Raw genomic sequence first — 72,089 nt, forward strand, 5'->3', positions numbered from 1 at the left:
TTGGTTCCTTTTGTTGGTCATTTTCTAATTTTATGAGCTGCATCATTAAGTTATTCAGGTATGCCCCTTCTTCCTTCCTGATGTGTGCTTGTAGAGCTATAAATTTTCCTCCCAGGACCGCTTTTGCTGTGTCCCATAAATTTTGGCAATTTGTGTCTTCATTGTCATTTGTTTCCAGGAAAGTTTTGATTTCCTTTTTTATTTCATCTCGGACCCACTGGTTGTTCAGTAGCAGGGTGTTTGATTTCCAATTGTTAAAGTTTTTCTTTTGTGTGCCTTTGTAGTTCACATCTAATTTCAGAGCCTTGTGGTCAGCAAAGGTAGCCTGCAAGATTTATATCCTCTTGATTTTATGGAGGTATGTTTTATGTGTCAGCATGTAGTCTATCCTGGAGAATGACCCATGTACATTGGAAAAGAATGTGTATCCAGGTTTTTTGAGATGGAGTGTCCTATATATATCTAGTAGTCCTCTTTCTTCCATTACTCTTTTCAGCGCTAGTATGTTTTTGTTGGGTTTCAGGCTGATTGACCTATCAAGTGTTGATAAGGCCGTGTTGAGGTCTCCCACAATTATTGTGTTGTTATTGATGTTTTCTTTCAGAGTTGTCAGTAACTGTATTAGATAATTTGCTGGTCTCTCATTGGGTGTGTATATGTTTAATAGTCTGATTTCTTCCTGTTGCACATATCCCTTGATTAGTACATAGTGTCCATCTTTGTCCCTTACCACTTTTCTGAGTATAAAGTTGGTGTCATCAGATATTAATATGGCCACCCCAGGGTGTTGTTTGCTTGGATGATTTTCCTCCAGACTTTGAATTTGAGCCTATGTTTGTTCTGACTATTCAGATGTGTTTCTTGTAGGCAGCAGAAGGTTGGATTCATCTTTTTGACCCATTTTGCCACTCTGTGTCTTTTAATTGGTGAATTTAGACCATTGACATTGAGGGAGATGATTGTCATAGGATTTAGTGTCATCTTTGTAGATAAGTTTTCTGTGTTTGTTGATCTCTCTTGTCTTAAAGTAGACCTGTCAGTTTTTCCTTTAAGGCTGGTTTATCTTCTGTGAAGTTTCTGAGCTGCTGTTTATCTATGAAGCTGTGTATTCTTCCCTCAAACCTGAACGTGAGTAGGGCTGGGTGCAGTATTCTCGATGAGGCATTCATTTTATTCAGTCTTGTCACAATATCCCACCACTGTCTTCTGGCCTTGAGAGTTTCTTGTGACATGTATGCTGTAAGTCTTAGAGATGCTCCTTTGAATGTAATTTCCCTTTTTGATCTTGCTGCTTTCAGTATTCTATCTCTATCTGTGGGATTTGTCATTGTAACAAGAATGTGTCTTGGGGTGTTTTTCTTTGGGTCTCTTTTAGCTGGTACTTTTTGAGCATGCAGGATTTGATTGCATTTAGTCTTTAACTCTAGAAGTATCTCTTTGATGATGTCGTTGACAGTTGATTCTTTCTGGAGATCTCCTACCTGGGCCTCTGGGACTTCAATGACTCTTATGTTGTTTCTGTTGAGTTTATCAAATACTTCTATTTTCATATGTTCCCATTCCTTGAGTACTTTTTCCATTGCCTGATCGTTTGTCCTAAGGTTCTTTTTCAATTTCTTCTGCTGTGTTGAGTTTTTCTGTATCTTACAGTACTCCGATTCTGTCCTCAGCTGCTGTTACCCTGCTGTTGAGGCCATTCACTGAGGTTTTCAGTTGAGCTACCATGTCTTTCAGATCTGCTATTTCAGTTTGGAATTTTCTGGTTTTTGTCTTTGTGTTCTGTTCAGATCGATCTATGCTTTCTTTGAGTTCTGCAAACATCTTTCATATTTCTATTTTAAGTTCCTTATCCGAGAGGTTATTCAGATGGTTGGAATTTTTTAGGTCATCCAAGGTATTGTCTTCATTCTCTGTGCATGGTGTTTGCCTGCAAGTTTTCCCCATTGTCACGCTAGTAGTGTGGTTTCTTCTGTGTGATGTTGTGGGGTTTATTGGTTAGAAAGAGTGTGTGGCTGCGAAGTAAAGCAGAGCGGCCGTGCTTTTCTGGGGCCTCTAGGTGACAGTTTTTGGGGGTTCGCTTCCCAGGGCTCTGAGGAGAGCTTCAAGAATTCAGGAAAGACAGAGAAGCACAGGACAGGGCTCCCTTCAGGTCCTCAGTTTCCTCAGAAGAAGCACAGCAGGGCAGAAACTCTGCAGGTAGAGCAATCAGCACTTCACCTGGCAACCCCACAGCAAGCCATTTCTTACTCACTCACTCGCTCGCTGGGCAGCTTCAGGATGCAGTTTTTGGGGGGTTCACTTCCCAGGGCTCTGAGGAGAGCTTCAAGAATTTAGGAAAGACAGAGAAGCACAGGACAGGGCTCCCTTCAGGTCCTCAGTTTCCTCAGAAGAAGCACAGCAGGACAGAAACTCCGCAGGTAGAGCAATCAGCACTCCACCTGGCAACCCCCACAGCCAGCCATTTCTTACTCACTCGCTCTGGATCTCCTTTTTTATTTTGGAGTAGGAGGCATATTGCACTATGCCCAGGACTTACTCCAGTCTCTGTGCTCAGAGAGCAATCTTGGAGGGTCCTAGAGAACCACATGGGGATAAAAGTCAGGTCAGTCATGTGTAAAGTAAATGTCTTACTTTCTGTACTATATCTCTGACCCCTAATCTTTATTTTATTTTTTTAAAGTAATATCGTTATTTAAGCACCATGATTACAAACATGATTGTAGTTGGGGTTCAGTCATAAAAATAAGACTTCCCTTCACCAATGTCCCCCATCACCTCCATTACCCACCGCCAGTATTCAAGACAGGCATTTTACTTCTCTCACTCACTGACATTGTCATAATAGTTGTCAGTGTAGTTATTTCTCTAATTGCACTTACTCCTTGTGGTGAACTTCATATCATGAGCAGGTCCTTCTCTGACCCCTAATCTTTAATCTCTCAGCCTGGCAACAAATCACTTGAAGATAGCTTTGAACTGTGCTATGCACAGGCTGCAAACCAAAAGACTTCCTGCTCCCTCCAGGGATATAATCTATTTAACTTGGCTTTTTAATGGTCTTGTATGCCTTGACAAATTTCCCTGAGATGCACTGGACACTAGCTTGAGAGAGGTAGTTCACCATGATAATAAGTCCTGTGGGACTGTGTCCCCATTGATATGGGGAGAGGGTTGTACCTGCCAAACTTTGTTCCATTCTTGAAAACACCAGACACCAGCAGGACATAGCAGCATTAATGAAGAGGGATAGCTAAAGCTGCTTGCAAGTTCAGAAGCTGCTGGGAACCAGCTTCTTAACAAAGACGGGGTATGAGAGTAAAGACAAAGATGGAAGAACTGTGGAGTCTGTGAGGAATTTTTCCTCACTCAGGTGAGAGACTTGCAGGTCCTTCTTTCTTTTTCTATAGGTTTTAAATGCTTACAATTCTGGAAAATTTATTAATTTCTCTATATATTCAGATTATTTGCAATCTAGAAAAAATTTACAACCAAACCATTTCTGCCAACTGTATGTCTACCCATATCTTATGTTTCTGGATTTGACTAAAAATTCTACTTCCAATAATCTTAGAGAAGTGGGTTGGTTTGAGCCCCATTGTGTTGATGTCTGTGGAGCTGTAGCCTTTTAGATGGAATAGAACATCAGTGCTGGATATAGGACTCCAGAATCTAAGGTCAGAAGTAGAGAACTCAGGATCAAATGTTCGCTTAATAGAAGCAACCTCCAGCCTCTTGGGCTAGATCTCATCCCACCTTTTACATTCAGTCCATGTTGACACTGTAACTATATTAAGCAATATTTTCTATATTATTAACTGCCTTTAATTGCTCTACAGCAAAGAGACAAAGATGCAATCTCATTTTATGCATGCTCTCTTCATGGAGCTATATATATTCTGGGTCATAGTCAGTTTTCATTGGTTTGCTGCCATATACCACCACAAACAAACTTATCTAAACTTGTCTCAGATAATCAATGCATCATGTTCTATATGTGTAAACCTAGAATTAGAAGATCTTAAGTGCATCTAGCTGCTATTTGTAAAAAGATGCCCTTAAACTCAGGAACTGTTACAGGGAAGGGTTGGGGCCTCTCACATAAATTAACATTGTATTTTCCATATGCAAGTGTACTCTAAGGCCAAGACAGAAACACAGTGGCTCCAAACTATTCTTGTTCATGCTCCCTGGGCTTTCTAAGGGAGCTACAATTACTGAATATTTGGTATTCTAATAAATATTTTAAGTAAACCAAACAAACTTTCTTTCCCCTATGAAAATATACTAGGTTGTGTGCAGAGTCCAGTACAGCATACCCTGGTGGGAGAGCAGAAGAGGAAATAATTCAGGTCACCTCACAGAGGAGAGTGAGAATTATGCTGTAATAGATGACAAGTGTGATCTCTCCAATAATATTGGCTGGATTCGGACCCACTCAATTTGGAATTACCATAGTTTGACAGCAATTTTGTTTATCTCTGGAGCCAAAGTAATTTTATGTGAGTGATCTCTGATTACTAATAGACTAATGAAGTAGAATGGCATAGGCCTTCCACAGCAGCAGCTATATTTGGTGGATAAGAAAAGATGATCTCATTCTACATCTAAATTCTTGTATTTAATTATTATTTCATTCAATAAAGGTGCATTGGGAAATTTCACAGAAAAAATCTTGAGCTGATGAGGATACTCAGATGAATAGGGTTTGGGTTTGGGGGCTTTCAGAGAAAAGGTACAGGTGAACATGCCATCATTCAAGAGATATATCCCAAAGGTCTTGATCAGTCTTGAGAGAAGCCAGGAGAGAGAAACTGGATAAGTCTGTGCAGTACACTGTCATTTATTCATTTATTAATGTGTGAAGGTGGAGATAAATGACTATGGGGCTGGGTGGCTGAGGCATGGAGGAGACAGGTCTGATGGTCACCTCATGGATATTCATGCCATTCTAATTGAACTAGATAACTTTCAATGTCACACTCTCCAGGCAGACTCTGGAGGACAGACTATTCTGAAGATAAAATGAGAAAGTGTTGAGAGTCTTTATAAAATAGCCACTATGGTAATTAATAAAGAACTAAGATGTCCATAGAGAGGCCATGTTGGAAAATTTGTCACTTGTAAATGTCACTCTTAGGATGTCTGCCCTGGAAGGCACTTAGGTTGCAGGTTTGTAATGCCCATGGAGGAAAACTGTTGCTCCAAGGATACCAGGACGAAAATAGGCTGCCCACTAATTAGAAGATCAGGAATTAGGGCCTGAGAACAGAGTTTAAGACCCATGCACAAAACACTGGTCTACCCAACCATAGCAAATACAACTCCTATCAAAGATAGAGTTTGGTAGGATGCCTATGCAGGGAAGGTTGCCAGTATTGAGAGAGGGCAGTTTCTGACCAAGTATGAAAAATCCACCAAATTTCTTGTAATGTTACCACTGGGAATAACTCTATTTACATTCCATTCATTTTGTAATTTTATAAAATGAATGAATAAATTATTCACAATAATAAAAATTCATGGAAACTCATTCCTCTATGTTCTAGTAGCAAAGCTTTGAGTATTTCCTATGATTTGTCTTATACTGAGTTAAAATAAAGGAAGAAATATCTCTTTTCAAATTTCCTGACACTACCCATGATATTTAAGCATCTAAATCTCTAGATTGCAGGGGTATTCAACCACATTTGGGTATTTTTCTCATTTACATTTATGACCTCACCCCAGAGTTAGGACATATTTTAAGTGCTGTTCACCCTCCTCTGAAAAATTTTTCTTGCAAAGCATCTGCCAAATAAAGTCAGATTTCCAAACCCAGGAAACTGTGCTCCTGGAAGGAACTTCCCAAAGAAACCATTCCCTAAATTCCAGATCCCTTATGACCTGTATTAGGTCTATTAGTGGTAGACAGCATTTATTTTAAATTACTTTATATATTTAAGCACTGTGATTACTAAATTATTCATGATTGGATTTCAGTCAAACAATGTACACATGTACACTACCCTTAGCAGTGCACATCTCCAGTCACCAATGTCACCAATTTCCCTCCCACTATCTGCCCTGCCTACCTCTGGGCAGACATTTCAGTTCTCTCTCTCTCTCATTCTCTCTTTCTCTCTCTTATTCCCTCTCTTTCTCTCTTACTAACTCTCTCTCTTTCTCTCACTATATTTCCTCTCTCTCACCCTTCCTTTTCTTCCCTTTTTGACACTGTTGTTAATGAACACCATGTATTCATCTGGTGCCATGAATATCAATTTATCTCCTTTCAGCACCCTGTTTGTGTTCAGAGTGATCTGTTCCAACTATCATTGTCAAAGTGGTCCCTTCTCTACTCTAAATGCTATCTGTTCCAGGCTGAAACTATGGCCTAGTATCCATCCCTATATACATTTCTGTCACTATTGCAACAAATTACCACATATTTGGTAGCTTAAAGTGGCAAATATTTAGTTTCCCTTTTGAAGGCCAGATTCTGACATTAAGTTCCCCAGGCCAAATCTGAATGTTGAAAGGTCCCTCCTGGCAAAAGCTCTCTGGGAAGTCATTCTTTGCCCCCTCTTTCCACCAAGGCTATAGGCTCGTTGGCCACTGTCTCCTTAGCCTACTCCCCAACATTTATAGGCTTAGAAGTTAGGACAGTTTCAGTGACCATATATCATCCTTTGGAAAGACATTCTACTCTGGACAGCTCAGACATGCTTGTAACATGGATGAAAAATTACCGTTTGAGGTGGGACTCTTCCTTCAACTCAATTCTGCCTCCTCCCAAGTTGTCTTACAAAATAGCTATTTATGCTTGCTCATTTCTACGACTATTTCATCTGATTCCCAGCAAGAAATGTAGTGTTGTGCTCCAGTTTTCTAGTTCTCTTTTACTTATTCAGTCATGTAAAGAATATTGAACAACAGGCATTAGGAGATTATAGAAATGAAGGAACTGAAATATTAGAACTTTTTCTTATTTTAGTATAAATAAATTAGCTATTATTGGCAACTGACTTCAATATTACTAAGTTCATGAGCTATGTTTTCAACTATAAAAACACTTTCATGGAGAAGCATATAAAACAGTAAAGTAAAGAGAACAAAGGGTGGAAACCCATTGGTAGTTCATCACTGAGCCCTTCCTTTGGGCAATGATATAGAGATTAAGTGAGATCCCTGTACTCAATATATTTATTTTTAGGTACCCAACTGAAAAGAGATCATGAAGAACTGGAGTGGAGGACAAGTGGAAGAGTTTGTTTTAGTAGGCTTTCCCACCTCCCCTCTTATCCAGCTGCTTCTCTTTGCCCTCTTCCTTGCACTCTTTTTGATGACCTTGCTGGAGAATGCACTCATTGTGTCTACAATCTGGCTCACACCAAGTCTACACCGTCCAATGTACTTTTTCCTTGGTCATCTCTCTTTTCTGGAGCTATGGTATATCAATGTCACAGTTCCCCGACTTTTGGGAGCTTTTCTTACACAGAACCGAAAGATTTCCTTCATTGGCTGCATGACCCAGCTCTACTTCTTCATTGCATTAGCCTGTACAGAATGTGTGCTGTTGGCAGTCATGGCTTACGACCGTTATCTGGCGATCTGTAAGCCTCTTCATTACCCCAGCCTCATGTCTTCCACTCTGGCCACTCGCCTAGCTCTTTCTTCTTGGGGGAGTGGTTTCTTCAGCTCTATGATGAAGCTTCTCTTTATTTCTCGACTCTCTTATTGTGGACCCAACATCATCAACCACTTTTTCTGTGATATCTCCCCACTACTCAACCTCACCTGCTCTGACAAGGAACAGGCAGAGCTAGTGGACTTCCTCTTGGCCCTGGTGATGATCTTACTCCCTCTGCTGGCTGTAATTTCTTCATATGCTGCCATTATTGCAGCCATTTTAAGAATTCCAACTGCTCAGGGACGGCACAAAGCTTTCTCCACCTGTGCATCTCACTTGGCTGTGGTTGTCATCTTCTATTCCTCTACTCTTTTCACCTATGCAAGGCCTCGGGCCATGTACACCTTTAACTACAACAAGATAATCTCTGTGCTTTATACTGTCATTGTGCCATTTCTTAATCCTGCCATCTACTGCCTGAGGAACAAGGAGATGAAGGATGCCCTCAGGAAGGCAGTACTGGGAAGGTGTTTCTATGCTAGTGATGCCCCTTGATGCACAGCACCGTTAGCAGGAATAAACATCTTAGTGGATTTTAATGATGACATTTGGAGAACATAAAATGGGCCTGCATATTATTAGTGCACAGCATCTCTACATAGCATCAGGAAAACTTCAGAAGAAAATGCAAAGTTATGTTTTCTCAATCTTGTATATGAGTTTCCTAAATAAAGTTTTCTATTGCTTAAGAACCACCTGGGTCTAGGAATGTGTATATTAGTAGAATACTTGCTTTGCATGAGTTATGCCCTGAGTTCAATACCTCGCAAGGGAGAAAAGAGGAAAAAAAATTATCATGGTATATGTGTGGGTGGGTATTAAAATATAGATTCCCAAGAAAAAATATGTGGAGTATTTGAGAAAATATAGTCAAGCTGAAACATACCATGCATTATTCCTAGCCTCCCAACATTTCTTATTTTGATCCAGTTTGTTACTTTCTGCTCAGAATCATACCTGGTCTTTTATAAAAGAGAAAACAAGAAAAGGAACTTGTGACCTTAAGATATATTTAAAAAATGATGTAAACATAACTGAAGTAATTTTGTAGATCTAAGTTGTCAAATACAACTTCCATAAGAAATAAAAATATATGATCATATCACAAACAAACTTCTTGGCCTCTGATTGATATTCACAATACCCTAAAGTCTCCTGTTCACAGACTTAGAGGAGAAAAAGTAAGTGGCCCTTGAACTAAGCAGGTTGAAGCTGTGAAGCTGTTGAGCTTGGATGGCCTGTGGTCATGTGCTGACTAGCTCAGATGTAAACATATCCCAGGACTGAGAACTTGGCCTCAGAATATCAGCACTGAGGAAGACAGCTTGTTTCATCTCGTTATTCGCTGATTGCCAGTTTTTATTTTTTGCACAAAGAACAGAAGCTGGAAGGACAAGATGCTTCAGGATTGTTGCATAACAGCCCTTGATGGGGCTGGCTGATGGAGGGATGGAGGATGAAATCTTTCTCCTCCAGGTCAGACCACATGTCTGCCACCCTGTTCAGCCAGCAGTTCTGAGGTGAATGCGGCGGGTAGAAAGCTAACAGGCAGTCAGGCTTCAAAAGATATCAGCTTTATTCAGAGGATATGGCTGAAGCCAAAAGCCCCAGAATCAGTCCCAGAGAAAAGCCCTTACCTTACACAGACCCTTTTATACATCAGAATCAGGTACCACCCTAGGGTGGGAACAGAATGCCAGGTCACACCCTAGAGTAGGGCACAATTATTGATTAGGGCAGGATCAGTAACATAATAATCTTACAGAAATGTTTACATACATAACACAGGATGACAGAGTCTAACCTTCTTCCACGTTCCTTTGATGCTTGAAGTGCTCAAAGGCATATTCACATCCTAATTTCAGGTTTATTCACCCTAATTTATGCACTTTAGTACCAAACCCAATATTTCTTCACTTGTAATATAAGTATAAAATGCATATATATGTTTAAACATACTAATAAAAATAAATTACTAAAACTGGAGAAAGTGTCCAGTGAAGAAGGTCCCTGAGCATATTTGATCTCCTGAGAAAATCACCGGGAGTAATTCCTGAGCACAGCAGAGCACGGTCCCCCAATGAAATCAACAAAAAACATAAACATGGATTATTAATTCTGCTCTGAATGATTTGTGACCGAAGACAATTGCTCTGTAAGGAAAAGTATTGATCAATTGTTATTTCTAATATCTGATACAAAACAACCAAAAACATGATTCTTAAAAATGTGCATATTAATTTGTTTTTAAGATATTTCTATCCCCTTTCAAAGAAGTGTCCATGAGCACATTACCTATTCTCATCTTTCCCTATTTAGGCTAATGTTAATAATTGTGCCCTGAGAAGAAATGCATTTCAGTTTAATACTGGTTTTACCACTAATAAGTCCCTCATCTAATAAAAGTAGTTTTACCTAGCTCATTTACTTATGATGTATGTATAAAAAACTTATGTATGAGTAAAGAACTAATAATACATTTTTCTTTTGTAGATAACATTTTACTAAGGGGTAATTTTTAAAGCTTTACTGACTTTAGAAGATAAAGAGTGCTAGTGTACAGCATATGATTTTAAGTGAATGCATTTGTTTTGTGTTAACTTTTTACTTTTGTTCTCTGGAAACTTGATTAATGTCCCTAGGCAATACTGGTCAGGCAAAAAAGTCCCTAATCACAAGTTCTCTGATTGAGAAAACACAAAAGCTTATCAATATTAGTGGTAAGGAATAGTTGGGGTCATTTTTAGGTCTTTTTAGGGAGAACTGAGAACTAGAGAATCCATGCCATGCTTCTAAGGATGTTGAGTTCTAAGGAACTCAAGAGCTAAACCCTTATGCCTCATGTATAAGATTGTTTTTATTTGTTTGTTTGTTTGTTTTGGCTTTTGGGGCCACACCTAACTCAGGGGTTACTCCTGGCTCTGCACTCAGAAATTGCTCCTGGAAGGCTTGGAGGACCAAATGGGATTCAGGAATTGAACCCGGGTCCTTTCTGGGTCCGCAGTGTGTAAGGCAAACAAACTCCCTACTGCTGTGCTCTCTCTTTGGCCCTTCATGCATGAGGTTGTTTCTGGACTAATATTTTCCTGTGTCATCCACCTTCCACCAGGGAAAAGTTTCTGATGCTGCCATGAAGGCTTGATGTGCTTCACATTATGTTTCTCTACTGAATTGAATACCAGGTACATGCTTGTATGTGAGTGAAACTAGGTAAAGTATCACAATACTGGCACATAACACAAATTAGTGCTAATTAGTGCTTAACATCCTACTTTTATTCTCTATAACAAATTATCAGTGGTACAACAAGCTTACTCAGACAAAGACTGGAGGAATGACTGCTTTTTATGGATACACAGAGAAAAAGCACCACATCTGCTGGATTCAATATACTCATCATAAAGTCCAAAAGGAGCCAAGAAAGTCTGCATTTCACACTCCATCTGCTAGGTTATACCTTATTTTACCCAAAACAAAGATCTTGCCTGGTTCCATTGTATCTATTTCTTTATCTGTATCAACTTGGTTTCACCCCAAAACAGAAATTGCCTTACAAGTAAACCTGGGTTGGACTGCTTCAGGATAGCTTGAGCTATCTGTACTTACTCTATTCTTACTCCCCCACCTGGGGTGGTCTCTGTACTTAATAAAAAATGACCATTCTAGCTGGCAACGGTTCTGCAGACAAGGTAGAAGATTGCCAGACTACATGTTTCATCCTTAACCTGGTCTGGACTATTTTGTGCAGCGACTCTGTTTTACTCATTCACCTGGGGTTGTAGATACAGTGCGTGGGGTGATTTCACATCCCTCCAGAAAGGAACAGGATGGGATATTCAACTATTTCCTCTTTGTATTTGTGTGCTTGTGTGCTTGAATAGTGCATAGACTATTGGTAAAATACTCTATGCCAGAGCAAAAGAACTGGAGAGTATAGCTGGTAATGCTATAGTCCCCTGTGGTAATAGATTTCTCACCAATTCTGATGAAGATTTTTCTGAATATTTTATTTTACTTTACTAAATGTTATTAAATTATAAACAATTTTATAACAATACTGTTACAAATCATAACAATTGTAACAAATTTTTATAAACAGTTCTAATACACACTTAATAATAACTGGTACTGTTGATAGCCAGATAGGCAGTAAATTCATTTTTCTTTTTTTTTAATTTTTTATTTTTAATCATGAGAACAAAGATGCAAAGAAAGAGGACAAGGTAAAGTTACAGTGAAAGGACAATCACCCCATAAACAGAATTCTAAGTAGTCCCATTGCTGATATCTTAACTTTGAACTTTCAGTCAAAGAACATTAAGAAAAATAAAAACAGAACCCATGTATAATTACTTTGTCTCACAAGTCTCCAGATTGTAGTACATAATATTTCTTAGCAGCACACAAAGCAATCTAAAGCCATAAAACTTATGTAACTCCTTAAACATTGAAGGCAAAGTACTTTTTTACATTTCCATGCACATGCATATTAGTTTAAGTTAACCTCAAATGTTTAAGTGGGTTGCTTTTCTTTTTTTATATATTTTATTTAAACACCTTGATTACATACATGATTGTATTTGGGTTTCAGTCATGTAAAGAACACCACCCATCACCAGTGCAACATTCCCATCACCAATGTCCCAAATCTCCCTCCTCCCCACCCTACCCCCGCCTGTACTCTAGACAGGCTTTCCATTTCCCTCATATATTCTCATTATTAGGACAGTTCAAAATGTAGTTATTTCTCTAACTAAACTCATCACTTTTTGTGGTGAGCTTCCTGAGGTGAGCTGGAACTTCCAGCTCTTTTCTCTTTTGTGTCTGAAAATTATTATTGCAAGAATGTCTTTCAATTTTCTTAAAACCCATAGATGAATGAGACCATTCTGCATTTTTCTCTCTCTCTGACTTATTTCACTCAGCATAATATATTCCGTGTACATCCATGTATAGGAAAATTTCATGACTTTATCTCTCCTGACAGCTGCATAATATTCCATTGTGTATATGTACCACAGTTTCTTTAGCCATTCGTCTGTTGAAGGGTATCTTGGTTGATTCCAGAGTCTTGCTATGGTAAATAGTGCTGCAATGAATATAGGTGTAAGGAAGGGGTTTTTGTATTGTATGTTTGTGTTCCTAGGATATATTCCTAGAAGTGGTATAGCTGGATCATATGGGAGCTCGATTTCCAGTTTTTGGAGAAATCTCCATATCGCTTTCCATAAAGGTTGAACTAGAAGGCATTCCCACCAGCAGTGGATAAGAGTTCCTTTCTCTCCACATCCCCGCCAACACTGTTTGTTCTCATTCTTTGTGATGTGTGCCAATCTCTGGGGTGTGAGGTGGTACCTCATAGTTGTTTTGATTTGCATCTCCCTGATGATTAGTGATGTGGAGCATTTTTTCATGTGTCTTTGGCCATTTGTATTTCTTCTTTGTCAAAGTATCTGTCCATTTCTTCTCCCCATTTTTTGATGGGATTAGATGTTTTTTTCTTGTAAATTTCTGTCAGTGACTTGTATATTTTGGAGATTAGCCCCTTATCTGATGGGTATTGGGTGAAGATTTAATGCGATCCCTCTAAAGATACCCATGACATTCTTCAAAGAAGTGGATCAGGCACTTTTGAAATTCGTTTGGAACAATAAACACCCTAGAATAGCTAAAGCAATCATTGGGAAAAAGAATATGGGAGGAATTATTTTCCCCAACTTTAAACTTTACTACAAAGCAATAGTTATCAAAACAGCATGGTATTGGAATAAGGACAGGCCCTCAGAGCAGTGGAATAGGCTTGAATACTCAGAAAATGTTCCTCAGACATACAATCACCTAATTTTTGATAAAGGAGCAAGAAATCCTAAATGGAGCAAAGAAAGCCTCTTCAACAAGTGGTGTTGGCACAACTGGATAGCCACTTGCAAAAAATTGAACTTAGACCCCCAGCTAACATCATGTACGAAGGTAAAATCCAAATGGATTAAAGACCTTGATATCAGACCCGAAACTATAAGATATATAGAACAACACGTAGGCAAAACACTCCAGGACATTGAGACTACAGGCATATTCAAGGAGGAAACTGCACTCTCCAAACAAGTGAAAGCAGAGATTAACAGATGGGAATATATTAAGCTGAGAAGCTTCTGCACCTCAAAGGAAATAGCTCCCAGGATACAAGAGCCACCCACTGAGTGGGAGAAACTATTCACCCAATACTCATCATTTTTCTTTTTTGATGACAACCTTATTTATTTTCAAGCTGAAGCATAGACTGCAGTTAGAAACGCCATGTCTCTCACTTTTGCCCAGTAATATTTATAAGGGCTTTAACTGCAGGTATTTCAACATAAAAAAAAAAAAAGAAGTAGTGAGGGCAAGAAAGCCCTTTATTCTTCCATGTTCCATGGGCCACAAACTAATGGAAATTCTATTAGAAAACTAGAGTGTATGTATGACTTGGGGTGGGTTTCTTGAGTTTGAGGGATTCTAAGACTGGAGCTGAATAAGTCCAAAGAAATTTTATGATATTGCTGAACCTGCTATTTTAGATAAAGGATATAAATTTACTCCCATTTGGAGAAGTCTCTGTTATCCATGTTTTATTTTATATTCATCCTGATATACCAGATGCAATCATTTATCAATTCTTTTTTTTTTGGGGGGGTGTCACACCCAGAAGCACTCAGGGGTTACTCCTGGCTCTCTGCTCAGAAATGGCCCCCAGCAGGGAGAGGGGACCATATGGGATGCCGGGATTTGGACCATCATCGTGCTGCATGAAAGGCAAATTCCTTATCTCCATGCTATCTCTCCGGCCCCACTTATCAATTCTTGCTTTGAATTCTTTTAACATTTTTCAAATAATTTTCACTCTTGAGTTTTTCTTTTTCACATGAATTATTTTCTCTGCCTGGGGACTGCAAGATGTGACTGAACACTTGTCTTGCAAGTGTGAGTCTTGAGTTCTACTACTAGAACCATGAAAAAGAAAATGTTTTCTAAGTTTTCAGAAGAAAATATAGTTCCCCTGCTTGTATTTTTTTTTCATTGCTTAAAATGAGATGTTCTGGGCATGAGAGCATTTGGAGCATGTATGCATATGGGAGCATGTTGAGGGTACTTGCAAATGTGAACATGTGGAGGACATGCACAGGAGAGTGTGTGGAGCATTTGGGGACTTCAGTGGGTAATTTTACAGAGGAGAGCAGGGGAGTTACAATTGTATTTTCTGCCAACTGACTGGCTTTGTTGCCCTCAAAGTAGCTTATTTTTTGTGCGACTCACACCTTAATAAGAGAACAGTATTCGCACACTTGCACATAGTTTTACCCACACACATTTTACACACCATGACTTGCACTCACGCATACTCTCAGTCACTTTCCCTCCACTTCCTAAGTCCCAAAGAGGAAGATAGTGAACTTCTCATCACACCATAATCTCTTATCTCCTATTCTGCTAAGCTCCACAGCTTCTCCCAAGAATCTTCCATAACTTCTCTAGTTCTAGAAAGGACACATTCTTTCCTGAGGGTTGCATCTGCTGCAGGGCCCCTGGGGAGAGGGGACTTGGCACCAAAAACAATAGGTGCTTGAAAGCAAAAGTAGCATAAATAGCTCCATCCCCTCCACTCTGCACAATACTGCCACATTTCCCAGCCAGAAGCTCCTTGGGAACTTGTCCCTTCTCCTCCCAGCGTGCATGCCTCCTCAGATTTTCTTAATATTAGATGGTTCTGCCTAACAAGGTTAGGAAAAAAGTCCAGAGTTATAGCTCCACGGAAATGGTGAGTAAGAAAACAATTAGACCTTCATGAATGGGAATTGGATCTTGAGATGTGTTTCAAGGAAGGGAAGCGGGGGTGACTAAGAGTCAGTCTTTAATGTTAATTTTAGCCTGTATGTCTGGAGCTAACCTGCCTCAAACTCTCAAGCCCCTGAGCATCCATTTTTTTTTTGGCAGTGATTCTCATCTTTACTGAAATTTTAAATTAATAATAAAATTAAATTATACAGGTGCAACGAACAACTACAGTACAATATGAAAATACATTTTTTTTTGTTTTTGAGTCACACCCAGTGACACTCAGGGGCCACGTCTGGTTATGCACTCAGAAATTGCTCCTGGCTTGAAAAGCCAGGGATCCAACCATGGTCCATTATAGGATAGCGTGGGCAAATCAAATACCTTAGCACTTGCACCACTGCTCTGGCCCCATCTTTTCTTTTCTTTTCTTTTCTTTTCTTTTCTTTCTTTCTTTCTTTCTTTCTTTCTTTCTTCTTTCTTTCTTTCTTTCTTCTTTCTTTCATTCTTTTTTTTTTATTTAAACACCTTGATTACATACATGATTGTGTTTGGGTTGCATCCATTTCTTATAAGCACTTCTAAATTTTTCCACCACCAGATTTCCAGGACAAAGTCAGTCAGTGGGAGCTGACTATCTAATCTTCCTGAGATGTGTTCAGAGGTAGCTAGCTAGCTAGCCTTTTAAAGAGGGAGGGGGACTTCCAGGTGAACATGTCCTGCCCTTCATAGTGGGAAAGTGGCAGAGTAAATAGAGCAGGGAAATGAATACTGTTGATTGGTGAGGTGATTGTGCTATGCCAGCGGTTGGGCAAAGATCCCAGTTTGGTGGCTTATAGCTCCTAAAAGACAGAGCAAGAAGATACAACTTATAGAACCCATGAGAAAAAAGGCCCAGTTATTGTCAATTGACAACTCCACTATTTTTACATTTATCCTTAGTTTGAGAACCTAAGGTAAAATGCAGAGATTAATTCTGTTTGGAAAAAAGCCCACAGAAGTAACTATCTTCAAAACTTACTGAGAGGGCAAGACAATTATTTGAAACCATAGCCATGGTTCTGGAAATTTAGATAACCAGATTGTGACAGCAGATTTTCCACTAATTTATTCTACATACAATAGAGCCTGAGTTACAAGGGATTTCTATAAGATCACCATTATTGGTTCTGCTCTGATGCAGAGATGCCTCTGCTTGCAGCCCAAAGCATTGAGGACCTTTAGACACACTGGAAAATGATCCAGACCAGTTAGTTACATTCTCTTAACTTTCACTGAAGGAACACTTTCTTGAAAAGAGTGGCTGAATGCCCTGGCCCATGCTCACTTTTTTTTTTTTTTTTTTTTGATTTTTGGGTCAAACCCGGCGATGCTCAGGGATTACTCCTGGCTGTCTGCTCAGAAATAGCTCCTGGCAGGCACGGGGGACCATATGGGACACCGGGATTCGAACCAACCACCTTTGGTCCTGGATCGGCTGCTTGCAAGGCAAACGCTGCTGTTCTATCTCTCCGGGCCCCCATGCTCACTTTTAACCCACTCCCTCCAGGAGTTGAGCACCAAGCAAAGATGGCCCCTGGACCATTTCTCATCATGGTTTTCCATAGTGGAGGGGTCTTTGGTTTGTCCAGATCTCTGTCCACAATCCTGGCAGCATTGGAACAACTTCAATGCTGCACATCTCTGCCCTGGGCTTTGTTCTTGCTCTTGCACCTCCATGAGACCCTGACTGTAGAAAAGTCACCACAAAACCTCCAGTGCTCCCCTCAGTCTCTCCTAATTGGGTAGTTTAGCTTGACATCTCAGGTGCAGGTACTCCATCACTGAGCATCCCTGGGTAAGTTGGGTCAGTTGGGAAGGATGGCCACTGCCTCTGGGAACTGGTAGAGACCCAAAAGGTGGAAGTCTGAGTGTCCCTGCCAGATGCTTGCGGAAGTGGGGAGTTTGACAAGGTTCTCTTTACAGCTCAGGTGTCAAAACAGTGTATGTGTACATGAGTGCATATTTTGCACTATTTGTATCTGTGTGCTTACAGGCCTGCATGTATGCATATTATGTGTCTGTGCCTGCATGTACACTGTACATATGTGTGCACAAAATTTATCTGTTGGGTATGTAGTGTATCTTTATATGTATGCATTTGTTTGCATACTTGTACATGAGTGATTTTTACACTATATGTATCTATATGCATACAGGAGTATATATGTGCGCTTTATGTATTTCTGTGAATGTGTGTACATGGGTAAATGTACACTGCATATATATTTGTGTACATGGGTGCTTGTGTGTACAGTATGTGGTGCATTTATATTTGTATGTGAAGGGACATATCCTAATAGAAAACAAAACTTCTTGTTGCATTTTGCACCATTACAAATTGGTTTCTTTTGGATTCTCTGTGTCTGATTTCCTCTCTTCCCATGATAATTAAGAGTTGATTTGTTGACATTCTCTGGGACCCTAAACCAGCAATCTACATAATAAGAGGGCAAGGGGCTAGTAAACAGTGCTTTCCAGACTTTACTTGGGAACCATTTCCTCAAGAATGAAACAAACTGTCCACCATCCCCACAAGCAGAGCTTCTGAGAAGTACAGACAATAGTGACCTATGTGGAGAGCAGAAAAAGAGCAGGCACACACTGAGATAAGAAGAAGAGCATATATTAGTATTCAGGGTCTATGGGCTCCAGAATGATCCTCAATTTGGAGAAAATGGATTCTCAGCTGTGCTGATTCTGCTGGTAGACTAGGTTCCTCCAGCATAGGGTTTCCCATCTCACTGTGTCTAGTTGTTACAGACATGACACCATTCTTCTGCCTGTTGCCTGGGTGCTCTTCTACTCTCTCTTCTCTTGACACTTGTCAGAAATACTGCTTTCACTATTTAGTTTTATGTGAGTGTGTGCATATGTGTGTGTATGGGAGGTGTTGGTGAGGTTAGCAGCATATCCTGAAGGTTAACGTAAATATCCAGAGGACTCAAATTAAATGCTAAAGCTTATTAGGTGTTTACAAAAAATAATTTCATTGTATTATCCACTTCAGAAATAAAATGACAGAATTTTTAAATAATATCTTTATTTAAACGCCATGATTACAAACATGATATTAGTTGGGTTTCAGTCATAAAAAGAACACCCCCTTCACCAGTGCAACATTCCCACCACCAATGCCCCCTATCTCCCTCCTCCCCCAACCCTAAAATGACAGAATTTTAAAGTTCATGTATCAAAGTGGAACAAGAAAAATGTTCATTGTTCTTTCTTTAAAGCCCTAATCAAGTACTTCACAGTAGTATGTTTTAATTAATCCATTCTATTTTGTTCTTAAAGAAGGCTGGGGAAACTCTAATCCAATTTGTTATGAGCCCTGTGTGTTTGCCTACACATTCATTCAAGTTTTACAACCTTTATCAAAGACAGCCAGAATGAGACTCTGCCTCTCACAGGTAAGTGAGGGTTTTGTAGCCTCAAGATAAATGAGGCACAGATGAAAGTGAGAACTGAATTCTGTCATGTTTTGTTTTTCTTTCCTTCCTTTGGGGGAGGGACTCATCCAGCAGTGCTCAGAGACTACTTCTGGCTCTGTGCCTGGGGAACACAGTATCGGAGATAGAGCTCAGGTCTGTTGCATACACGGCAAGTGCCTATGTGCCTTACCTTCAGTGAAATAGGGTCTAAGACCTATTTGTGTCCAAAAGTGTTGGAAAAGCCTAGCTCTGGGAGTCATGGCTTCAAATCCTTTTCAAAGGTCCTTGGGAAGTTATTTATCCTGGCCTAAAAATGGAAAAAATTTTAAATGTGAGGGCAATCTGGCTGTGACATCTGTCATCCCATTGATCACCAGTGATGATTTGGCTATTCTGACTGGCTAGGTGGGTGTTCTCTTCCTCCCTCACTGCTCCATGTATGTCCCTCCCAAAGCTGTGCATTCGGTGGAAGAAGACAACCTTTCCTAATAGAGATGAGTGGTTTTTCCATCGAGGGTATATGAGTAGCTGCGCTTTCCTGCTAGAATCTCCAAACAAGTTCTTAAGGTCTATTTATAGGAGAATATAGGGTAGTCAAGCTTCCAAGACTCTTAGATACATCCAAATGAAGCTCTGCACATGATGTCTGCCTTCCTTTAAAAATAAATAAAATAAAATAAAATAAAACCAGAAAAGATTTACTTAAAAATAAATATCCATTTTTTTGCTCAAAAGCTTTTATTCCCCTCCTTCTAGTTTAGGAGGAATCCATGTAGGGACAGGGAGCTCTGTTGGTGGTGAGTGATCTGGAGTCTGGGTGGTTTCATCATGGTCCCATCTCTCAGGCCAGGCCAGTAGAAGACTGATTTTCTTATGTCCACAGCCAGTCCTGGGTCCATTGTCTCTGGAGGTGAAGAACTACAGTGCAACCACACATTTCATTCTGCTGGGGTTCTCTACACGGCCAGCCTTCCAGATGCTGCTCTTCTGTGTATTCCTAGTCGTCTATCTTATAACTCTGCTAGAGAACTTCCTTATCATCTTGGCCATCCGTAGTAATGCACAGCTGCACAAGCCTATGTACTTCTTCCTGAGCCACCTGTCCTTCTTGGAGATGTGGTATGTCACCATTATCAGCCCTAAGATGTTAGTGGACTTCCTCAGCCATGACAAAAGCATCTCTTTTAATGGTTGCATGGCTCAGCTCTACTTCTTTGTCACCTTTGTCTGTACAGAGTACATTCTCCTGGCTGTCATGGCCTTTGACCGATACACAGCAATTTGCAATCCTCTGAGATACCCAGTCATCATGACTCCCAGAGTCTGTGGTACCCTGGCTGGGGGATGCTGGCTGTGTGGCTTGATAACTGCCATGATCAAGATGGTCTTCATTGCCAGGCTTTACTACTGTGGCACACCACACATCAACCATTATTTCTGTGACATCTCTCCACTGCTCAATGTCTCCTGTGAGGACTCCTCACAGGCAGAGCTTGTGGACTTCTTCTTGGCCCTTATGGTCATCGCTGTGCCCCTCTGTGTGGTGGTAGCATCCTATGTCACAATTCTCACCACCATCCTCAAGATACCCTCTGCTCAGGGTCGCAAGAAGGCCTTCTCCACCTGTACCTCCCACCTGACTGTGGTCACTCTTTTCTATTCTACCACACTATGCACCTATGCCAACCCCAAGCTCATGTACACCTACAGTTCCAACAAGCTGGTATCAGTACTCTACACCATCATCGTTCCACTTCTCAACCCTGTCATCTACTGTCTGAGGAACCATGAGGTGAAGGCTGCTCTCAAGACCATCCTGTGCAGAGGAAATGGGTCTCAGAAAAATAGCTCTGAGTAACAGACAAGGTAAAGAGTTTAATATAAAAAATAAAGCTGTATCCCATGCCTCCCTCCTTTGGGTTAAAAAAAAAAGTAGCAAGAAAAAATAAAAATAAATAAACCTTAAAATTCATAATTACCTTTCAAAATAACAGGTTACATTTATAACAAATAAACTGGAGAACATTGTCTATCTTATATACACATGGATACCCTTAAATAGGACAAACCCTTCCATTTATGGTGTTTTGCAGGTTCTGCCTGTCTCTAGAATCTGTGATTTGTGTGACCCTACATCTTGGGAGTATATGAGTACCTTTTTCTATAGCTGCTGTCATCTCCTGAATATGTCCCCAAATTAAGGAGCATGTGACACACTTTAAACATAATGTGGTAAAGTAGTACAATATGAATCTAATTTTATATGCCTTGGTAAACTTTATACTCCCCAAGATTCACTTCATTGTAATTTTGACTTTATTGTGTTGGCCTGGAACCAAACTGGAATATTTCAACTATTAGCGGAAGTCCACCCCATTGTGCCCTCACTTTCAAATCTTGTCTGTCATGGCTAGATGACTCCTAGATGAGTTTCTGTTGTCAGCCTCACGGGTTCGAGACTCTAAGCTTGATAGTTCATTATGTAAGTCCTGGCGAACTTGCTGCTAGATCCCCTTTATATTTAAGATAGCATTAAAATTTAAAGTCCAACGAGACCAAGTTAGGAATCCTTTTAAAAGAGAATGTACAAAAATATCACCATTGAGATAAAAGTAAAATATCAGAATACTGGGGCCAGAGAGATAGCACAGCGGTGTTTGCCTTGCAAGCAGCCAATCCAGAACCTAAGGTGGTTGGTTCGAATCCGGGCATCTCATATGGTCCCCCGTGCCTGCCAGGAGCTATTTCCTGAGCAGACAGCCAGGAGTAACCCCTGAGCACTGCCGGGTGTGGGCCAAAAACAAAAACAACAACAACAACAACAACAACAAATCATAACTTATTGTAATGCTTTGAATTATGTTATCTCAAACTTTTAAAGTCAATTTAGAATTATTCAGCTCTTTTCTTTCTTAATTTCAGTTCTAAGTACCTATTTTTGAAAAAATTCACAATACATTTTATCCAACATTCTAAGTAAGGTCATAAATGAAAATTAAAAGTGCAAAACAAGAAGAATATATATAGTAATATATAGTTAAGCTGTGAGGTATATACTAAAGTTATTTTCAAAGAAAAATAATTATATTTAATAGTAATAATAGTAAAATGATAAAAAATAATGAGTTCAAAATTCATAAAATAGATATAAGTTTAATAACTGTTTATCAATAAGTAGAGCACTTTGCACTAAATATCTGTATAAAATATTTAAATTTTTAAGTTGTTTTTTAAAATTGTTTTATGCAAGGTATGCCTTATCTCTCCAGCCCCATTTCTGTGTTTATAGGAAGCTCCATAATAAATACATATTAGCTTGCAACTAATACAATTCACTTTATAACTAATCATAAAATATTACTTACATTAAAATTTTATTTGTTTGTTTTTATTTGTTGGGCTACACCCACTAACACTCAGGTGTTAGTCTTGGCTATGTGCTCAGAAATTGCTCCTGGGGATCAAACAGCCTTCCTAGGTCAGCCACATGCAAGGCAAATGCCCTACCACTGTGCCACTGCTCAGGCCCACATTAAATTTTTTATTAAATTTTTTCTAAATACATTTTATCACTAAACACATTAATCATAAAGGTTCATTGTATCATCACTCCTGTCCATATATGATATGATTGTGCTTTTATTGAAGCAAATATTATCACACTTAAAAGTCAATTCTTATGTTAATTGATAAAAATAAAAGTATAAAAGCAAGTGGAGATAAAAAAAAATGTGATCTGCTAAGCCCTGGATATTTTGATTATCCAGGGCTTAACAGGTTTTCCTGAACTCTTGAACCACTGTGGACAGATATCCCTGTTTTCATACACCTCTGCTCTCCTTATAGCAATTAGTTTCCTTAGGAACATGTAAGAATGAAACCAAGTGGTGTATCCAGATAGAGTAAGAGCACAGGACTCTTGGGGGAAAATATCACCTCATACAAATCAGGGGAGTTGATTAAAAATATGTGTCTACATATATATTATATATTTTTGTTTAATTATTTTATTTATTCATTATGGTTACAAACTTGTTCATGATGGTGTTTCAGTCAAACAATGTACACTTCCCTTCACCAATGCATGTTTCCCATTACCAGTGTCTCCAATTTTCCTCCCAAACTTACCCAGTTTGCTTCTGTGCAGATATTTCACTTCTTTCTTTCTCTCTCTCTCTTTTTCTCTCTTTCTCTCTTTCTTTTTCTCTCTCTCTTTCTCTCTTTTTGTCTCTCTCTCCCTTTATTTCTTTTTGACAATGTAGTTTTCACTATTTTTAATGAAGGGGTACTATGTATATTACATTATCCCCTGTTAGCACACCATTTTTGTCCAGAATGATCAACTCCAACTATCATTGTTATAGTGGACCCTTCTCTACCCTAACTGTAATCCCAGATCTTTGTCTCAAGTTTTCTGGCATGAACTGGTCCTAATGCTCATATCTATTGTCTCTAAATATTATTATACTAGCTTTTATTTTTCTTGTTTCTCACAAATAAGTGAGATTATTCTATGCTTATCCTTCTCCCTCTGACTCAATACTCTCTAAATAAGCAAATAAGCAAATTTCATAACTTCATTTTTCCTAACAGCTGCACAGTATCACATTATGTAATGTGCTACAGTTTCTTTAGCCACTCCTTGGTTCTTGGTCTCTTAGATTGTTTCTAGATTCTGCTATTGTAAAGAGTGCCATGATGAAAATAGGAGTGCAGATGGGTTTCTACATGGTATTTTTGTTTCCTAGGGTATATAGTTAGGAGTGGAATCGCTGAATCAAATGAAAAGCTTCACTTCTAATTTTTGAGAAACAGCTGTATTATTTTGCAAAAGGGCTGAGCCAGTCTACATTCCCACTAGCAGTGCATACATGTCAGCACTGATTATTATTGTTCTTTGTAAAGTGTACCAGTCTTTGTGGTGTGAGATGGAATCTCATTGTTTTGATTGGCATCTCCCTGGTGATAAGTGATATGCAGCATTTTTCATTTGCATTTGACCATCTATATTTCTTCTTTGAAGACATGTCTGCTCATTTCTTTCTTTTTTGGATGGGATTAGTGATGATGCCTGGTAGCTGGATGCGCATCAAGAGGGGTCGGATCACTGGTCCCTGAAGCTGGAGTAAGTTTCAGCATGGCGTATACCAGCGTATGAGATGACCCCAGATTTTTAAGAAATTTTTCATGGGTTAAAAAAGTCATGTTATACGCCGGAAAATATGATACCTTATAGTTTCATTTCTGATATCAAGACTTTTAATCCATTTTCGTTTGGCATTTGTACTTGATGCCAAAGAGAGGCCTGAGTTCACTTTTTTTGCACTCCATTGAGTAGTTTCCCAATACCATTTGTTAAAGAGACTTTCCTTGATCTACTTTGTTTTTCTTGTCCCTTTATCAAAGAATAATTGATTGTATGTCTGGTGGGCAGTCTCTGAATACTCAAGTGTATTTTATTGATCTGAGAGTGCGTATATATTCCAATACCATTTTTAATGACTAAGGTTGGAGAAAGTGCTGCCACACATTTTCTTTTTCCCAAGATTTGCTTTAGCTACTCATGAATGTTTATTGGTCCAAATCAATTTTAAGTGTGTTTGATCTACACTTTTGAAAAAAATTATAGATGTTCTTATAGAGAATGCATTAAATCTGTACAAATATTTTGGAATATTGCCATGTTAATTATGTTGATCCTCCCAATCCATGAATAGGGTATATATCTCAATTTCCTTGTGTCTTCTTTAATTTCTTGAATTAGTGTTTTGAACTAGTTTTCTTTGTATAGTTAGTTCACCCCTTTAAGTTGACTCTGGGTACTTGATTTTCTGAGGCACAATTGTGAATGAGGTTTTAAAAATATTTTTTCTCTTTTATTATTTATATATCAAAAAGCCATTAAAATTTTATATTCATTTTGTAACCTGCAATTTTACTATTTTAAACAAATCTCTTGTTTCTAAAAGCTTTTTGGTAGAGTCTTTAGAATTTTCTTAATAAAGTATCATGTTATCTGTATACAGTGAAAGCTTGATTTCTTCCTTCACTATCTGGATGACCTTGTTATATTATTCTTGCCTAATTGTTAAGAAAAGTTCTTTAAGTACTACATTGAATAGGAATGGTGAGAGGAGGCAACCTTGTCTCATGCCATATCATAGAAGAAGGCTATTCATTTTTCCACATTGAGTATGATTTGTTCCTTTACATTGTAGTGAATGAACTTGACTGTATTGACAAAAGTTCTGTCAATTCCTATCTTGTTGAGAGTTTTTATCATTAATAGATGCTAGACTATTTCTGCATCTATTCTGCATCTATTTATTTTATCATATGATTTTTGTTTGTTTTTTTTTTGTTGGTATGGTGTATAATATTGATTGACTTGCATATGTTAACACGCTTGCATCTCTGGGATGAATACTATATGATCATGATGTACCACTGTCTTGATGAGCTGTTTGATTCTACCTGCTAGTATTTTGTTGAGGATATTTGCATCTGTCTTCATCAGTGATATTGAATATTAGCCTATAATTCTCTCTTTTTTTTTTTTGAGTGACTCTGTTTTTTGTATCAAGAAGATGGTCACTTAATAAATACTACTTCTGAGTGTTTCTATTTCTTTGAATGATTGAAAGAGCCTGAAATGGATTGGCAGCAGGTCCTCTTTAAAGGTTTAAAAGAATTCACTACTGAATTGATTTGAGCCTTAGATTTTGTTTTTTAGAAGTCTCTTGATTACAATTTCAATTACTTCGATGGTTATGGATCTATTCAAATATTCTAGATCATCTTGGTTCAATCTTGGGATGTTAGAGGAGTCCCATAATTCATTCATTTCTTCCAAATTCTCTTTTTTTATAGCATAAAGATTCTCAAAGTAATCTCTGATTGACCTTCAAAATTCTGTAGTATCTATAGTGACATAAATTTAAACTTAAACTTAAATTTCTGATGTAGTTTATTAAGTTTCTCTCTTTGTGAGTCTTGCTAATGGTTTATTAATCTTGTTTATTTTTTCTGTAAACCAACTTTAGTTTACATTGATATTTTGGATCATTTTCTTGGTAACAGTTAATTAATTTATGCCCTAAATTTTGTTTTTGTTTTTTTGTTTTTTGTTTTTGGGCCACACCCAGCATTGCTCAGGGGTTACTCCTGGCTGTCTGCTCAGAAATAGCTCCTGGCAGTCTAGAGTTAATCCCATGACAGTATTCTTCAAGGGTGGAGAAACCCTGTGTCTCCTAGGTCAAGGAAATTCCCTCTACAATAACCCCAATAGTTACTATGCCTATGCAGGGGGGGAATAAAGAAAAGGAGGAGGGGGGGAAAAAAGCACAAAACAATGTTTATTTATTGATTGATCGATTTTTTTTTGGCGTCTTTATTTTGGTGTGGAGATTACGGTTGATGTCTCCAATATTATTTTATTTTAATTTTGTCTTGTCTTTCTCTTTCTTTTTGCACTCGAGCATGATTTAATTTCAGAACCGAGACTATTGTGTGGTGCCTATCTTTATTGCTCACCGGTTATTTAATTCGATAATTTTTTCTGTATTGTTGTGGTGTTTCAATTACCTTTTTCACATCCTCTCTCAAACTGAGGTTGGAAGCCTCTAGAGAGACTCAGCCCATTTTCAGCGTTTTTGACTTTTGACTTCTTTTTTTTTCTTCTCTTATTTTGTACCCCATTCTATTGCTTTCCTTGCCTTCAAACAAAACCATATACCTCGATTTTTCTAGCTCTGCCTCTTAAATAGAAGGGGAAACAAGGGAGAGTTCCAGGACCAAACAGATATGTGATTACTAATAGTAAGCCTCACAAAGAGAGGTCCACCTACTCGAGCAGCCCCGGGGGGTGATGGTGGGGAATATGGGTTGGGAATATGGAATGGGGGGAGGACATAGTTGGTGATGGGTATGCCCCTGATTCAATGTTAATATGTACCTAAAATACTACTGTGAAAGATATGTAAGCCATTATGGAAAAAAATGTTTTTAATCAGAAACTTTCTTTGACTTACATGTATTATTATTATATCAATTATATTATATGTTATGTCACTATATTATGTTATGTTAGTTTACCTTACTATGTTAATCAATTTTGTCTCTTGAATAAATTCTTACAATAAGAAAAAAAAGAAAGAAATAGCTCCTGGTAGGCACGGGGGACCATATGGGACACTGGGATTTGAACCAACCACCTTTGGTCCTGGATAGGCTGCTTGCAAGGCAAACGCCACTTTGCTATCTTTCTGGGCCTAATTTTATTATTTTCAATCCCTTCCTATTTTTGGTTCCTTTTTTGGTCACTTCCCATTTTTTATATTTGTAATTTTTAATAATATCTTTATTTTTAGTAATATCTTTATTTAAACACAGTGATTACAAACATAATTATAGTTGGGTTTCAGTCATAAAAAGAACACCCCTCTTAACCAGTGCAACCTTCCCACCACCAATGCCGCTGTCTCCCTCCTCCCCCACACCCTACCTGTATTCGAGACAGGCATTTTATTTCTCTCACTCACTAACATTGTCATGGTAATTGTTAGTGTAGTTATTTTTCTAACTGCACTCATCATTCTTTATGGTGAGCTTCATACTGTGAGCTGATCCTTCCAGCACTCATCTCTGGGCATTATTACAATAATGTCTTTGCTTTTTCTTAAAATCCATAGATGAGTGAGACTGTTCTGTGCTCTCTCATTCCCACTGGATTATTTCACTCAGCATAACAGTTTTCATTTCTATCCATGTATAGAAAAATTTCATGACTTCATCTCTCCTGACGGCTGCATAATATTCCATTGTGTATATGTACCACAGTTTCTTTAGCCATTCATCTGTTAAAGGGCATCTTGGTTATTTCCAGATTCTGGCTATTGTAAATAGTGCTGCAATAAATATAGGTGTGAGGAAGGTATTTTTGTATTGTAATTTTGTGTTCCTAGGGTATATTCCTAAGAGTGGTAAAGCTGGATCATATGGGAGCTCAATGACCAGTTTTTTGAGGAATCTCCATATTGTTTTCCATAAAGGCTGGACTAGGTGGCAATCCTACCAGCAGTGAATGAGAGTTCCTTTCTTCCCACATTCCTGAAAGCACTGATTGTTCTTGTTCTTTGTGATGTGTGTTGATGTGAGTGATGTGTGATGTGTGTTCTTTGTCTCTGTGGCATGAAATAGTACCTCATTGTTGTTTTGATTTGCATCATCAGTGAAGTGAAGCTGCTCTCAAGAAGACCATCCTATGGAAAGGATATATTTGACACATTATATTAAAGAGAACATCAACAAAGCAAAGGAAATTTTATTAGAAAAATTAATTAGTGAATTTCTAGAGACATGATCTCGACAAAATAAATACTCTCTATATTAGTCCATAAACATATATACAGTAAATCTTTAAGAAAATATAATAAGGGCCAGAGCAGTAGGGCAAGCAGTGCCATGCCCATGCTAGCCTAGAATAGACCATGGTTTGATCCCCCAGCATCCTATTTGATCCCCAAGCCAGGAGCGATTTCTGAGCACATAACCAGTAGTAAGCCCTGAGTATCACCGGGTGTGGCCCAAAAAACAAGAAAAATTACAATAAATAAACATTTGCTTGCCAAATTATATATTAGGCAGATACATTATTTGAATAATTTTCTTTCAAAGTGCATTCAAAAACAAAAATTTAGCTAAATGTTTTATAGCCATTGAAACAGTCTTTTGTATGTGTGGGGGCTCTGCAGTACCATTTAGAGTGCAGGTCCCAGTGATACTCATCCAGACTGTATGCCTAATTACTAAGTATGCTCATGTCCATTTCCATGGGGTCTGGATGTGCTTGATGAACACCGGACCACACTTATCAGCAATGAGGGGCTCATTAATAATTAGAGATCAAAGTCAGGGTCTTGCACATTTAAGGCAGGCTATTCAACACAGTAATCTCTCTCAAAGTCCTTAAACACTTTTTCAAGTAAAACTTCCAATCCAGATGAATTAACTTCTGAATTTTACCAAATAACCTTAAATCTATTTTAGGGGTACTGAGGTACACAGCAGTGTTCAGGAATTAATCCTGGCAGTGAATGATGGACCATATGAGATGTCAATGATAGAACCCTGGTTGACCTCATAAAAGACAAATTCCCTGACCACTCTACCATCACTCTGGTCCTAAATCCAATTTTTATTATATAAATTTTGGTGTGCATCATTACAAGTCAACCCCATCTATATGTTACATTCAATTCTAACTACAATTTTAACCCTGCTTATACTTTCTTATAAATTAAATATTTGTATTCCCTAAAAATTCATGTGTTGAATTATTTTCCTGATAGAAGAGCTATTTGACAATGAATCTTTGTCCAGAGAATTAAGGATATAAAGAGCATGATTGTCTGAGTGCATCCATAGTCACTATAGTCATTTATGAGATTAGTGATGTCAACATAAAACTCTAAACAGGAGGGCCCGTAGAGATAGCACAGCGGTGTTTGCCTTGCAAGCAGCCGATCCAGGACCAAAGGTGGTTGGTTCGAATCCCGGTGTCCCATATGGCCCCCCCACCCCACCCCCGTGCCTGCCGGGAGCTATTTCTGAGCAGACAGCCAGGAGTAACCCCTGAGCACTGCTGGGTGTGGCCCAAAAACAAACAAAAAACAAAAAAACAAAAAGAAAAAGAAAGAAGAAAAACTCTAAACAGGAAAAATAACTCTACATCTGTTTCATTTATCCTTTTTTGTTTGTTTGTTTGTTTGTTTGTTTGTTTGTTTGTTTTGGGCCACACCCGGCGGTGCTCAGGGGTTACTCCTGGCTGTCGGCTCAGAAATAGCTCCTGGCAGGCACGGGGGACCATATGGGACAACGGGATGTGAACCAACCACCTTAGGTCCTGGATCGGCTGCTTGCAAGGCAAACGCCGCTGTGCTATCTCTCCGGGCCCTGTTTTATTTATCTTTAAGAATCTATATTACTTCTGAATAAGGGAGATGCTGGGTAAAAGGTATGTATTTCTGAAAACAATGACTGGCTGAAAGATGAAGTTATTGGAGGGTGGCTTTATAGCATTTAGATGTCCTGAATAGTGGGCAATAAGTTGCAGTGTGGACAATGCAGATGAATTCAGCAATAGCGGTCACACAAAAGTGGTAGTCTAGGTCTTTTCAGCATCAATAGCTAATGCTACAGGAATACCTTTCAATTAGATTGACTCTACTTTCTCCTTGAACTGCCTCACTGAGACCTGCCTACAACACAGGTAGCTTGTGACACTGAAGTCTTCCAAATGGACAACCATTAAAAATTCCTATATTACTTACCCTTTATGGGAAACTTAAGTCACCCTTAAGTATTTGGAAAAATAAAAATACTGTCTTGTTCAATATTAAAAATATTTGTCTTGGATATGTCAATTAATCCAAGTTTAAGGCAACTTAAAAGTCTATAAAGTGATATATGGAGGAGCTTGCACTAGGATGCTAAATAATGTTAGACAGTATCATTAACTGTATAACTATTGCTTGTGCTAAGAAAGTATTTGTTCACAGGTGTGTAATATTGTCATTCTAGACCTTTCGGGCAAAATCGTCCTCTGCCAATCACTTTGCGAATAGCCATCTGCACATCCTTGTTCCTGAGGCTGTACACCATGGGGTTCAAAAGTGGAGTGACCACTGTGTAGGTCACTGTCACCAGCCTGTCTTTGCCAGAAGAGTGCTTGGATGAAGGTCTTAGGTAGACTGAAGAAGCACAGCCATAGTGGATAATAACTACAGTAAGGTGAGATGCACAGGTGGAGAAGGCTTTTCTCTTGCCTTCTGTTGATGGGATCTTCAAGATGGTGCTAACAATGAAGCCGTAAGAGATGAAGATAAAAATCATGGGCACCATAAGTGCAAGGACTCCACCAATGAAGATTACCAGTTCATTGATGTAGGTTTCTGCACAGGCAAGACGAATGACAGGGGAGATATCACAGAAATAGTGGTTGATTTTGTTGGGACCACAGAAAGGGAGGGTGAAGACTAAGAGGGATCCTGTGAGTGAGAACAGAAAGCCAATAATAGCACAAGTAGCTGCCAGTTTGGCACACATCTTCCAGCTCATGAGAATGGGGTAGCGAAGTGGATGGCAGATGGCTGCATAACGATCATAACCCATTACTCCCAAGAGCAGACAGTTAGTGACAGCAAACCCCAAGAAGAAGAACATTTGAAGAGCACAATTACCATATGAGATGGTTCTGAGCAGAGACAATAGGTTGATGAGCATCTTGGGCAGAATGACAAAGGTGTAGCATGTCTCTGAAATGGAGAGGATCCCAAGGAAGAAGTACATAGGTGTGTGAAGGCTGCGGTCCAGATGAATGACAGTGACAATAATGACATTCCCACTCAGGATGATCAGATACAGGCACAGAAAAACAGCAAATAGGGTGAGCTGGATATCTCCAAGGTTGGAGAATCCCAGCAATAGGAACTCTGTGACTAAGGAGAAGTTAACTTGGTTAGTTGGCTCCCATAGTTTGACCTACAAACAAGAGGAAAGCCGGCAGAGTTTACCCTGAAGGATGCTAGTCATTCTACTATACTACAGTTTGAGGCACAATAAATGAGAGTGGCTGAAAAGATCCTACTGAATCCTATGGATAAAATCTATGGATGAAACCTAAGAATGGAGTTACTAAGGGATTGGCTGGCATCTGTTCCTAAGTGAACCTTTTGTAGTTCAGTCTGAGCATTTCTAAAAATGTCTATTGAAGAATTTCTGAAAGTTCTTGTGCAGCAATCCATGATATGCCAGGACCTATCTCTGTGTCTAATTTTTTCATTTTCATCTAGAGATATCAATAAACTCTCTTCTGGGTTTTTCAAAAATAATAAAAAACAATGCATAACATACAGACAATTAAGAGCATTTTGTAACTGCTAGCTTCTGCATAGGTGTGGCTTCATTTTTTAGGATGTCGTTGTTGGCTTTAAGTTTCCATTTGGATGTAGTCTAAACATATCACTTCCTATTAAAAAGTGCTTTATTTTTATTATTATTTTATTAGTGCTTTATTTTCACAAAACTACTGAATCGACATTCCAACTCAATTTCTACTTTGCCTGTTTTGTTGACAAAAATAGTGGTATTTACCCCCCCCCCCCCCACCATCTCACAAAGCCTATTTCACCCACTTGATCGAGAGCAGGGGTAGAAATCCATCTAGGTTCAGAATGACGGATCTGAAATGAAGCCAGATAAAGAAGTTTCCCATAGTTGGGTCTTCTCTGATTTAGCACTTGGCCTTCTGTCCAAGAAGATGCTCTGTTAAGGTTTTTTAATAGTTTTATACATCCAAGAGAATAAATAGCCATCCAAATTCCCCTCTATCTGAGGCATTATGTCTCTGCATTACATTTTCCCAACAGAACAGGAATCTCACAGAGGTCATCATTGGCTGGCCCTTCACTTTGGCAGCTTTCTCCTTATTAATAAATTCTTTCCCCTAATTCACTAGATCTTAAGATGAATCTGCATGTATTAATAGTGAAAAAATATAACATAACCAAAGAAAATACAGAAGTGGAATACAAAATGAAGGTTCTAATGATTAAAGCTCAATTTCAAAGCTAAGAGATAGCCATCCTACACCCTGGGGAAGAGCTCTGCCCTCCACATACCCCCCCCTTTGGGCCCTTCCCTTTTGAGAAAGCTGAATGTTGAAGACTCAGTATTGTTTTCCTCTCTAAGTAAAACAGAATGAAGAGTACACTGGGTATCTTTGAGAGGCTTTCTTAGAAACACCACTTTACATTACTCACTGGCTGCTATGTCTATTTATTTATAATAAAATGACAGCATATGCATATTTAATATAATATTTGGTCAATACACTAGTTTCTTAAACTGTGGGCATCGTGACATCATAAGTGACTGCAAAATTAATTGTGGGGGGGATTCACAAAATTTTGATAATGCCAAAAGTTTTCTGAATGTCTAACAATCAATTAACTTAAAAACAACCATAAATTGAAGTTCTTTCTTACAGTGCTCACTTATATTGCATTTCTCAGGTTTAATAAGGACCACAAGTAGAAAATCTTTAAGAAGCCTTAGTTTATATTAGCTTTTTTTGAACTGTATACAGATATGTGCTGCAGGAATCGAGGTTGTGTGATGTGTGTAAGGAATCATTTCTGTTAGTGCTTGGAAATCACCAGGTGCTTGGGATTAATTTTCTGTTCTTGCATGCAAAATCTGAGCTCAACCCACTTAGTTATCTCTATGGCTCCTGTAAAAGGTTTTTTTGTTTTGTTTTGGGAAAGCCAACCTGTGGCACTCAGGGGTTACTACTGGCTCTGCACTCAGAAATTATTCCTGGCAGACTCAGGGATTAATATGGGATGCTGGGGAGCAAATCCAGGTCAGCCCCAGGCAAGGCAAATGCTTTACCCTCTGTGATATTGTTCTGGCCCCTAAAAGGCAATTTTTTAAGTTTATGAGAGGAAAGGTGAAATTTTAGCCTTAAAAACAGAAATCTTGGAATGAAATCCAATTATAACCAACCAGATTACTCTGAAGTTATAATTGCATTAATTGCACATAACCAAGGAACCATAGCATACTAATGGCTGTACCCATTTAGATATAATCCATTCACCTGAATCACAGTCATGAATGTTTTGCTTAAAATATTATTGGAAAATAAATTTCAAAAATCATAAATTACCATAGGTCAAATCTTATACTCCCTTTTCCATCAACTGGTGGCTAACAGGATAAACATCCCCAAAGGAAGTATGATTTACCTCTGTTCCCATCTCTGTTGTTCATGAGGTGATGTGTGTTTCCACAGATACGAGGATCAAAGAACAAAAGATCTGTGAAAAAATCCTTTGATTAGCATTGATTTTTCTTATTTTCTCCTCACTTATCATAGTCTGTAAATAGCAAAAAGCAGTGTCTGAGTTGGCCAGTATTGGCTCTCAGCTCTTTCTCAGGCATTCAGCAAAGATGCACTTAGGAGGTGGCTATTCAGAGAGGTTGGCAGAGTATCTGTTCCACTGTGAGAACCATATATTTGCAGGTAAGTGCATGTTTATGACCTTTGTTTGAATACAGCAATTAACTGTTATACCTCAAGTGGGTAGGATCATGCTCATCTTTTATCTCTTGCTAAGCTCTGCACTAGCTTTCCTGGTGATTTCCCAGTAATACTCCATTCATATATCCTCTTCCTTACTCCTTTGACCCTCACTAACTTACAGACATGGAATTCCAAGAGCATTTCTGGAAGTTTCAACTGAGGTGACAATGTGGCACAGTTCTGCCAATAGATTAAAAAAAAAAAAACACTGCCTCCACTCAATTTAGCATAAAGAACAATATAACATGTTCTGTTCTATATTCCTCAAGTTCTCTACGACCATAAAATATGAGCCGATGTAGCCCAGAAATTCCTTTGTCCTGAAGTTCAAAAGGAATAAATTTTTAGATTATTTTACTCCTAAGATAGTTCCATTCTGCTCCTTGGTGCTACTGACATGTGGGTGCACACCCTGCTCATTCTTACCTTGATCTGTATAAGAATCCTGATGAGTATTCAAAGCATCTTGGAAGAAATTTTCTTTTGTTTCATGTCTCTTGTGGCCTTACATACTGGCAGTCATTCTCCAACACTCCAGGGAACCATTAGAGCACCTGTTTTTGGAACAATTCCAACCCTTCTTTTGGTGAGCAGGGAGATGCAGAAAATACATTGATCCCAAGTCTCATAGGTCTGTCTTTGAAAATTGTACAGCAATTAATCCCAAGTTGCTGGGAGATCATTAGCAGCTAATGGCTACTGCAAATTAGAATAGAGAAGACTGGAAGACACAGACCACAGGAGGAAACTTAGAGTCCTATTGCTTAAGGGAGAAGCCCTTTGCTTCTATGGGCTTCACCAAGAAATACTCTTTAACTGTAGAGGAATGAAAACATCTTTCATTCTTTGTCCCTGGACACTGAGAAACACAGTGAGAGGGATAGGGAGAAGATGATAACTTTAATGCAGAGACAAAACTTGGCTGACTGGTTGCAAAGAGCAGATCTGAGTTTAAGGGAAGTCTGTAGGGATTTGAGGATTTTCTATGTTTTAGATTACTAGAAAATAAAGATCTCAATCAAGGGTTTGAAATGAAGCCTGAGGATCCCGGGAATCTGGATCCTCCCCCAGTATCCTGTTCTGTTTTTCACTTCCTGAGAGTCACCCAAAGCAGGTGCAAGGGTACTGGCATGGAGGAAACACTGTTTCACATTTGTTTCTCAACCCTGATTTTAGTTAAGGTTCAATAAAAAGGCACGCTCTCCACTGCAGTCCATTGTATTGGGCAGGTAAGCAGTGTCCAAAACACTCCTTGGCTCAGCAGCCAGTACTCCCTCATTATTGTCAACCTTTACCCTCTAGGAGCCCATGCAATTTCAAAGTGACAGATATTGAAAGTGTATTAATAAAGAATATTCATAAATAATTACCTTTAGGACATCAGCTCAAGCAATAGAAATGAAAATGAAAAGTGAAAATACTTTGGTGTTTTGAAAGAAGACTGTTTCAGGACTTTCAGTTTCAATACAAGAGGCACCATAGAGTTGAGCATAGAAAAGGAAGCTCTTTGGGGTTCAAATAATACAAAGTTCAGGACATACGTGGCCAGACAAACTCATTTTTATTCATGTGATATCACTGTGTTGAGTGACTCAGAGGCGGCCACTCAACAGAAAACTTACATGTAATATTTTTCTCCAAATAGAATCACAAATACTCATGGATTTATCATTCTACTTCCATTTACTTCTCTCCTATCTTGATGGAATATTTTTCTTTCTTGCTGAATGTTTTAACCCTTTCTCTAGTGAATTATTTTATATAAAAATACATGTTTAACTTTATAGGAACCAGAGTGATTGTTCAATGAACTAAATATATATTCTTCACATAGAAGAATGAGATTCAATTCTTGGAAGTTGAGAGTTGGGAGTTGCCTTTAAGCACCTCTGGATGTGATCTCAAAATACTCAAGTGTGAAATTGGTGTCCAAAACTTAGTATTTTCTGGCTATAAGACAACTTTTTTTTTTTTTTTTTTGGTTTTTGGGCCACACCCGGTAATGCTCAGGGGTTACTCCTGGCTATGTGCTCAGAAGTTGCTCCTGGCTTGGGGGACCATATGGGACACCGGGGGATCGAACCGCGGTCCGTCCAAGGCTAGCGCAGGCAAGGCAGGCACTTTACCTTTAGTGCCACCGCCCAGCCCCCTATAAGACGACTTTTTAACCCATGAAAACTTCCTAAAAGTTGGGGATTGTCTTTTACACTAATATACGCCATGCTGAAACTTATTCCAGCTTCAGGGATGATGATCCACACCCCCTCTTACAGCTGTATCCCATCCAGCTTCCAGACATCAATCACTCAGTCCTCTGCTTGTCCTGATTAATCTTTCAGGGCACACAGAGGAGCTGAGTTATGAACACCTCATCTCATTCAGTCACCAGGTATGTGGCTTTCCTGTGCTCAGAGCTCAGTTTAGCTTTTATGGGACACAGAGGAGGCACTCTATCTCCTTGCAGTCCTATCCAGCTGCTCTTGTAGGCAACCCCTCTCCCTGCTCTCAATGTAGACCACAATTAAAAAGTCACAATCACTCACTACAAATGACAAATGTAAAATGATTGTTGGCACTCCAAAGTCTAGCTTTATTAAATATATACTGTTAAGCTTTGAGGGTTCTACTCTTTTTCTCTTACGGCTTTAATTTCCATTTGGTGTGCGATAAAAGAGAGGTAGTCATACAGCAAATATAGCCCAAATCCTATATTTTAACAGGAAAGTTAGGGTTTGTCTTATATGCTCAGTCAACTTATATGCTGCAATATATGGTAACTTCCACATTAGAGTCAGTTAACTTTCTTTTTTTTAATTAATTTTATTTAAACACTGTAATTACAAATATGATTGTAGTTGTATGATTTCAGTCATGTAAAGAACACCCCTCTCTTTACCAGTGCAATATTCTCACCACCAGTGTTCCAAATCTCCCTCTGCCACACCCCACCCACACTTGTACTCGAGTAGACTTTCTACTTCCCTCATTCATTCACATTGTTAGGATAGGTATCAATTTAGTTATTTCTCTAACTGCACTCATCACTCTTTGTGGTGAGCTTCATGTCATTAGCTGCACATTCCAGCCCTCATCTCTTTTGTCTCTGATAATTATTGCAGAAATGTCTTTCATTTTTCTTAAAACCCATAGATGAGTGAGACTATTCTGCGTCTATCTCTCTCCCTCTGACATATTTCACTCAGCATAATAGATTCCATGTACATCCATGTATAGGAAAATTTCATGACTTCATCTCACCTGACTACTGCATAGTATTCCATTGTGTATATATACCACAATTTATTTAGCGACTCATCTGTTGAAGGGCACTGGGTTGTTTCCAGAGTCTGGTTATTGTAAACAGTGCTGCAATAAATATAGGTGTAAGGAAGGAACTTTTGTATTGTAGTTTTGTTTTTTTCGGGTATATCCCTAGGAGTGGTATAGCTGGATCATATGGGGGTATTTAGATATTCTACATCTTTTTTATTCAACCGTGGAAGGTTATATGAGTTCAAGAATTTAACTGTTTATTCCAGATTCTCATATTTAGTGGCATAGAGTTTCTCAAAGTAGTATCTGAATACCCTTTGAATCTCTGCAGTATCTGTAGTGATCTCCCTTTTCATTTCTAATACGGGTTATCAAGTTTCTCTCCCTCTCTTTCTTTGTGAGTTTTGCCAATGGTCTATCAATCTTTTTTATTTTTTCAAAGAACCAAGTTCTGCTTTTGTTGATCTTTTGGACTGTTTTTTGGGTATCTACTTCATTGATTTCCGCTCTTAGCTTTGCTATTTTCTTGTCTCCCTATTTTTGGGTCCTTTTGTTGATCATTTTCTAATTCTATAAGCTGCCTCATTAAGCTATCATGTGTGCTCCTTCTTCCTTCCTGATGTGTGCTTGCAAAGCTATAAATTTTCCTCTCAGTACTGCTTTTTCTATATCCCATAGGTTCTGATAGTTTGTGCTTTCATTGTCATTTGTTTCCAGGAAAGTTTTGATTTCCTCTTTGATTTCATCTTGGACCCACTGGTTGTTCAATAGTAGACTGTTCAATTTCAAGCTGCTAAAGTTTTTCTTGTGTCTCCTCTTGTAGTTCACATATAACTTCAGAGCCTTGTGGTCAGCAAAGGTAGCCTGCAAAATTTCTATCCTCTTGATTTTATGGAGATATGTTTTATGTGCCAGTATGTGGTCTATCCTGGAGAATAACCCATGTACATTGAAAAAGAATGTGTATTCAGGTTTCTGAGTATGGAGTATCCTATGTATATCTACTAGGCCTCTTTCTTCCATTTCTCTTTTCAGGTCTAGTATATTTTGTTGGGTTTCAATATGATTGACCTATCAAGTGTTGACAGGCTCATGTTGAGGACTCTCACAATTATTGTGTTATTGTTGATATCCTTTTTCAGATTTGTCAACAATTGTATTAAATACTTCGCTGGTCCCTCATTTGGTACATATATGTTTAGGATAGTGATTTCTTTCTGCTGTACATATCCCTTGATTAGTATAAAATGCCCATCTTTGTCCCTTATAACTTTTCTGAGTATAAAGTTTGTGTCATCTGATATTAGTATGGACACTTCAGCTTTTTTTTTTTTTTTGGTTTTTGGGCCACACCCGGCGGCACTCAGGGGTTACTCCTGGCTTTCTGCTCAGAAATAGCTCCTGGCAGGCACGGGGGACCATATGGGACACCGGGATTCGAACCAACCACCTTTGGTCCTGGATCGACTGCTTGCAAGGCAAACGCCTCTGTGCTATCTCTCCGGGCCCACTCCAGCTTTTTTAAAGGTGTTGGTTGCTTGGATGGTTTTCCTACAGCCTTTGATTTTGAGTCTACGTTTGTTTTGACTATTCAGGTGTGTTTCTTGTAGGCAGCAGAAGATTGGGTTCAGTTTTTGATCCATTTTGCCATTCTGTGTCTCTTAATGGGTGCATTTAGTCCATTGACATTGAGAGAGAGAATTTTCATGGGATATAGTGCCATCTTTGTGGAGAAGTTTGATGTGTTTGTTGGTCTGTCTTGTCCTTAAAGTAGACCTTTCAGTTTTTCTTTTAAGGTTGGTTTTGAGTCTGTAAAGTTTCTTAGCTGTTGTTTATCTGTGAAGCTATGTATACTTCCTTCAAACCTAAAATTGAGTATTTCTGGGTGCAGTATTCTAGGCAAAGCATTTATTTCATTAAGTTTTGTTAGTATATCCCACCACTGCCTTCTGGCCTTAAGAGTTTCTTGTGACAGGTCTGCTGTAAATTTCAAGGATGCTCCCTTCAATGTAATTTCCCTTTTTGATCTTGCTGCTTTCAGCATTCTGTCTCTATCTGTGGGATTTATCATTGTGACTAAGCTATGTCTTGGGGTGTTTTTCCTGGGGTCTCTTTTAGCTGGTACTCTTCAGGAATGCAGAATTTGGTCACATGTATTCTTTAGCTCTGGTAGTTTCTCTTTAATGATGTTCTTGACTGCTGATTTTTCCTGGAGATTTTCTTCTTGGGTCTCTGGGACTCCAATATTCTTAAGTTATTTCTGTTGAGCTTATCAAAGAGTTTTATTTTTATCTGTTTATATTCTTTGAGAAATGTTTCCATTGTTTGATCATTTGCTTTAAGGCTTTTTTTCCCCTATCTCTTCTGCTGTATGGAGTTTTTATACATTGTATCTTCCAGCTCACTAATTCTATCCTCAGCTGCTGTTACCATATGGAAGAACTTATCCATTGAGCCCTTCAATTCGTCTACTGAGTTTTTCAGACCTGTTATTTGACCTGTTATTTTAGTTTGGAGTTTTCTGATTTCTAACTTATATTCTCTTGATTCTTATTAGTGTTATGTTCTATACTTTCTTTGAGTTCTGTGAACATCCTTCATATTTCTTCTCAAAACTCCATATCTGAAAGACTAACTAGGTGGTTAGCCATTGTCAGTCATCAGTGTTGCCATCTTCATTCTCTATGCCTGATGTTGGTCTGCTTAGTTTCCTCATTGTCACGCTTGCATTGTGGGTTTTTCTATGTGTTGTGGTGGTATTCATTGGCTAGGTGGAGTGCACGGCTCCTCTACTTCGACCCCTTAAGATGTGGGCTTAAGGGGCCCAGCAGGGAAGACTCACCTCAGCCAAAGCAAGCCCTCAGGAGGTGAATGCCAGAGACGATCAAAGTTCCCAGGCTGACGCAAGCCGGAGAAAGCCTCAAAATGTCTGCTGTGCTTAAGGAGCCCAGCAGAGTCAGCTTTATCTGCAACTCTGACTGAAAAGACTCACCTCAGCCGAGACAAGCCCTCAGGGAATGAATGCCAGAGAATATCAAAGTCCCCAGGTTCAAGTAATCTGGAGGAAGCCTCAAAATGTCTGCCATGCTTAAGGGGCCCAGCAGAGTCAGCTTTATCCACAGTCTCCGGCCGGGGAAGACTCACCTCAGCAGAAGCAAGCCCTCAGGGAATGAATTCAGTTAACTTTCTTGAAGATTGCCAAAGGTCAAACTAAACTCTACAATGTTGCATTTGTTTGGCTTTTTTGTTTTTGTTTATGTTTTTAAAACTTTATTTAAGAACTATGATTATAAGCATGATTGTAGTTGGGTTTCAGTCATAAACAGAACACCCCCCTTCACCAGTGCAACATTCACACCACCAAAGCCCCCCGTTTCCCTCCTCCAACCCCCTGCCTGTTTTTGAGACAGGCATTCTACTTCTCTCACTCATTTACATTGTCAGGATAGGTGTTAGTGTAGTTACTTCCTTAACTGCACTCACCACTCTTTGTGGTGAGCTTCATATTGTGAGCCAGTCCTTCCGACCCTCATCTTTATTGTCTTTAGGCATTACTACAATAATGTCTTTAATTATGAGACTATTCTATGTCTATCTCTCTGGAAAGATATCTCTCTCCCTCTGACTTATTTCACTCAGCATAATAGATTTTTTGTGCATCCATGTATAGGAAAATTTCATGACTTCATCTCTCCTGATAGCTGCACAATATTCCATTGGGTATATATACTACAGTTTTGTTAACCATTTATCTGTTGAAGGGCATCTTGATCGTTTCCAGAGTCTGGCTATTTTAAATAGAGGTGCAATGAATATAAGTGTGAGGAAGGGATTTTTGTATTGTAATTTTGTATTCCTAGAGTATATCCCTAGGAGTAATATAGTTGGATCATATGGGAGCTCAATTTCCAGGGTGTTTTTTATTTAAACACCTTGATTACATACATGATTGTGTTTGGGTTTCAGTCATGTAAAAAACACCACCCATCACCAGTGCAACATTCACATCACCAATGTCCCAAGTCTGCCTCCTCCCCACATGACCCCCGCCTGTACTCTAAACAGGCTCTCCATTTCCCTCATACATTCCCATTATTAGGACAGTTCAAAATGTAGTTATTTCTCTAAATAAACTCATCACTCTTTGTGGTGAGCTCCCTGAGGTGATCTGGAACTTCCAGATCTTTTCTCTTTTGTGTCTGAAAATTATTGCAAGAATGTCTTTCATTTTTCTTAAAACCCATAGATGAGTGAGACCATTATGCGTTTTTCTCTCTCTCTCTGACTTATTTCACTCAGCATAATAGATTCCGTGTACATCCATGTATAGGAAAATTTCATGACTTCATCTCTCCTGACAGCTGCATAATATTCCATTATGTATATGTACCACAGTTTCTTTAGCCATTCCTCTGTTGAAGGGCATCTTGGTTGTTTCCAGAGTCTTGCTATGGTAAATAGTGCTGCAATGAATATAGGTGTAAGGAAGGGGTTTTTGTATTGTATGTTTGTGTTCCTAGGGTATATTCCTAGGAGTGGTATAGCTGGATCATATGGGAGCTCGATTTCCAGTTTTTGGAGGAATCTCCATATCGCTTTCCATAAAGGTTGAACTAGATGGCATTCCCACCAGCAGTGGATAAGAGTTCCTTTCTCTCCACATCCCCACCAACACTGTTTATTCTCATTCTTTGTGATGTGTGCCATTCACTGTGGGGTGAGGTGGTATCTCATCGTTGTTTTGATTTGCATCTCCCTGATGATTAGTGATGTGGAACATTTTTTCATGTGTCTTTTGGCCATGTGTATTTCTTCTTTGTCAAAGTGTCTGTTCATTTCTTCTCCCCATTTTTTGATGGGATTAGATGTTTTTTTTTTCTTGTAAAGTTCTGTCAGTGTCTTGTATATTTTGGAGATTAGCCCCTTATCTGATGGGTATTGGGTGAATAGTTTCTCCCACTCAGTGGGTGGCTCTTGTATCCTGGGCACTATTTCCTTTGAGGTGCTGAAGCTTCTCAGCTTAATATATTCCCATCTGTTAATTTCTACTTTTACCTGCTTGGAGAGTGCAGTTTCCTCCTTGAAGATGCCTGTAATGTCCTGGAGTGTTTTGCCTATGTGCTGTTCTATATATCTTATGGTTTTAGGGCTGATATCGAGGTCTTTAATCCATTTGGAATTTACCTTCGTACATGATGTTAGCTGGGGGTCTAAGTTCAATTTTTTGCAAGTGGCTATCCAGTTGTGCCAACACCACTTGTTGAAGAGGCTTTTCCTGCTCCATTTAGGATTTCCTGCTCCTTTATCAAAAATTAGGTGACTGTATGTCTGGGGAACATTTTCTGAGTATTCAAGCCTATTCCACTGATCTGAGGACCTGTCCTTATTCCAATACCATGCTGTTTTGATAACTATTGCTTTGTAGTATAGTTTAAAGTTGGGGAAAGTAATTCCTCCTATATTCTTTTTCCCAATGATTGCTTTAGCTATTCAAGGTGTTTATTGTTCCAAAAGAATTTCAAAAGTGCCTGATCCACTTCTTTGAAGATTGTCATGGGTATCTTTAGGGGGATAGCATTAAATCTGTATAATGCCTTGGGGAGTATGCCATTTTGATGATGTTAAACCTGCCAATCCATGAGCAGGGTATGCGTTTCCATTTCCGTGTGTCCTCTCTTATTTCTTGGAGCAGAGTTTTATCGTTTTCTTCGTATAGATCTTTCACATTTTTAGTCAAGTTGATTCCAAGATATTTGAGTTTGTGTGGCACTATTGTGAATGGGGTTGATTTCTTAATGTCCATTTCATCCTTATTACTATTGGTGTATAGAAAGGCCATTGATTTTTATGTGTTAATTTTGTAGCCTGCCACCTTGCTATATGAGTCTATTGTTTCTAGAAGCTTTTTGGTAGAGTCTTTAGGGTTTTCTAAGTAGAGTATCATGTCATCTGCAAACAGTGAGAGCTTGACTTCTTCCTTTCCTATCTGGATTCCCTTGATATCCTTTTCTTGCCTAATCGCTATAGCAAGTATTTCCAGTGCTATGTTGAATAGGAGTGGTGAGAGAGGACAGCCTTGTCTTGTGCCAGAATTTAGAGGGAAGGCTTTTAGTTTTTCTCCATTGAGGATTATATTTGCCACTGGCTTGTGGTAGATGGCCTTAACTATATTGAGAAAGGTTCCTTCCATTCCCATCTTGCTGAGAGTTTTGATCAAGAATGGGTGTTGGACCTTATCAAATGCTTTCTCTGCGTCTATTGATATGATCATGTGGTTTTTATTTTTCTTGTTATTGATGTTGTGTATTATGTTGATAGATTTACGGATGTTAAACCATCCTTGCATTCCTGGGATGAAACCTACTTGATCGTAGTGGATGATCTTCTTAATGAGGCATTGAATCCTATTTGCCAGGATTTTGTTGAGGATCTTTGCATCTGCATTCATCAGCGATATTGGTCTGTAATTTTCTTTTTTTGTAGCATCTCTGTCTGGTTTAGGTATCAAGGTGATGTTGGCTTCATAAAAGCTATTTGGAAGTGTTTCCATTTGTTCAATTTCATGAAAGAGTCTTGCCAGGATTGGTAGTAGTTCCTCTTGGAAAGTTTGAAAGAATTCATTAGTGACTCCATCTGGGCCTGGGCTTTTGTTTTTGGGCAGACATTTGATTACCGTTTTAATTTCATCAATGGTGATGGGGGTGTTTAGATATGCTACATCCTCTTCCTTCAACCGTGGAAGATTATAAGAGTCCAAGAATTTATCCATTTCTTCCAAGTTCTCATTGTTAGTGGCATAGAGTTTCTCAAAGTAGTTTCTGATTACCCTTTGAATCTCTGTCATATCAGTAGTGATCTCTCCTTTTTCATTCCTAATACGAGTTTCAAGCGTCTCTCTCTCTCTTTCTTTGTTAGGTTTGCCAGTGGTCTATCAATCTTGTTTATTTTTTCAAAGAACCAACTTCTGCTTTTGTTGATCTTTTTTTTTTGGGGGGGGGCCACACCCGGCAGTGCTCAGGGCATACTCCTGGCTGTCTTCTCAGAAATAGCTCCTGGCAGGCACGGGGGACCATATGGGACACCGGGATTCAAATCAACCACTTTAGGTTCTGGATCGGCTGCTTGCAAGGCAAACACCGCTGTGCTGTCTCTCCGGGCCCTTTCGTTGATCTTTTGGATTGTTTTTTGGGTTTCCACTTCATTGATTTCTGCTCTCAGCTTTGTTATTTCCTTCTTTCTTCCTATTTTTGGGTCCTTTTGTTGAGCACTTTCTAGTTCTATTAGCTGTGTCATTAAGCTACTCAGGTAAGCTCCTTCTTCCTTCCTGATGTGTGCTTGCAAAGCTATAGATTTTCCTCTCAGTACTGCTTTTGCTGTATCCCATAAGTTCTGATAGTTTGTGTCTTTATTGTCATTTGTTTCCAGGAACCTTTTGATTTCCTCCTTGATTTCATCTCAGAACCATTGGTTATTGAGTATGAGGCTGTTTAACTTCCAAGTGTTAAAGTTTTTCTTCTGAGTCCCTTTGGAATTCACAAATAATTTCAGAGCCTTGTGGTCAGCAAAGGTAGTCTGCAAAATTTCTATCCTCTTGATATTATGGAAGTATGTTTTATGTGCCAGCATGTAGTCTATCCTGGAGAATGCCCCATGTACATTGGAGAAGAATGTTTATCCAGGATTCTGGGGATGGAGTGTCCTATATATATTCACTAGGCCTCTTTCTTCCATTTCTCTCCTCAGGTCTAGTATATTCTTGTTGGGTTTCAGTCTGGTTGACCTATCCAGTGTTGACAAAGCCGTGTTGAGGTCCCCCACCATTATTGTGTTGTTATTGATATTATTTTTCAGATTTGTCAACAGTTGTATTAAATATTTTGCTGGCCCCTCATTCGGTGCATATATGTTTAGGAGAATTTTTTCTTCCTGCTCTACATACCCCTTGATTAATATAAAGTGTCCATCTTTGTCCCTTACAACCTTCCTGAGTATAAAGTTTGCATTATTTGATATTAGTATGGCCACTCCAGCTTTTTTATGGGTGTTGTTTGCTTGGATAATTTTTCTCCAGCCTTTTATTTTGAGTCTATGTTTGTTCTGACTATTCAGGTGCGTTTCTTGTAGGCAGCAGAATGTTGGATTGAGTTTTTTGATCCATTTAGCCACTCTGTGTCTCTTGACTGGTACATTTAGTCCATTGACATTGAGAGAAAGAATTGTCCTGGGATTTAATGCCATCTTTATATCGAAATTTGGTGTGTCTTTTGGTTAGTCTTGTCTTAAATTAGGTCTTTCAGTTTTTATCTTAAGACTGGTTTTGTGTCTGTAAAGTTTCTGAGCTATTTTTTGTCTGTGAAACCATGTATTCTTCCGTCAAACCAGAAAGTGAGTTTTGCTGGGTATAGTATTCTGGGTGAAGCATTCATTTCATTCAGTCTTGTCACAATATCCCACCACTGCTTTCTGGCCTTGAGTGTTTCTGGTGACAGGTCTGCTGTAAATCTCAAGGATGCTTGCTTGAACATAATTTCCCCTTTTGATCTTGCTGTTTTCAGAATTCTGTCTCTATCTGTGGGATTTGTCATTGTGACTAGGATGTGTCTTGGGGTGGTTTTTCTGGGGTCTCTTTTGGTTGGTACTCTTCAAGCATGCAGGATTTGATCACATATATTCTTTAGCTCTGGAAGTTTCTCTTTAATGATGTTCTTTTTTTTTTTTTTTTGGTTTTTGGGCCACACCCTGTGACGCTCAGGGGTTACTCCTGGCTATGCACTCAGAAGTTGCTCCTGGCTTCTTGGGGGACCATATGGGACACCGGGGGATCGAACCGCTGTCCGTCCTAGGCTAGCGCAGGCAAGGCAGGCACCTTACCTCCAGCGCCACCGCCCGGCCCTTTAATGATGTTCTTGACCGTTGATTCTTCCTGGAAATTTTCTTCCTGGGTCTCTGGGACTCCAATTATTCTTAAGTTGTTTCTGTTGATCTTATCATAGACTTCTATTTTCATCTGTTCCCATTCTTTGACTAATTTTTTCATTGTCTGCTCATTTGTTTTAAGTTTTTTTTCCAATCTCTCCTGCTGTATGAAATTGTTATGTATCTCATCTTCCACAGCACCAAGTCTATTCTCAGCTTCTGATACCCTGTCCCAGAGCTTATCCATTTTGTCATTCACTTCGTTTACTGACTTTTTCAGGCCTGTTAGTTGACATGTTTTTTCAGTTTGGAGTTTTGTGATTTCTGTCTTCATATTTTCTTGGTTCTTATTAGTGTTCTGTTCAACTCGATCCATGGTTTCTTTGAGTTCTTTGAGCATCTTTCATATTACTAGTCTAAAGTCCTTATCTGAGAGGTTGATTAGTTGGTTGGTCATTATCTGGTCATCAGAATTTTCATCTTCATTCTCTATGTCTGATGCTGGCCTGTGTTGTTTCCCCATTGTCACACTTGTATTGTGGGTTTTTCTACGTGTTGTAGTGGTATTCATTGGCTATATGATGCAGGCAGCACACTCCTCTGGCTCCGCCCTTTCTGGATGGGCTGACTTGCCTCTAAGGGAGGGGAGTCTTGTGTGGATGAAGCCTCACACTGGATCAAATCTTAGACACAAGCATGCAACAGAGAAGACAATCCGGAGAGAAATGCTTGCTTCTGTGATATAGCACAGAATTGTCATCTTCATTCTCTATCTCTGATGCTGGCCTGGCAAATTGTGATTTTTTCTTCTTGTTGCGATGGTGTTCTTTTTTTAGAAAGACTGCACGGCCCTGTAGTGAAGTGAAGGTGCTCTGCTGGAGCCTCTTTTTGGCCCACTCCCAAGAGTTTCACCAAGAGGACAGGAGACAGACATACACAGGTAGCACTCACAGTTTTTCACAGTTGGGCCCCACTGGGCAGGCGTAGTTTCGTGGATTTTCCCAGCCTGATGTGACAAACAGGGGACCTGGCTTCTGCAAAAGCTAGCCTGTTTTTATGTTCTGGAATCCCGCCCTGAAAATGGCCTCTGGGAGAGTGAGTTTTCTGGAGCCTCTTTTCACCCCACTCCCAAGAGTTTCATGCAAGAGGACAGTAGACAGACATACACCGGTAGCTCTCACAGTTTTTCACAGTTGGGCCCCAGCCTGATGTCAGAAACAGGGGACCCGGCTTCTGCCCAATTTCCAGTTTTTTGAGAAAAATCGGTGTAGGTCGGGATGTGGGGAGAAAAGAACACTTTATTCACTGCTAGTGGGAATGCCATATAGTCCAGCCCTTATGTAAAACAAAGCTTACTCTTTATTCCATATAAAATTAATGGAATGGATAATATATTGCTTATAATTGTTGCTGCTATAAAACTTCTTAAGAATAACATTGGAAAAAATGACATTGGAAATTTATTCTAGTGTATTTTAGTTTGGCAAACATTTCATAAACATGACATGTAGCACTTGGACCATAAATGTCAAAATCAATAAATTAGGAGCTGGAAAGATGGCTCAAAGGGCTGAGTACATGCTTGCTTGTTTACTGGATGCCCAGGTTCATTCTCTAAACCATAACAGAGCAATGGAACTGAACTTCATGTTTTCTAATAATTCGCCTTTCTTGTCCTTATTAAATCATTGCCTTGTGGTGAACCAAAAGGGAGTCCGTTGATCCTTCACTGTGACTGAGAAGGACTGAGAAAAGGGCAGGGTTTCTGTGAAATATCAAGTTGCCCAGTGACTGAGCAGCACAGTGAAGGTTGCTCTGATATACTCTGTGGGCTGAGTGAGCATCAGGTTCTGTCCACGCTCTCACCCTGTCTGCAAGTTTCCAGTCTCATCTTAAGTTTCTTCTTAAGTACAGTTTCTTTGTTGTTGTTGTTGTTGTTGTTGGTTTTTGGATCACACCCAGCAGCGCTCAGGGATTACTCTGGCTCTACACTCAGAAATCGCTCCTGGCAGGCTCGGGGGAACACATGGGATGCCGGGATTTGAACCACCATCCTTCTGCATGCAAGGCAAATGCCCTATTTCCATACTATCTCTCCAGTCCTCAAGTACATTTTCTTATATTTTGAATTTTGCTTTTCTCACCCTTTTTGGGGGTTACACTAAGGCTACTCTTGATTCTATGCTCAGGAATGACCCTGGTGAATATTGAGGACTATCTGTGGGCTTGTGAATTGAACCTGAGTCAGCCATGTGCAAGACAGGTGACTTGATTCCTGTACTATCTTTCAAGACTTGCTTAGGATGTTTTTTGTTAATTTCCATAATTCTTCTGTCTTTAATGTGTTTCTATAATACTTTCATCTCTACCATCATTTTAGCAGGATTAGACACAGAATGTGTATTTTAATTATCAAAAGATTTATTTTGCATTTTTAAGCAAAACAAATTTTGTAACAAATCCATTAGTAAAGATTATTAAAATATAATCTAAAGCAGATGTAGTAAATATTTTAACATATAAAATAAAGCCATGCTGCCTCCTATACTGTATATACACAACAAATAACTATGTTGTATTATAAAATAGTTTATTTACAAATTTAAGATACTAGCCTTATTATTTCTACTAAAATTTTACTCAAGAAAGATACTCAGGTCTTAAAAACTATGGTGGGTAAAGCAATTGCCGTGCACACAATCATTTGGGTTTTATCCCCAGTATCCCATATGGTCCCCTAAGCACTGCTAGAAATTATCACAAATGATCAGGAACACAATGATAGATATTATCCCTGAGCTTCACTGGGCATAGCCTAAAAACAAGAACAACAAAATTAATTTACTCAATAATTTCTAAAATAAAATGTTATTTTTGTCACTAACATACAAATAAACTTAAGTGAACAACAAATTATTTTAATATTCAGCAGAGATATATTTATAATGAAGACTTGATTTGTAAACATTTGGTCAATAAATAAAATTAAAAATAATTGGGCCCGGAGAGATAGCACAGCGGCATTTGCCTTGTAAGCAGCCGATCCAGGACCAAAGGTGGTTGGTTCGAATCCCGGTGTCCCATATAGTCCCCCGTGCCTGCCAGGAGCTATTTCTGAGCAGACAGCCAGGAGTAACTCCTGAGCACTGTCGGGTGTGGCCCAAAAACCAAAATAATAATAATAATAATAATAATAATAATTGTCACAGACAAAAGGATCAAATCCTTAACTAGTAATAATAATAAAATAATACAAAAATTCCATATACAAACTTAAAATAGGAGACAAATATGGGAATATAGTAGCAATATAAAATCAGAACCCTCACTGATGCTTTTGGACACTAGCTTGAAATATTGCATAAAAATAAATAGGATGAATGCAGTTATATCTAATTATGTAAAAGAAGGGTGTCATAAGCCCAGATATGAAATTCTTCATCCTATTCAGTCATATATCCCAAGGCCTCATGGTTGAACAGTCTCTGCAAGCTTTATAGCTCCATGAGGGAAGAGATTGGCTCAAATGTTGAATACTTTTGTCACAAAGTCCTCAGTGAAACCCTAGTCTTTCCAATCACTTTGCGAATGGCCATCTGCACTTCCTTGTTCCTGAGGCTGTACACCATGGGGTTCAGCAATGGAGTGATCACAGTGTAGGTCACTGTCACCAGTCTGTCTTTGCCAGAAGAGTGCTTGGCTGATGGTCTCAGGTAGACTGAAGAAGCACAGCCATAGTGGATAATGACCACAATGAGGTGGGAGGCACAGGTAGAGAAGGCTTTTCTCTTGCCTTCTGTTGATGGTATCCGCATAATGGTGCTGACAATGAAACCATAAGAAATGAAGATGAAAGTCATAGGCACCACCAGCACAAAGACCCCACAGATGAAAATGACGAGCTCATTGATGTAAGTTTCTGCGCAGGCAAGACGAATAACTGGGGAGATGTCACAGAAGTAGTGGTTGACCTTGTTGGGGCCACAGAAAGGGAGGGTGAAGACCAGTGTTGTTCCAACCAGAGATATTAGGAAGCCACTTACAATGCATGCTCCAGCTAGCTGCGCACAAATCCTCCAGCTCATGATGATGGGATATCGTAGCGGATGGCAGATGGCTGCATAGCGGTCATAACCCATCACTCCCAGGAGTAGACAGTTGGTGACAGCAAAGGCAAGGAAGAAGAACATCTGGGTGGCACAGCTGGTGAAGGAAAGTGTCCTGAACACAGAGAGCATATTGATGAGCATCTTGGGAAGGATGACAATGGTATAGAAGATCTCAGAGGTAGAGAGGACACATAGAAAGAAGTACATTGGTGTATGGAGGTTTCGGTCCAACTGGATGACAGAGATAATGGTGACATTTCCACTCAGGATGATCAGATAGAGGCAGAGAAAAACCGCAAAGAGGATGAGCTGCACTTCCCCAAGACTGGAGAATCCCAATAGCAGGAACTCTGTCACATGAGAAGAATTGGCCATGGAATGAAGACCCATGGGACAAAACAACAGTATCGTGTCCAGAGACCTATAAACTGATAAAGCAGACACTACTCCTTCAGAAAGTAAATAGTACCAGCCTAAAAGAAAAACAACAAGCATGGGATAAATTGAAAACTGTTGTAAATTGACACTGGATTACCCAAAATAAATATGTGCCCCAGTGCTGTTTGTCTGCTTAAGATTTACTGGTAAACTTGGTATGTGTGCCCAGGAGGCATGCAGTTCTTTGCTAGAACGAAGCCTGTCCTTTAAGAACCTTCTTTGTAGACTTCTCAGCAGAAGGGCCTTAAATTTTGATAATCTGTTCATAAATAAAAAATTCAAACCTATTTAACTGTGTTAATTTTGAATTTATTCCTCTCACTGGTGTGAATTCTTCAAGTAAAGGTATAGATTTCTTGGGCTCTACTTCCCACCTAACTTCTCATCCAGAGTAACATTCTCCAGTGGTTTTCCTTTTTCCTGCCCGTTAAAAGCACAGTCTCCTTTTATTGCTGTTCACCTCTCATTTCCATAAAGTACTTAATCACTTAGCTTGATTTTTGCTCAGAAATAAGCTGCTTCTGCTTCAAATCACCCATTTGGTTTCAAGTAAGTCTTAGCCTGGATCTTTCCCTGAGTCATGCTCTCCCATTTCCTATGCAGAACTCTTCCTTCAACTGGATTCAATAGTATGTTTCAAACTGGTGATGAGACATCTAGAACTGTAAATTTGAAGATGTGTTTAAACATCTGATCTTTCTGATTTCTATCTCATCTGCAACACTTCACAGAACATACTTTACTTCCTCAAGAAATTGACTGCCTGAATGATCTCAGAGCTTTCACAGTGCACTTACTGTTCTTGTTCAGGGAAAACCCTATGCTACTTAAAGAAAGCAACCTCAGAATCTACAGTCTAAAAACTTGCTATTAGAATCCTTTCTCCTTCCAGAACTTGAGAGAGTTTTTGAAATTCATTAGGGAGATCCTGTAAGTTCTCATTTTTTTCTTTTGCCAACATCTAATAAAAGGTATAAGCTGCTACCCTTTTCTTTAAAATGTTGGGATCAAAGTTCCTCACCATTCTTTTCAGAGACAAAGAAGCCATTGAAAGTTGTTGTGTTCACATTTTCTTTTCAAATAACCAAATTGTCTCATTAAGCTTTTTAAATTTAAATTTTAAAACATTTTATTGTTGAAATCCTTCGCAACTAACATAATTTTTTTACTGCTTGCTTCTTGGCTAAAAAAAAATTAGTAAAATTTTTAAAAGAGGCCACAAAAGGGGCAGGAGTGATATCACAGAGATAGGGTGTTTGCCTTGCATGCTTCCAACATGGGATAGACCTAGGTTTGAACCCCGGCATCCCATATGGTCCCCTGAGCCTGTAAGGATTTCTGAGCATAGAGCCAGGAGTAACCCCTGAGTGCCTCAGGTGTGGCCCAAAAGAAAAAAAAAGGAGGACAAAATAATAAAGAGCTTTATTATCTGTTTTGAAGTCTTTACATTTGTTTATGAGTTTACAAATAAACATATTTTTGATTATACAAAGTTCTCTAGTCTTTGTTTTAAGATATTCTTTCTTTGCCACTTCAGTGTCTCTTTCAGTCTTTTCTTGTAGCAGAATTCTCAAAAGAGCAGTGATTATTCTTGCAAACGTTGGCTTCCTGAAAACTCAGAGTTCATATCATCTACAACTCTGCCCACTAACGACATGTCCTCCTTTTTAAATATACCTCAGTTACATAACTCTCACCCTACTAATACACTCAATCCAGATTCACATGGATGCTTAAAGAAGTTGGCAAATAACAGTTAGTGTCCCAACACTGGCAAGGAGTAAAATTACAGATTCAGAATATTGTTAAAAAATAAAAAAAGAGAAAATAATAAGAACAAATTGTGTTATTAAATTGTCTTCTTAGGTGCAAGATAAAGTAATATATATGTATATTATATAATATATTATATTGTTTGGGGGCCACACCCAGAAATGATGAAGGCTTATTACTAGCTCTGCATTCAGGTATCACTCCTGGAGGGTTCAGGGGGCCATGTAAGATGCTAGGGGTAAAACTCAGATTGGCCACAAGCAAGACAAGCACTCAACATGCCTTTCAATCACTCTGGCCCTCCTGATTTTTAGAATTATCTTACTTAATATCTCTTTATCACCCAGAAGATAAAATCAATTTCCTTTAGTTGCTTAAAAAGGTAGTTAATTATTTTATTTTAAAGTTTATCTCACAGAAATGACACTGATATATATAGTTCACATTTAGTCTTTGTGTTTAGATATGGAAAGAGTAAGCTTCAGTTTCCCTTTGTCAGCATCTCTGTTTTAGCATATCCCATTTTAAACATTTCTACAAATTACTGGGCTCCTTCTTAGAAAAAGAAGTTTGTGATTTCCATAAAACTATAAAATTTGAGCTCACAAGAACTAAGAAATAATAGGCCAATGATCAAATAGATAACCTAAAGGGCCCTAAACTAACTAGGTCATGATGTAATGTAATGGGAATTAACCTATTATTTGAAACACAAAGAACCCAGTTTTTTTTTTTAAGAAGGTTCTACAACACAAAAACTTTATTTTTAACTTTGTCCTGTTCTAAGTTACTAACTGGAGAAGTTTTTTTCTTTTTTACTTTCCAATAAAGTTTTATTCTGAGTCTGCCACTGTGAAATTATTTTGCCATTACTACCTTTCTCCACACCCTCCAGCTGAAGGACATAAAGGTGTTGTGCCAAGAAAGGCTTCACCCAGACATGTGGACAATAGACTTTATATTTTATATTAAAACAACATCTGAGCTTGTTTATTATGTGATATATTAATTATTTTTGTTTTGTTTTGGGGCCGCACCCAGTGACTCTCAGCATTACTCCTGACTATGCACTCAGAAATTGCTCCTTGCTTGGCTAGCCGCATTCAAGGCAAACGCCCTATTGCTGAACTATCACTCTGGCTCCAAAATACTAATTCTTAAAAACATTGAAGTGCCTTACAATCCTTGACCAGCAGAGATACTCTGTTCAGAAGAGTTGTCATCATCCTACATCAATACGTTATGAAGCGAGAGGAAGGGTAGTACACAGGAAAGAATAGGAGAAGAAGCGAAAAGGGGGAAGAAGATAAAAAAGGATCACAGCCTCAAAATCCTTTACTTTCTTCTGTAAACACTCATTCTTAAATGTTTAAAGTTTTCACTTATAGATTTTCTATAATTTGTCTAAGGAGGGTTTGGTGTTTCTACTAAAGTTTGTTTCATTTATTCTTTTTACCAAAATATTCAATGTGCTATATCACAATTGTTTTTTTTTCCAGTTTATTCCTCTAATAAAACCTCTCAAAATAAAGACCACATCTTTCAACACATGTAGCCTCTATTTTTAACTTTTATCTAATAGTAAACATACAAAATGTAGCAAAATAGGAGTAAATAAGCAAAATATTCCACCAATGAATTAGTTGTGATTCAAGCCCATTTTATGCCACCAGTCTCGTGGGAGCCACCAGTGCCCTGTGAATAAAACAGGTCTGTTCTTTTCATATACCTCGAGTACACTGCCTTGTTTTCTTCCTTACAAGTATAAGGCATCCTCAATTATGAGAAAGACTTCAATCTCACCCTAGAAACTTGGTTGGTTCCTCTGTTTATTTTCCCACTCCTGGTGACCCTTTATCACTTGGTTTAATGTCTTATTCTCTTCTGCTCAGAAGAGTGACATTCCCATAACATCTTTATTCTTACTGCTTCCTGGAATAACCACAAATGTTTCTAGAAGAAAAGTCCCAAACTGACCTTTTACTGTTGCATGCTTCAGGACAATTTTCCTTCCTGAGCACCTGGTCAGGGGAAGAAACTATTGACATCACTCTGCAGAAAGGCAAGCCTCTCTTTTCTCCAGAGTAGTCTTGCCTGCTTCACACCAGAAGCCTGATGTCTGGCGTGGTAATCGAGATATGTGCCTCCATGGGGAGCTAATTACCACATTATGCCCAATTCTTGTCCACAATTGCCCGCCAATTATTAGACAACTATGAAAATACACCATGAGAACTTGGTGGCCAAAGACGATTATTATCCTCATGCACTCTGGGACTCAGTCTCCTCTGAGAAACCCTCTACAGAAGAAGGTTTTTTAGCACCAGTTGTAAACTAGGCAACAATGGAGCTTGACTTTGAGTTTGATGAATGACTTAATTTTCTTTCTTAAATTGGAAAAATATTCTTATTTTGAACGCTAGAAGAAGGCATTAAAGAAGTTGAGCAAAGAAATAGTAGAGGCAGGTCAGCTTAACAGGCTTTTCTGGAACAAAATTTGACATCAGAAGTATTTGCTGAGTCAGTAAATAGAAAACGATCTGTACACTGAATGTGGTGGTGCTTAGTATAGTTTGCGGGGATCTCCATCAAAACAGTGTCTTCTTAATTTGGGTTTGTTGGTTTTTTTCTTGGGACTATCAGGATGTAAACAAGCAAAATCTTAGATGCTCTGATTGACTCTGAAGGGCCATAAAAACTGACTTTCATGAGCTCTGTCATTGACACCAGGATAATTTGCATGAGAAAATGTTAGCTATGAGTAAGAACTCCCTCATTTGGTTAGTGAATTCTCTCTCAAATATCATGTGAGAAGTTGGCCATGGCTATAACTCAAAAAAAAAAAAAAAAAAAAAAAAGCTTGGCCAAGAAGTTTCAGCAAGGTTCTTTCTTTTCTAGAGCAGAAGAGGGAATATGGTACTTCTCACCTGCAAAGATGGTTACTTCCTCTTTGCCCTGATGGACTATTTTGTGCTTTGACCATCTTATAACAGGAAGATAAGGTGAGGTGGGGTGGGGAAGGCCAGCAATGAGTTCTTGGGATTAAAAAAAAACAAACAAACAAACAAGAAGGGATTTGAAAAAGTTGCTCTCGTTAGTCCTAAAATAGCTAAAAAGCAGTTTCTGAGTCCACTTAACTGGTGCCATAAATGATTTAGGAGAAACCTCCGGATCTAAAGGCAAAGACTAATTTAAGCTAACAAGAGCATGAAGGAAAGAAATCAATAGTTTCAAGCTCTTCCTTTATAACTATTGTCATGAGTTTTAATCTTTACCGAAAACTTTAGGCCAAAGCAATCTTAATTAACGTGCATTCAATGATAGTTTTCCTAAAAGCCATTCAATGTTCTTTCTTGCATGAATTGATGAATCTCTCTCACTCCTCTCTCCATTCTCTTTCTCCTTCCTCATAATCACTAAATAACCTATACTTTACTATATTCTCCTCATAAAATAATTTTTTGTAAGGGAAAATTCAATGGACCCAAATTTTTTTTCCTTTCTTGCAAAGAGAAATTCCTCTTTCTTGTTTCAGTCTGAGTCCCTGGCTTTCCAATAAATTAGGTGACAAGGATCATCTTCTACATCATGTAAATGGACTTCAGGTGCAGCTTATCAGCTGAATTGTAGGGTTGGTATGATTTGAAGTCTATGTCACTCAGGGACACATTGTAGATTTTCAGCAGACCTAGAATTCTTCAAGTACTTCCTAAGTGACAAAGGTGGATAGATGGACAAAGGTATTAGACTATATTCTTGAAGATATCATATATCCCTTTTCCCTATTTGAATCAATTGTCTCTAAAGCAACACTGCATTGTTATAAACACTTGCCATCTGAGTCTGGCAGGCTCTACTTGCTGTTTCTAAGAACATCTATATATTTTTTTCAATTACTTGAGATTTCAACAGCTAAACTGCTATATTGTTGGTGAAATAACACAGACTAGATAGAAGTTGGTGTCTTATGGCAGGATGCAAAAGCAGTTAAAAGGGAGACTCGGGATTTTGATGCTAGGGTTTGGGAACCATGGACTTTTCTGGTGACTCCTAGAAAGACAAAAAGCTCCTGGTTCTGCCTTAGGACAAAAGGGAAAACAGCACAATGCCAACTTGGGAAATTTGTGTACCACAGTCTGGAAACCAGAAATACCAGTTGAAATCTCAGAAACTTTCTGGGGATATTTCTAAAGAAATGATAGAAATTAGTAATCATGGGCTAGAGTGATAACACAGACAGTAGGGTGCTTGCCTTGTATGCTGCCAGTCCAGACTCTAACCCCAGTACTCCATATGGTCTTCTGGGTCCTGCATGAGTGAAACTTAAAATGAGGAGTAAATCTTGAGTATCACCACGTATGACCCCCAAAAAGGGAGAAAGAAAATTCTACTTAATTCTAAACTCTGAGAACAAAGAGGTGAATAACACCAAAAACTTTTTGAGAAACTATTTTGTATACAGGGTTTCCTCTATGTCTGCCCAATTTATATTGTAAACAGTCCATGCCTATATTGTCTATAGCCCCTCTTATATATTATCCCACCTCCCCACCTTCAGAATTCCTTTTATCCTCTGGTCCCCTCAATCCTGATCCATTATTTCTCCCTATTTAATCCTCTTTACCCTCAGTTCTTAACTCATTAGGTACTGAAACAAACCTCCTGCCCAAATATGTCACCACCCATCTCTCAAAGTGAAAGGAGACTCTTTCAGTCCTACATCTCATGCGATGGCAAGAAGCTGCAACCAGCACTCTTGCTGACTCTATGTGGCCCTTCTTCTCACATACACCCCAAATGTGGACTGTTGCATGCTACCAGATTTAGCTCCAGAAGGACACCCAGTTTAAGGACACTACCTGATCCCTTACTGCTAAAAACCATTTCCCAAACTCAATAAGACCACATGTGCGGGATAAAAATGTGCCTTGGATCTCACCCCTCTCCCAAAAATTAATCAAAAGGCTTAATGGTAATATTTATATTTTTGTATGTTTAATTCCTCAATAGTTATACCTGTTAGTGTGTTTATTTCCAAATGTAAAGGTAGCCTTCTCCACCCCCTCCCTTATTTTTAAATTTTGCTTTTTTTTTTTTTTTGGTTCTGCTTGGTATGAAATTTTAGAAGAAAAATACTTGCTTGGGGCAAAAGCTCAGGTCAAAACCAGGGCACAGAGATTGCATAGCCTGTCATTCTTACCCCCAAATTCACCAGCAATATAATGTGGCACTGTTCCCTTTTGCATAAGCATACTAAAATGGAGGAAATCTTATGTTTAGAAAAAAGCCCTTATCTACTATGGATAATAACTCATAAATTTTATAATACAGGGATGCCTCCGACCTTGAACATTTGTCATGGAGACTTGACTTGGATTCCATGTGATCAGACAGCAACCATCCAACCCCAAACCCCAGATCCCAACCTTAGAACTGACACAGTTCCCTGCAACAACACTAGGAATCATGATGCTAGGAACAGGGTTGGAGGGAGGGTAACACTGGTGGTGGGAATGGCCCTAATTCACTGTCACAATGTACCTTAAATGTAACTGTGAAAGACTTATAATTCACATTGGTTACAACGAAATTATTTTTTTAAAAGCTGAAAAAAAAGAAATAAGGTAGGAATTACTGCTTTGGAAATTCTTTCATTTCTCATCCCTACCCACTCTCTCCTAGCAAAGATTTCTGCCTTGAGCACCATTTGGTGTGGCCCCAAAACAACTATAACCTGATTCCCTGAGTACCTATGGGAGTAACCCTGATAACACCTACCAGGTGTTATCCCTGATCACTGAAACTCAACTTTTCCCCTTGTCCCAAGGTAAAGATGGATACTTCGGTTTCCTGCAGTTCAGATCAAATACTTCTACATGTTATTAATTAATAAATTTTATTTTATTTATAGTATTGGAGACTGATACAAATAGAGTTAAATGTTCCATGAGTCCTGGAACAAAAGACCATCATGATTTAGTTGAAATGAAGACACTAGGTCCCAGAAATTGTGAGAACACTGAGGAGGGAGAACCTAATATTATGAGCAGGTATAACCTTGAGACAAGGAGATGTCCTAGTCTCCTTGATGAAGATTCTGCTAAAGTATTAGCAAGCAGGTTCTACAAGATGGTATAGATGCTCCATGTCAAATGGGTAGTGATGCTAGTGGGGTCACCAGGTGACGTATGTAAAGTAAGAATGAGAAAGACTCAAGAACATCTACCAGTTTCTCTCTATCCACTTGTATTACACTTAGATGCAACTGGAGATAACTATGAATGATAACTCTTTGATGAGCCTTTGCATCAGACCTCATATCTCAGCAGCCCCACAAGGCTGGATCTGGAGTTCACTTGTTTTACCTAATGTGTGAGATGATCTCTGTCACCTGAGTTTTGGGGAGCCATAGAATCAGGCTAGAGTGAGTAATTGCTCTATGTAGGAAAGACAGTCTGTATCTTACCCAGGCTTTTGGGGATTCATTGTCTTTCTCTCAAAGAAAATAAATATTAGTAGAAGGCAAGTAGTGAAGGCAATGAAGCAAAAAACAGTCTTCATTTAGAAAAAATCTAAGAAAGTGGAGAAAGAGCTGAGATTGCACATATCAAGAGGAGGGAAACGAGAACCAGTGCACAAGCAGCAAGGGCTAGCAACATAAGTGCACCCTTTTTGAGTATAAGTTGGCGTTTCTACCAAGTATAGAGTTTCTCCCAAGCTGCCCCATGTGGTATTCTACTAAGTAAGAGTCTATTGCAAGAGTGGTTGCCAAGTGGGAGAATTGGAAGTAGTTCATATCCATCATGTGACCTTTTGTCTCTGCTGAAGTTAGTCCTCTCTGTTAGGAAGTCCAGCATTCTCTGGGGCTGCAGAAGTGCCAGCTAGTATTTTATCAGACCAGGGCCTTTGACTATAATGTGGGTCTTAGAAATACTGGATTTAGCAGTTTATTAACAAAGTAACTTCTTCAAATTCTCTGTCTTGGTTTTATTAGATACATGGGGTAGGGGACTTCCTTAGCTTCCTGCCTACTTAAGTAGGACACATTCCCATGTTACATGACAGGACATGGGTCCATGTCACCTGAAGACCCAGTAAATCATCTTCTGTGCACAACCAGGCACCTATGAAAGTGGGCAATAATGTTGCTGAGACAGTAAAGGAAGGCAGGAACACCTTAATAAGATATCTTGGCTAGAGAGAGTTAAATTCATTCTGTGTTTCCAGGAATCACAAAGTGATGTGCTGATACTCAGCAATTTTCTGGGGTCACTGAAGACACTTAGATAGATCATATTGTAGCAGTTACTACCATTAATACACACAATCACTTTCCAACAAGCATGATGTTGGGGAATGATTGTGGTAAATCTACACACACAGTGAGAAGACTGTCAGGAGGTTCCAATCTTTATTAGAGAAAGGACACTGGAGAAGAAATTTCTTTCTGTGGGTAAGGAAGAAGAACCCAGTGGCCTCTAAGAGCAGCTTTGGAGATGACTGCCATATTCTGGAGACTAGAATAGGCAGCAGGATTAACCTATCCATCTATATTCTTTGGAGTTAGGCATTTTAAATGCATCTATTTCCAACAGTTAATACATTTGCTTTTCAATAATCTTCCTTCAGAACAGTGAAGTATAGTGGCATTTGTCCTAGAAATTAGCAATTCCTCCCCACATTTCTTACCTTCTATTCTCCAACTTTACTGTGACACTCATCCCTTCATGTTACCTGATGCCACAGCATGACATTCAGACATACATATAGCATGGCATGTAGAAGGACAAATTGGACCTGGCAAGAGGTACACACTTAATGGAATGTTTATCTCTTTATTGAAGGCAATGAAATTTGGCCAATTGTCCTTCGGAGGGCTGCTTTAAACTCCTTATTTCTCAGACTATAAATCATTGGATTGAATAATGGAGTGAGGATAGTATAAGACACAGATATCAGACTGTCCTGACTTGAAGAGTAGCTAGACTTGGGCCGTAAGTAGATAAAAGAAGCACAGCCATAATGAATGGTGACTACAATGAGATGGGAACCACAGGTTGAGAAGGCCTTGTGCCTTCCCACTGAAGATGGTATCTTCAGAATGGCAGAGATGATATGGGTGTAGGAGACTAGGATTAACAGCAGTGGAATGACCAAGACAAATACACCAAGCACAAAGATGACCATTTGATTAAGGTTGGTATGGTGAGAAGCCAACTTGAGCACAGGTGAAATGTCACAGAAAAAGTGATGGAGCTGGTTGGAAGAGTGGAAAGGGAGGTGAAACACCAGGGAGGTGGTCACCAGTGCAACCGTGAATCCACAAGCACAGGCAGAGGCCACCAGTCCCCCACACTCCTTGGGCCCCATAATCACAGTATAGCGCAGAGGATTGCAAATAGCCACATAGCGGTCATAGCCCATGGCTGCCAGAAGAAATGAGTGGGAGCAACCGAGGAAGAGGAAGGTGAACATCTGGATGGCACAGCCCAAGAAAGAGATGGTCTTTTTCTGGGACAGCAGGTCAACCAGCATCTTGGGCACAATGACAAAGGTGTAGCAAGTTTCAGAGCAGGAGAGAATGGCCAGGAAGAAGTACATGGGGGTATGGAGGGCTCTGTCCAACCCAATGGTGGAAATGATGATGGCATTGGTGCCCAGTGTGAACAGGTAGAGGAGCAGGAAAACCAAGAAGAGAACCCTCTGCAATCCAGCCAGAGAGGAGAAGCCAAGGAAAACAAACTTTGTCACAACAGTCTCATTGATCTGCTCCATGGGCCCTACACTACGGGCACGCCAGCATAGAGGTGGAAGCTAGGAGCCAGGAAGCAGGCAAAATGTCTGGTAAACTCAATAGGAAGCCCACAGGTGATTTTCCTCTTCTGCTGCTTGGAGGAACCTTTAATTCATCCTAAAATACCTGATAAAATAAGAACAAAGGAAAATGGACAAGAAGATAACTGGCAACAAGTAAGTTTTGTCCAGAAGAAAGAGAAATCTTTTTGACCTAACATTTTCTTCCATCTTAGTGTAGATTGTTGTGTTTCCTGCCAGGGGTCTCAAACTCGCGGCCCACGTGCGGAAAACGGCCCTCAGTACAACATTTTATGGCCCTGCCCTAGAGGAATCTTTTTTTGTTTTGTTTTGTTTTGTTTTGTTTTAGTTGCTTGGGTCACACCCCGCAATGTTCAAGGCTTACTACTGACTTTGCACTCAAGGATCACCTCGACTTGCCTCCTGCGGCCCCCAGGTAAATTGAGTTTGAGACAAACTTACCATTCTGAGAACTTGGATTGCTTGTGCCAGCTGAGTGTGATGATATTATGAGAGGAAAACATAATGATGGCCTAACATGGTATGTAAACCTCAGTGTTCCCAAATTAAGAATAAAAAGAAAAGGAAGATCTAGGTGATCTCTGAGCAGAAATACAAGAGAATTATATCCCTTGATTCTTGCTAAATGCTGAGATATGTGTAAGAGAAAAATACATTCCTGTTTATTCTGGTTCCAACAATCTTACATCTGGACTCAAAGCAATAAGAAAGCCAAACCTCTCAATGTGATTTGCGATGAACTATTGAGACCAACCAGAGACAACTGAAGGTTCCTATAGAAAGCCTGAGTTCTAAGGAGGATAAAAGGGGAGCTTTGCTTTAAAGAAAAACACAATGAGGCCAAAACATGTACAACATGTAGGGTGTTTATTTTATATGTGTTTGACATGGATTTGGTCCCCAGAACCACATATGATTCCCTGAGCCCCATGAGGAGTGATCCCTAACCATGAAGGCAGGAGTAAACCCTGAATACTTCCAGATGTGGCCCCAAATCAAAACAAATATTTTAAAGACCTTCTGGGGGCAATGGTGATGGTGGTGGAAGTGGTGAGAACAGCTACCAGGGCAATGGAAAATGATTTAATCACTATGTGACATTCTGAAACATGAATTTTTCTTTCCCCATTCTATGGCACCTCAAAGAAATCTAGAAAAATTATAGATAGCATGTCAATGAGAATGATAGAGAATGGAATATATTTCGTCAGCTTTCCGGCACCCTCAAGTCATAGTCTGAAATGCCAGCAGTCTCTACTATATATTTTGCAAAACTGCTGGATAATATTATTTATAATTTTTAGCATTTATATCATGAAATTTTCTCTTTTGTAAATTTCCTCAATCTTCTAAGTACTTTGTTTTCCCCCTTTCTTTTTTTCTTTCTCCTTTTCCCTTCCTTCCTGCTGTCCTGATCACCACTTCCTTATGAAAATTAAAGAAAATGTTTTCCATATGCAAAATTGGAAACTTAGCCTATCTTTATATACTTTATATTCTTATTTAAATAAAATATATTTATCCATTTCACACCATAATTAAATAAATTCTTAACAAAAGGGCTAAGTAAATACTCTGCATACAAGAAGTTGAGGTTCAATACCTGAATCACGTTTCCAAAATGCTTCCAAAAGTGACTTTTGAGCACTGAACTGGAAGTCAGTACTGCCACATATGATTCTCAAAAAGTAAAAACCAGGAAAAACAAAATTTTTACCAGCTACCAGAAAATTTTTGGTTTTGCATTTTATTACAGGATAGAAAGCCTTAGCTTTCCAAATTCTTAGATAAGTGGACATTTCTTTTCCTTCTTTATTATTTTTTTAATTTATTGAATCACCATGAATTACATTATTCATGATTAAATCTCAGGCATTTGATGATCAAGCACCAATCACTTTACTAGTATCTCCTTCCCTCAACTAATGTTTCCAGTTTTCTCCTTTCCACAGTCTGCCTTTGGCAGACAGTTTTTTCCTTTTATTTTTCCCTTTAAGGCTCTGTGGTTTGCAGTATGATCACTGAAAGAGTATCTCTTTACATCTTTTCAGCAGCTAGTTCTCATCCACAGTGACTATTTCCCCTTTCATTGTCATAGTGGTCCTTTCTCTGTCCTAACCTATCATTGTGGCAAGCTTTCTACTGAAGACAAGTTCTCCTGCTTCTTTTTTCTTTTTGGGCCATTCAGTGGCTCTAACTCTAGAATTTGAGATGATTTTGTTCAATCTTACTAGAAACTTGTCCAAACTTTAATAGGTTTTATTCATTTAAGTTAGTTAGGATTGTTTCATGCTGGTTTTAATGTTCTTTAACACAAATAAAAAATATTTTCTCTCATACCAATATCAAGGTATTTCCTTTAGATATAATATAAAAGACATATATAGCATGTACATACCCATTTTATATTAATTGTGTATTTCCTATATTAATAAAGTAAATATTATTATATAATATATATGTATAATTTTTGTGTACAATATAACTTGTCACCCAGGCAAATAAAACTTAATCTATTTTAAGTTACTGGGGGTAATCCAAATTTATGATTGTTGCTTATAAATATCTATCTTCTCATTCCCCAAGATTTTTCTGGATTTCCTTTCTGGAACCCACTTTAAATATCTGTTAATTCCTCACTCTGATGAACTTGATGGACAGCACAGACCAACAATATCTTAATTTTTCTGATTGCATCAGTCTGCACAGATTCAGAGCTCCCCATTGTCTGCCACTAAAATTTACCAATACATTAGCTTTGGTGGATGTTTTTGTGCTGTTAGTGAAAGATGTGCTTAATAAATTTTTTATGACATTTAGAGATGGGAGCTCTTATTTACTCAGGAAGATCCTAAAAACCATCCTGTGTGATGTCATCTCTATGGTGGAAACAGTTAAGAGCAAAGAAATAAGAATTTTCTGGACAACTACCTATAAACTATACAATTGAGACAAAAAAAAGTCCTCAAATAAGATTCAGAACCTCTATTTTAAGTTAACCTTTATGTCTTGACATAACAAGACTCTTCACGTGGGTGTTCATTCTCCTTTTTCTTCAAATAAAAGAAGATCGAAAAATCAATAAAAATCTGTTACCAAACCTGAAAATGACATGAGGTTGAACACTTGAGCTTTTCGGAAAAGGAACTTTGGGTAGAAGTTTGAGTATTGATCTTTTCAGTTCAGTAGTCGTGCTTCAATACCTGTTAATCCCCACATGGCATTCTAAAACCTTCAGTGAAGTCAAGTCACCTTAGAGATGACATATCTATACCTTATTTTCCTAAGCTCTAGCTACTCCAAGGTGTTTTTTTTTAAATATATCTAAAATTAATTATTCAATACGTTATTCTAAAAGGTTCGCTAGAAGGGAGCAAGTTTACAAATGTCAGAAGAAAGTGAGTGAAATATTTAATATTTACCTAAGGAAAATATCCACCAATTAGCTAAGAGATATTATGTAAACAGTCTCTGAAAGCAAAAAAGTACTATATTTTCTTAGATAAATTTGAAATCTCTAAATTCACCTTGTTAAAATAAAACTGAAGCATTCTATTTCAATACACCCACATATCTATATATCTATACACAATAAAATGTGGAGATTTGGATGGAGTATCATTTAACTAGTGATCCAAACTAAAAAGAGAAGAAAAAATTAACTGAAACAATTATCAATAAAAGTCCTTTGTGCTTCAGAATCCCCTGCTTGACCTTACTTAACACTCATCAGAATGCCCAGCACTCTCCCTGAGGAGTCCAATTTCAAGTATTTTCAGGTTCAATCATCATTTAGGTTTAACTTTCTCCACTGATCAATACCACACTGCTTAGCTACTACTTACACTGCTCTCCTTCAGAGAGTCAGTGACTTCGGAGTCAGAGAGAAGCAGCTATTTAGACACTGGTATTTCTTGGCAGGTAGATTCTAAGCCAAGGTTCAGCAGGTAGGAACATAACAGCAGAAGAGAAGAAATTTGCCATCAGGGTAAGCTTTTCTTTTCCAGATTAAAAAGTCCTTCCTTATTCATCAAGATGCATCACTGACTAGAAATTCCAGTGAACAGCTTGAGACATAATTATAATAAGCAGGGACTGTGATCATGAGATTTGAGGATAGTTCTACTTCCCTGGAGACATTGGCTCAGGGCCTATTAGGAACCACACTTATTGAAAATATGACATTTCAAGTTTCTGAAATGTAGCCAGGGATGAAGAACTAGGAGGGTTATTCTCCCAGGACTATATTGAAAGTTGAATCCATCTGTGAGAAGTTATCAATATCCATCCATAATAATTCAAGTTATTAACTTGAAGACTAATAAAGTAGCTATTTTGTGTTTGTCTAGTGGCTTTCTCTTTTTGTAAGTCAGAAGGGGCCTGCTTACAAATTTACCTTTTGGGGTACTAAAGAAATAGTATTGCTCTTGCCTTATACTCACTTGATTCAAGTTCTATCCTTGCCACTCCATATGGTCCTGTGAGCCCACTAGAAGTCATCCCTGAATATAGAGCAAGGATTAAGCCCTGAACCTCACTAGATGTAGCCCAAAATAAACAGAGAAAACAATCATCTCCCTATGTTCGTTTTTATAGAAATTCCAATTAGAATAAAAGACAATGTCCAGGGTAGAGGAAAAAAAGAGAGAAAAAAAAAGGCAATGCCCAAAGGAAATAGCCCAAGATATGGTCAATAGAACTGTGAACCTAGGGTACTGATAAAGAATGTACCTTGGGATAATTATAGGAAGTGCTTGGTCATAGGAAGAGCACACTGATGAAATGAGAGGATCTTAGATAGAGGTTATTTCTATGCTGTCTACTGTTTCACTATCCTGCACAATTGATTATTAAGCATCTTTTCTTGTCAGATAGTGGGATGTAGGTGTTTGTTCTTATAAAAAAAAAATCCAACACCATTGGTAAGGTTCCCTAAAATTATTTGATTTCTAAAATATCAAGAATATTTTTTATTAATTTCAATAGATTTCCTACAGGTATATGCCTCTAAATCATTTATCAAAATTACTATACATTACTGAACTGAAGAGAGAAAGTTTACTGGGATGCTTGCTTTACATGTAGGAGGCCTGGGTTTGATACCTGGAAGAATCATGTGGTTTTCATCTTGGGTTTTCCCTCACGAGCCTCGTGGAGCACCTCCTGAATACAAAGCTGTGAGTAACCACTAAGCATTCCCAGGTGTGACCCAAAATCAAATAAACTAACAAACAAAATAAACCTCCCATTACTTTAGATACCTAAAATGTATATAAATGAAAAATATTTAATTTTTATGTGTGCAGTAGCTTTATAAATACCATGTTATTTGATATTATGTTAGCAATAATTTGATGTTAAATATTTGGTGTTAAATAATTTGGTGTTAAATTAAATAATGAAAAATATCTAAGCAATTATTACTTCCTTAAATCATACACAAAGTGAAATTGTTGAGTTAAATTCTATTTACACTTCAAATTTTAATATGCAATGTGTTGGCAAATAAATACCATAAAGATTAGATAAATGCATAATTTCACTCATTATGAGAGTATTTCAAACTATATGATATATAAAATTTTTAATTTATATTAAGTTGGGAGATAAGGATTAACATTTCCTTAATTTGCATTTTATTATTAGTAGAGACAAAACATTTTTTACAAAGTTGCCAGTTATCATTTGTTATTTACTCTACTTATGTATCTCTTATCTTTCTTTTACATTATAAATTTGTTAGACTACTTGGCTCACTATTTGGAAACTGAGCTCAAGAAAAAATAAGTGAATAAAGAAAAATTATTACATCTACACAATAGAATACTATCAGCTGCTAGGAAAAAGAAACTCATGAAATTTGCTTAAAATTGATGAATATGGAGAGTCTTATACTGAGCAAAACGACTCAGTGGATGAGGGATAGGCATAAAATGATCGCAGTCATTTGTGGGATATTAAAAATATAGTATAGTAATAATATCCAAAGACAATAGAGATAAAGACCAGGAGAAGCAGTCCATGGTGGAAAGTTTCCCACAAATAGCGGGGTAGCGGGGTGGTGTTGCTGAAGATAGAGCAGAGAAGGAACCACGATGACAATGATAGTTGGAAATTGTTACTCTGGAAAAGAACTGTGTTCTGATTGAAGATAAAGTGATATATGCATGATACCCCTTCAATAACAATATTGCAAACTACAGTGTCTAGAAAATAAAAGGAAAAAAATGCAGTTGCCATGTATGCATTTAACCACCTCCATAAACTCAAAAGAGTTGTAACTCAAGCTGTTCAATACTATAAATATACCACTCACACAACTGAAAGCTGGCATTTCTAGGAGACAATGGGCCAAGTTCTTGTCCTGCTGAAGCCCTGCCTACTGCATCTATTACCCACAATCACCATTTTGCCAATGGCCCTACTTCACCACTCCTCTACACCTCTCTCAAGACACCAATCTGACCAAAACACCAGGTATTCTGGTATTTTGGATGATATAAACAAGAAATGTGTTTGGAGAGTATATGGGCACCATCCCTCCTGCCTTCTTGTACTTTTGGAAGCCTTGGCAGCTGAAAGCACACTCCACAAAAGCTAATGGTACAGCAATAGTGCTTGGAATCCTCTGGACGGCACAGCCAAATTTGCAAATGCACAAAAAACTTTATTCTTTAAAAACAAAGTGATATCCATAAGAACACACCAATTTAGAAGCAAAGGTATATCTGAAGTTCAAAAGTAAAAAAGGATCAGAATATTCAACTAACAACAAGAGTTTACAAACCTCTTGACAATGACTTAATGACCACATTGTGAGATATTATAATTTTCATGAATTTTCTTGTTGCTGTACTCTCTTTTACTTTTTTCTTCTTTTATTTCTCTTTATTTTTTCTTTTTTAAATAATTTCACTTCCACTTATATGAAAACAAATGTATTATGATCAACTATGTCAAGTATCTGATGCATGGAGGGAATTGGTGGTGGAAATGTTACACTGGTGAAAGGGGGTGTTTTTATAACTAAAACCCAACTATAAGCATGCTTGTAATCATGATGCTTAATAAAGATGTTTAAAATATAAAAACATGGACCGGGCGGTGGCGCTAAAGGTAAGGTGCCTGCCTTGCCTGCGCTAGCCTTGGATGGACCGCGGTTCGATCCCCTGGTGTCCCATATGGTCCCCCAAGCCAGGAGCAACTTCTGAGCACATAGCCAGGAGTAACCCCTGAGCGTTACCGGGTGTGGCCCAAAAACAAAAAAAAAAAAACAAAACAAAACAAAAAAATATATATATAAACATAAACCACATACTAAACAAAAGTAAAATTATATATATAAATATATACATCTTGGTTTTTGGGTCACACCTAGCAGTGCTCAGGGGTTACTCCTGGCTCTATGCTCAGAAATCGCTCCTGGCAGGCTCAGGGGACCATATGGGATGCTGGGATTAGAATCACCATCCTTCTGCATGCAAGGCAAACACCCCACCTCCATGCTATCTATCTGGCCCCAGAAATAAAATTATATTTTAAAAAAAGGAAAAAAGAAGAAAAAAATGTCTGCCACAGAGGCAGCCTAGAGGAAGGGCAGGAGGTATAACTGGGGACATTGCTGGTGGGAAATATGCACTAGTGAAAGTTGTTGAATATTGTATGTCTGAAATTCAATCAAGAACAACTTGATTTCATCGTAATTCAATTAAAATATTTATGAAAGAATCAAAAACTATATTTGGACACTGAATTGAAAAACACTATACTTTGTCTTTTGTATTTGTTAGAATAATTTTCATTTTATTAAAGTTTAATAAAGTTTAATTTTATTAAAGTTGAACATTAATTCTATGGAAACTTTAGTAAAAACTAAGTTTAGAATGCATAAATGTCTACAATGTATAAGGCAAAGATGTATGCAAAATATTTCCAAGCTGATTCAACATTATGAATTCTTGGTTAAAATTATCTCTTAATGATGTTAAAGGAGGAGGAGGCAATGGAGCTTATAAAATTTGCCAAGGTGACATTCCTTTTCCTCTCAAAGCAGTTAACCAATATTTAGAATCCATAAGGCTAATCATTACTTTATTGATAAAATTTTGGCAAGTAAAATTTTAAACAAAAAAAGAAAAACATGGGTTACCATGAAAAAATACTAATATTCAACTCTATTTATCTTTGGCATAGTTAAAGTCAAATAGGTAACTTATTAATTCATTTTTATTTATAATTTGTAATGTTAAATCCAGTGAAGAACCTCCCACAAGGTTTTAAGTCCCAGGAGTACCTCCAGCTCTATAAGATCCAGGACAAACTGCACCAAGAACACAGATGACTTACTTTCCATGGGCCACAGTTTGGTGTCAGAGCAAAGCTTTTGCTCATTTCTAAAGGCTGTGGCTTCGAAACTGTTCTTATTCTATTCTGGAAAACAGTACTATCTGATGTTATTCCAAAATTTGCCTAGATCTTTGTCCTCTTATGCTTTGGTGGGACTTGAGAGAAAGAAAGCTGGACTTACGCTGGAAATCTGCATTTAATGTGAGTGTTTTCTTTAAAACAAATTGTAAGACAAATCTTTCTCTAGCAATGACAACTATATTGTCCACTCATAAAAAGGTCCTGGACAGTGGGAAGAATTTCAGAAGGGGGTGAGGGCATAATTAAGTGGGTTACCAAGTCTGGGGAAAGAGAAGACCCTCTCAAGAAGCTTCATTTAGCATGCCAAATACTACCATCAGAGAATGGCTGAGTCTAATCTTTAACAGATGACTCAATACAGGCTTTTTCCCCCTTACTCTGTATATAACTGGATTAGAATATGCTTGTTCTGACATGAGCTCTGCTCCATGTAACTTCACCTGTTGTATATGGTTGATCCTCTTCAGCTACTCACTAGGAGCTTCATTCTCATAAAAATAACCCCTCCCTCTAGCAATTGAAATATAATGGTCAAACCACTTTTGCTGTGACAGCAATCAGCTCAGGACTTCACATTTCACTTCTTTCAATCTTGAATTTATTTGAAACATGAGAAGCTGGCCTAGGAACTGATCTGTCACAGTACGCTGTGAGTGAGGGAATTTCTGCTAACATCATTGCCATTGTAGTTACAAGTATGAGATATAAAGAAGTGTTTTCCACAGCCGTTAAGCTGGCCAACTAACTTGAGAACTTGTTAGTCTCTGCATTACACTTATTCATGTGTGTCCATTCCAAGAAATAGCCCTAAAAATACTGCCTGTACACAGTAATCACAGTCTCAGAAGTGCCATAGAAAGCATTTTGAGGGGCCGGGCGGTGGCGCTGGAGGTAAGGTGCCTGCCTTGCCTGCGCTAGCCTAGGACGGACCGCGGTTCGATCCCCCGGAGTCCCATTTGGTCCCCCAAGAAGCCAGGAGCAACTTCTGAGCGCATAGCCAGGAGTAACCCCTGAGCGTCACAGGGTGTGGCCCAAAAACAAAACAAAAAAAAAGCATTTTGAAAATAAGTGTTAAACTAAAGTTTTAGGGAGAAAATTGTGTGACATAAGAAGAGTAGGGAAAAATGTTAAAGTATTCATACAAAAAGAAAGCCTATTTTATCATTAAAAGAGGAAGTTTATCTTGTTCAAAACTAAGACAGCAGAATTGTTACTTAGGATAGATAACTTCACAACCATGCTATGAGAACATCAGCATGAACCAAGACTTTCAGCAGGAAAATAAGACCCACTAAATCATAATTATTTAATTTTAAATGGTAGAGGGCTTATTTTTTTTAATAATGAAGCTTCTTGTGAGAAGTTGTAGAGGATAAATTGGAGAGAATAGGTGAACTTGCAACAGAGCTCATGTCAGAACTAGAACATTCTATCTCTTGAATATAACTTGCAAGGGAGCAACCTACATTGACTCATCTATTAAAAAGGATTAGACAAGACTTTCCTGACTTACATGGAGGATTTGTCCCCATTAAGTCAATCTGGGAAGGAATATCCCTGAGCTTTACTCCTAACACAAAGACAACTCAAGGCTTCACAAATGTTCTATAATCATGAGATATCTGAATAACTCTAGGGCCTCCTTATGATAATGGTGCCAGTTGTGAGGAAATTATGGAAGCAATCAATGAAAAACTGAGACCACAGCTCATTGTGGTCAATGCCAAGATGATTCAACTAGGTCTTAACCTCCAATTTCATGTACTCATTACAAGGGAAATGCTAATATGTGGAATTGTTTAAACCTCTCCCAATTATACCTGGTATTGGGTTATCCAGTCTCAGCACTTCCAAATTGGCAAGAACATCGTGTATGTCAAGAAATACACCATTTAATTTAAGTAAAGTAGCACAGCTCTGAGGAGATCACTTTTTATTTATTTTGTTTATCTGCTACATATTTCACAAAGTAACTGTGAATATAAATGGTTTCTGAGGATTTTGACTAAATGACAGGATCAGATGAAAAGATGTATGTCAATTTTTTGATGTATGCCAATTTTTGATCTAGCACTTGATATATAAAATCTTCTAAGTATATAAGAGTACAAAGAATAGAAGCAACTTACACAAATGAAGGCTTCTTCATATATATTTGGATAGGGACATTTCTTTTGAAGCTGCTCCTCATGTATCTGCTTACCTCATTTTCTGATTTA

The 72,089-nt window shown here is 38.5% G+C and overlaps 5 protein-coding genes across 5 annotated transcripts; 2 read left to right on the top strand and 3 right to left on the bottom strand.

The window, feature by feature from the left end:
* Window positions 1-7,213: 7,213 nt before the first annotated feature.
* On the top strand, window positions 7,214-8,164 carry LOC126007070 (olfactory receptor 6P1). Its single transcript, XM_049772578.1, has one exon. It carries the CDS (start codon window positions 7,214-7,216, stop codon window positions 8,162-8,164), a length of 951 nt encoding a protein of 316 aa, XP_049628535.1.
* A 10,748-nt stretch (window positions 8,165-18,912) lies between these two features.
* On the top strand, window positions 18,913-20,812 carry LOC126007071 (olfactory receptor 6Y1). Its single transcript, XM_049772579.1, has 2 exons — window positions 18,913-18,933; window positions 19,838-20,812. Exons 1-2 carry the CDS (start codon window positions 18,913-18,915, stop codon window positions 20,810-20,812), a joined length of 996 nt encoding a protein of 331 aa, XP_049628536.1.
* Window positions 20,813-30,525: 9,713 nt separating this feature from the next.
* On the bottom strand, window positions 30,526-36,321 carry LOC126007072 (olfactory receptor 10R2-like). Its single transcript, XM_049772580.1, has 2 exons — window positions 36,307-36,321; window positions 30,526-31,494 (listed from the first exon to the last, which is right to left on the bottom strand). The coding sequence occupies exons 1-2, from the start codon at window positions 36,319-36,321 to the stop codon at window positions 30,526-30,528; spliced, it is 984 nt and encodes a 327-aa protein (XP_049628537.1).
* Window positions 36,322-49,830: 13,509 nt separating this feature from the next.
* LOC126006776 (olfactory receptor 10R2-like) lies at window positions 49,831-50,775 on the bottom strand. Its single transcript, XM_049772296.1, has one exon. It carries the CDS (start codon window positions 50,770-50,772, stop codon window positions 49,831-49,833), a length of 942 nt encoding a protein of 313 aa, XP_049628253.1. The 5' UTR covers window positions 50,773-50,775.
* A 9,660-nt stretch (window positions 50,776-60,435) lies between these two features.
* Window positions 60,436-61,383, bottom strand: LOC126007073 (olfactory receptor 10K1). Its single transcript, XM_049772581.1, has one exon. The coding sequence runs from the start codon at window positions 61,381-61,383 to the stop codon at window positions 60,436-60,438; it is 948 nt and encodes a 315-aa protein (XP_049628538.1).
* Between the last annotated feature and the right edge of the window lie 10,706 nt (window positions 61,384-72,089).

Source organism: Suncus etruscus, chromosome 4, assembly GCF_024139225.1.
Source record: "Suncus etruscus isolate mSunEtr1 chromosome 4, mSunEtr1.pri.cur, whole genome shotgun sequence".
Classification (NCBI taxonomy): domain Eukaryota; kingdom Metazoa; phylum Chordata; class Mammalia; order Eulipotyphla; family Soricidae; genus Suncus; species Suncus etruscus.

Excerpts from the sequence above, each read along its gene's own strand:
- LOC126007070 (XM_049772578.1), top strand. The coding sequence starts at position 7,214 with ATGAAGAACTGGAGTGGAGGACAAGTGGAAGAGTTTGTTTTAGTAGGC.
- LOC126007071 (XM_049772579.1), top strand. The coding sequence starts at position 18,913 with ATGAGACTCTGCCTCTCACAG. Across the intron at positions 18,934-19,837 it reads TGAGACTCTGCCTCTCACAG|CCAGTCCTGGGTCCATTGTC; the intron begins GTAAGTGAGGGT and ends TTATGTCCACAG.
- LOC126006776 (XM_049772296.1), bottom strand. The coding sequence starts at position 50,772 with ATGGCCAATTCTTCTCATGTGACAGAGTTCCTGCTATTGGGATTCTCC.
- LOC126007073 (XM_049772581.1), bottom strand. The coding sequence starts at position 61,383 with ATGGAGCAGATCAATGAGACTGTTGTGACAAAGTTTGTTTTCCTTGGC.